Here is a 61,581-nt window from a genome sequence, read left to right as displayed (position 1 = left end):
AGGAAGTTGCCAAATGTTGTGTGAAGCTGTTTTATGAGAAACAAGGGCTGCTGTAAAACACAAAGTTCTAGGAAATGTACATAATTTTTCAAAACAGTGGGATGTTTTATATTTATATAAAATATTTTTTGAATTATTTGTAAAATAATTTAAAAATAATTTTTTTAAAGTTTTTCCTCTTCCAGACAATGTAAATTCAAGTGAGCAAATGTTTTCAAGGTTTCTTTTGACTATTCCTTCAACTTGTCTGTGTCTGTCTGGACTGCAGCCCTCATCCTGAGCAAATCAGCTGGTCACTCCAATTTGGTGTTATGTGCAAACATGATAGCAATCCATCACCTCCTCCAAGTCACTGATAAAGGCATTAAACTGGATAGGCCCCAGGACAGACCCCTGTGGTAACCCACTTTTTACAGGCATTTACCCTTGATGAAATCATACTGACTATTCCCAGAGACCATCTACTTAATGTGACAGAAATGTGCTCCAGGAGGACTCAAGCCATGAGTTTTCCAGGTTTATAGGAGTGCAGTTCTCTGGACTGAACTTTTGGCCTTTTGAACGTGGGTGTAGCACCTTTCCAAAATCATTTAAATATGTTATCCTTCCTAGGAGAAAACAGGAAACAAATGAGGAGTTTGTTTAGGTTCTATTTAAGAAGTTCATAATGCCTGAGTGTCTCGATACTGTCTTTATTGTACTTTACTATTCCCTTCCTTACAGAGAGCCAATGAATGGTCGTTCATAGCTCATGACTAGGTTTTGGTGGACTGGAGTCAAACTATGCCACACTCTGGCAATTTTGCCCATGAGGAAAGACATTGAGAAAGGTTATATAAACTAGTGCAGTCTATTACAAACCCACCACTCTTTTAGCAAGTTATTGTGGGCATTTCAAGTCTGACCGTTGCTTCATACTGAGAAAGACAAAGCTGGTTTACAAGTGTGTCCAGCAGGAATTCAGCCTCTTTAAGGAATTTGCTTTGTTGTTCTGATCTGCTGCAAAAAGCTTCTCAGGCAAGTCTTTGACCAAAAGGTAATCATTAACTGTGTCAAAGGCAGTAGGTGTGCCAAGAGCTGTTTGCCTTCAGCTAGACTATAAGCTGGAGAGAGTGCAGTCCTGGCTGCGCTGGTAACTGGAAGGCTCCCCAGCACTGGAACATGTCCAGAAACAACTGTTCTCAGCATTAGTTTGGCCAGGATTTGCAAGTAATGTCCTGAACAACTCCTGGGTATAGTCCAGAGGTTAGCTCAGGCCAGGGCTAATTTCTAAAGGTAGTTTGTAAGTGTCCACCTTATTTAGAGGTTTAATAAAATGTATCTAGACTCTTACATGGCAATTGGCTTCTGTGCAAGAAAGTATTCCTGGGAGTGTTTAGTCTAATAATCAAATGTCTAGTATCATTATAAAAGCAGTCTAATAATCAAATAGCAAGGTTCAAATGTATAGTATAAAAATATAAGCCTTTGATTCTCAAAGCATTTATATATCAAAGCATAAAAATGATTGTCAGTGATTTCTCACCAATTGCTTTGCATTCACCGATAGCTTTGCAAATAGGACATTTTTTGAGTTGTTTTACCCCATTCCAGGAAGAGCATCCTGGTCCCGACCCTCAAAATCTGAATTTCGGAGAGTAAAAGAAGCACTAAGATATATGTTGTTAAAACTAGTGAGGCTACTCAGAGGATAAAGTTCTTGTGAATGAAAGTGCTCAAAGGTTAATTCATTTAAGGAGGCAAATTGCTGAGCATTTTCTCTTTACACCTTAAGAGATCCTTAGAAGTCATGGTGAGCTTCCATCATTACCTCCTCAGGTAGGAACAAGTAAATAGTTCACTGAGCAACCATCCAAACTGGAGAGTCAGACAATAAAGACTCTTTTGGTATGGCTCCAGATCAAGGCTGAGCCTTGTATGGAATTAGACTTTAACTGAAATTGGAAGTTTTGCCTGTGCTCTACTATTACCTGCTCAGATTCTGAGTTCTTTGCTGGGATATGCTTCTTTCTCCAATAAGAAAACCCAGAAATCAAATATACCTGTAAAATAGAGTTTATTGCTGTGCTTCTGATCTCTCTCAAGGGTATCAGGAGACACCCCAGGAAGTGAAAATATCTACTTCTTGTCTTCCATGCTGACCTTGTGATCTCTATTGACTACTTAGCTCTTACAAGGGCTTATGTTGCCTGCCCATTGCTACTCTTCATAGGGGATGTAGAAATTAGATTTTCAACAGATGCCAATAGTATGTTATTCCAACACAAATGTTACCTATATTCTTTACTTCTACAAAAGCAGTGATATGGACCCAGAGCATCACATGTGAAGGCACTATCATGATAAAGACATGGCTATGCCTTCTCCAGTATCTTCCTGCACAATTAAATCAAATGTTGAATTTTGTGTCCCGTTTGTAATACAAACAGATTAAATACTAGGCAGTTTTACCTCTTTAAAAAGAAAAATCTTGATCCTTAGAAAAGTAACAGTGTGAGGAAGGCTCTGTACAAAATAAGAAGGCATTTCTCTAGAAGTTGAAGCCCTTTCAAAAGAAGGAAAACAGGAAAGCATGTGAATTCTGACAGGATAAATACAAAACCACAGTAAGTAAGGCCAAGAAAGTTTTTTTATGGAACAAAAGGAATAAAAGAAATCTAATAATAAATCATTTCCCCTATAAGGAAGTTTGTCAGAAACTGTCCAGTTGTATTTCAAATATATTGAAGGATGGAGATTTCACAGCCTCTTCAGACACTTGTTCCAGAGACCACCCAACTCTCACCTGTAAATCATTCTTTTTTCTTATATCAAATTCAGCTTTCTCTTGCTGCAACTTTTGACTGTTCCCTCTCATCCTCACACCGTGCAACTCCCAGACAAGCCTGTTATATCTTCTCTACACACAGTGAAAGGCAGTGTTAGACCCCTTAGCTTCTCTTCTCCAGGCTGAAAAATCCCTGTTCCTTCAAACACCCATAATCACCCTGGTGCCCTACTGCTGAACTTACACAGCTTGTCACTGTCATTCATGTTCTAGAGGGGTGAAATCTAGTGCTAAACACTATGCATTCATTGATCCTTGAGAAGCATCACTCATCACCAGTCACTGCATTCAACAACAGCATGGGCTGTTTTCACAACACCTTGTCCTGACCCTGTGTCTCTGAATACCTCATGTTTGGCCCAAAAGTTAAGCTCTCAAATTGAACAAAAGAAAACAGAGATTAACTGAGTCATGCACTCAATATTAAAATAATAAGGTAGTAAAAAGGTGGCTGATCTCTTAATTTGTAACACACTTAAGATCTAGGAATAGTTAGGGTTTTAGACATATTCCTGTTCCTTGAGAATCCCATTGATTGCAGGCCACTGCTCAGTGTCTCAGTTTGTGTTCGCATTTTTCCTGTTGCCCATAATTTAAGAGCTCCCAGGAAACTTCAGGTGTGAATTGGGCTGTTTTTGACAGTAGAACAATGGCATTCAGGCACCAGAATTTTTTTTAAATTTTATTCTTAATGCTTTTAATATGAGATAAATCAATTATTTTTCATATTCACAAAATGGAAGATATCCAATAAGGACAACTTACTCAAACAATTAAAGTTAGCCAAAATTAAAAGCAAATACAATGGCATTTAAAAAGGTTGCATGTGAAGTATCATTCTCTCATGGCTGCATCACTGTTTTCTACAAGAAAAAAAAAGTGAAGAAAGCCTATATATATTATTCCAGACTTTCTATAGGACTATACAGTTGCCTAAGAAATGCAATTTTAGACTCTTCTTTTTCTTGGTTATCTTACTATGTCAGCAACTACTATTATGTCTTCATTTGCAGATGTTGTTGACCGAATTTTGCTCTCCATCAGCTGAAAGGAAAATAAAAACTTCCATCAGTTTTATGAATATGTGTATTTATATATATGATTAAGTTAGCCTATACAATTCTGAGAGTATTTCAACTGTTTTTGCATATTGCTATAAAGTATTTCACATCTTTGTTTCTTAGGTGAAAAGCTCTCCTTAGCTGGTCATAACATTGAAATTTCAGCAACTTTGTAATGCTGACACATGGGTGTTTTGCGGGTCTGGACGTGGGTGGGAGAACACGCTTTTCTATAATGCACCATGTAGATTATCAATCTCAAACAAATTCGCTCTCCTCAACAACCTGAAAGGAGTAGTGGAGTGGTGGCTGATCTTTTCTTCCAAGTAAAAAGTAACAAGAGATACGACAAGAGCAAATGGCCATAAATTCTGGCAGGGCAGGTTTTCACTGGATATTAGGAAAAAATTCTTCACTGAAAAGAGTTGCCAGGCATTGAAACAGGCTGCCCAGAGTATTGGTGGAGTCATCCTCCCTGGAGATATTCAAAAGACATGTAGATAGATTCTGGGGACATGGTTTAGTGGTGGGCTTGGCAACGTTGGGATAACATTGGACTTGATGATCTTAAAGGTCTTTTCCAATCTAAATGATTGTATGAATGTAATCATACAATTAACTAGTTAATTTAGCTAAATTAACTAATTTAAATGGATAAACTTCACTAAGGTGTGAAAGTAGATAGGTACCCATGGCCTGAAGTTTAGCTAATCGAACAGAGCATGAGTAACATGATAAAATAGTGGAAAAAAAAAGGTGCAAATGAACAGTTGGTCAGTGTGCTGGTGTGGTCAAATGCTGTGTATGACCACCACAGTCTACTGTTTCCTTATGAAACCCTATTTTGAACTGTTTTCTTCATTACCTTGCTTTCTATCCTGCATGTGTAACTTGCTAGTGTTAAGTAAGAGAGATTCAAGGTGACGGCTGGTGACCTGGGGGCTGAACACAGGGCTCAGACACAGCCACTGGATGTGAGGAACTTGCAAATGTATGGTGCTTGTAAATGAAGAGAGTGAGAGTGTATGCTCATCTCACTGGCAAACTTCAGCCTTGCTCAGCTGGAGAGTAGCAGGAGGACTGTGACGTCTGGGCCCCTATTTATGAGACTGCCTGTGACGTTGACGTGATGTTGGTAGAGCCACCTGTGCTGGTCTTTGTGGCTGCATCACTCTGCTCTGTCGTGTCTTTGTACATGTTTGTGCCTCGTGTTGGGAAAACACACAGCTCTTCCTGCTACCTGAATCTACCAGTGGAAACGTCAGTCTCTGCACCTGTGAGACTGGAATGGGAGAAACCCCATGGTTCTGGAAGAGCACAACATTTAACTTCCCTTAACAAACTTGTCTGCTGATTTTCTCTTGTACTTCTTCAGAATATGGCAAAAAGAAGAGTTATACTCTGTAATAAGTCCCTTACAATTTAAAAATTCATCCAGTAGAATTTTGAATGTATTTCACACATTAAATATAAAAATAGAAAGAGAGAACATACCTCTGGATTTGTATCAGGCAGTCCAAATAAAGCAGGTTTTGGCCCTGGGATATGTGGAAATGCTGCTTTCCAACAGCCAGTCCTGGAAATCAAAGAGTATTGAATACAAAAGTGAAATAACCGTAATATGACAAAACCATTGAACCTTTTAACTTTAGTGAGTTCTTATCTTCCTCTTCTGTTTTAGAAATGAACTGAAAAATATACATAATCTCAGCAGAGAATGAACACATATCAAGAATACACTAATAATTTGGACAGTAAAAGATTCATTCTTGGTTAAAGATCTGCTAGTAGTTAATTTCTTCTTTGAAAATGAGAAAGAATTTGTCCCACTATTTAAGTCACTACAAACAGCGAAAAGTGGGTGTAAAAATTTTAACAAATTGGGAAAGCAGTATCTTCTCTGAATTACTGTATATTTCTATGCAGAGTCCATCATACCACAGAATATCCTTTTTTCTTCACTTAAGTAGTTTATTTCAAGAGACAGTCTGCTTAGCTTATGTGCTTTCAGACACATTGAGTGTGCTATGACAATTCTAGTAAACAGTGCGAAATCTTTCCTGGTAAGTAAAATCAACCTGTGTTTGCAACAAATTCATTAGTTCAAGAAATCAAAAAACCTATGGTATAGGCAGTCTGCATTGCAAATATTCAGAGCAGATGTAATGTTAATATAAATAATTGCATACAATTGCTCTCCTTGCCACATGGACAAAATATGCCCTGGAAAAAGTTGTGTGGATCAGCTAGGGAGAGACTTTGGGTATTACCATCATAGCACTTGCACTACTATTATTCATTTGAATCAATTTCTATTACAGTGGGAATGAAAACTAGTTTACCTATACTACAGAGACATCTCTACCTCATTTGTTTAAGAACTTCAGATGTTCCACACGCCCACATAAAATAAAATAAACCCATAAATTAAGTTTACCTTTTGAAGAACAAAATTGCAATGATTGCCACTAATGGTGTTACAAATGCTATAACAAGTAAAATCCGCACTGAAGAAGAAATAATTTCCTCATTTCCTGAAGGAGAAACAGTCATAAATTATTATTATTAATAAAGAAGAATAGATCATAGAATCACAGAATAGTTTGGATTGGAAGTGACCTTTAGAGATCATCTAGTTCCAACTTCCCTGCCATGAGCAGGGACACCTTTCACTATAACAAGTTACTTAGAGACCCACCCTGTCCTCGAGCACTTCCACATCTTCTCTGGGCAACCTTCTCCAGTGCCTCATCACCCTCATAGTGAAGAATTTCTTCCTAATATCTAACCTAAATCTACCCTCTTTCAGTTTGAAGCCCCTCCCCCTTGAGCTATTGTTACATGTCCTTGCACAAAGTCCCTCCTCAGCTTTCTTGTAGGCCCTTTAGGTACTGGAAGGCTGCAACGAGGTCTCCCTGGAGCCTTCTGTTTTCCAGGCTCTCTCAAACTGTGAAAGATGCTCCAGCCCTCTGATCCTTCTTGTGACCATCCTCTAGACTCACTTCAACAAGTTCACGTACTTTTTATACTGAGGTCAGATGCATCCAGAGCTGGATGCAGCACTCCAGATGGGGTCTCATGAGAGCAGAGTAGAGGGGCAGAATCCCCTCCCCTGACCACACTGCTGGCCACACTGCTTTTGACGGCCACACTGCTTTTGATGTAGCCCAGGATATGACTGGCTTTTTGGGTTGCAAGTGCACATTGCTGGCTCACATCTGGCTTTTCCCCCACCAGCATCCCAAAGTCCTTCTCAGCAGGGCTGCTGTCAATTCCTCCATCCCCCAGTCTGTATTGATACCAGGGGTTGCCCCAACCCAGGTGCAGTACTTTATACTTGGTCTTGTTGAATTTCTTGTTAAACATGTACTGTGGTGACTTATTGGTGAATATCAGTCTGAAAGGTTTGGCTTGGTATAAAAATGAACTCTGTAATTTAACATATAGCAGAAATGTCTGCTGGGAGGGATTAACATTGAGCCTGTTTGTCCATCCCCTGCAGTAAGCAGGTATGCATTTCAGCTCCCTGTAAATTTTTTATATTATTTCCTATGTTAGAATGTTAAGAGATCTGTTAAGTCTCTTCCTACTCCTCTCTGTAGTGTAGATTGAAGCAAAATTTTAGCCAGTCCTTTCTATATCTATGTGTCTGCAGGTGCACAGCAATGTGTGAGGTAGACAGGATATCACTGGGGGAAGAGTAGCCCAGGACATGGATTTGTTCTTACCAAACTCAAGAGGTGCACTCCATTCCCCCCAGGCTGGGTTCACAAGGCAGGCACTGCCAGCTGTTCTCATTTTCAAGAGATATTTCTTTCTTGTGTTGGATCTTGGAAATGTGTGACTATTTCCCCCTTCCTAAAAACAAAGCAAAACTGAATTGCTTTTCTTTGTTCCATGCCTAGGTATTGAAAATATGCACTTGCCATTTACCAGTGAAACTCTTAAGAGACTATGAAAGCATTGTATGTTAAAGTAGACTGTTGTTCCAGAGCAAAAAATAAATGTATTCATGTTTATTATGTATATATGTATGCAACTATGTATCTCAAAAACAACCTGACACTCACTAAACTTTTTACATTTAGAACCTTTTTATCTTTTACACTGTAAAAGTATATCCTGTGGGTTCTTATGATATAGTTTGATTTATTGATAATTTCCCTGAGCACAAAGACAGAGGCAGAAAAACATCTTGAACTGTGTTCTTTCAATACTACCATTCATGCTACCATTGAGTGATTTGAGGAATAAGCTGCTGCATTGTACCTCAGCTGCCTTGGTCTTTGCATTATGACTTTTCAGGAAAAGCATAACTTTCCTGCCAAACCTGTAAGTAAGAAGAAGACTGCAATACTTAGTGTTACTACAGTTTACTGAAACACTCTTGCTCTTGGAGGCTCTCAGCATAGAGGTGGGATGTTAAAGCTACACTGATTAGCAGGAGGTTCAACATACTTGCAGACACCCTCCACCCAAAGGGCTTTTGTGGTCTATGCTTTTCATAAACAAAATGAAATTCTTAGGAGCTGTTTTCTGTTTTCTCCTCTGTGATGTGTAACTTCAAACTCTGTTCCAAATATTTGAGAGGGAGAGTAGACAAAATAATGTAAAATAGAAATTTTTTAAAAAATACTTACAGAAAAACAATGAAGTTCTGCCCTTGAATGTATAATAAATGATGTACATCATGATGATTTAGCAGTTTGACACATTCACAAAAGCTATAAATAAGGATCCCATAAAGCATAGGGCACTGAACACATACTGATTTAAAAGCGTTTGCATACTATTTACTTTTCACAGATGATGAAACAAATATATATTACCGATTAATAGAACAAGCAGATTCACTTGTTTAAAAGCATATTTGGGCTTTCCTTCAGGATTATCCTGTAAATTTAGAAAAAAAGGAAAAACATTTTCATTGCTTATTGTGTTTTGATAATAAGTAAATTTATCTACTGTCCTGTTTTTCTGCATTCTCTTTCTTGTCTACTTGACAATTTGTTCAGAAGAACTAGTAATTTATCCAACATTTAGAATCTAATATCTAACTAATCTACAATGCCAAGTTTATATAGTAACTAATTCTGCTATGAGAAAAATGTTTGTTTTCCTTGCCATTGCAGTTGAGATACAAATCTTGTTTCAGATTGGTGATTAAACTCCAACACAAGCAAATCAGACCTGAATGAAAACTGTAACCTTATTCTTACACACACCAGGAAAAAAAGAAGATAAAAATCTGTGAAATAAACTTTTAAGTTTGCATCTAATTTTTTAATTATACAATAAATGTTACTATATGGAATTGCAAATACTATGTAAATATTGTTTTCTTTTCTTTTGGATGAAAATATTTGGAAACTGACATGGATTCACAGTTATTTTAGGCTGCCCTCCAACTACATTTTTGACAAGTAGAATAGAATATGCTCATTTTTTCTGAATAGCCATAATAACTAGCATGTAATGTGGTGACCACACATAACAAATGCCTGCAGACTATATAATCTCCATTAGACTACCAGAGTTATGTATTTTTGTAATTATTTTGAAATACTCCATTTTAAAACAAAACTAAATTTATCCAGACTTGTTTTTTGAAATAATTGCATGCATGCTCATGTGGCATCTGAACATGAGGCTGTTCAGCCTGGAGATGAGAAGGCTCCAGGGAGACCTTACAGTGCCTTCCAGTACCTAAAGGGTCCCTCAGGAAGGCTGGAGAAGACTTTTCACAAGGTATGTAGTGATAGCACATGGAGGTTTGGCCTTAAGCTGAAGGACCGTAGGTTTAGATTAGATATTAGGAAGCAAGTATTTACTGTGAGGGTGGTGAGGCACTGGAACATGTTGCCCAAAGAAGTTGTGGATGCCCCATGCCTGGAAGTTTTCAAGGCCAGGCTGCATGGAGCTCTGAGCAACCTGGTCTAGTGGAAGATGCCTCTGCCCATGGCAGGGGTTTGGAATTAGATGATATTTAATGTCCCTTCCAACCTAAACTATTCTAAGATTTTATAAGGCAAGCTGCTGTCCATGGCAGTTTCTAGTACTTGCAAACAAGCTACCTTGTGCACAGGGATCAGTCTAGGCAAAAGTATAACAAAATGCAGTTCCAGAAGGACAATTGGTCTTTTGCAAACTTTAGAAGAGAGGCACCACAATTAAAAAAATAGAGAAAATGTGTATGATAGTTAAAAAGAACTCCTACAGGGAATGATGCCACTGATCAACAGACCTGACCTGATGGAGGTCTATTGCTTACCAGGGGTCAGGATCCAGGATGCTGCACAAGGACAGCCAGACTTGTCTAGCTATTGAACCTCTTGCTGCAGTTCTGTGTGGACACCAATGATAGGCCTAGGGGTAATCTGAAAGTTTTCAAGGGTGACTGTAGATCACTGGGGGGATGGTGAAGAGCAGAAAGTCCAGATGGTGTCTCCTCAGTCCTTCCAGTGAGACGAAAAGGCTTGAGCAGAATTGCAGTTATCCAGCAAGTCAACACCTGGCTGAGTAACTGGTGTTATAGGCAGGGTTTTGTCTTCTACAACCTTGGGACTCTTTTTGAGAAACAGGGGCTACTGAGCAGGCATGGGATACATCTCACCAAGGGGGGTGATAGTGTCCTTGAAAACAGGCTTGGTAACCTGGTCCTTCTGCTGTGTATAAAGGAGTGCCTTGCATGCATAGAGCTCTGTCTTGAATGATGAACCAGTAAGATAACTTGTGAGTAGGCAACAGAGCATGGACCAGCACAGATGTTAATGTAGTAGGTGTTTGTTTCACATCTCCCAATCAAGAAAGGAAGCAGATTGGACCCTCTTCAGGCAGCTTGAGAAAAATACAGCCATAGGCCTTGGTACTCAAGGGAAAGCATTGCAACTGGCAGAGGTCAGTTCTATCCTGCCACCTGGACCACACATACAGCCACATGGTTTTTGAACACTTCCAGGCACGGTGAGTCCATCACTTCCCTGCTCAAATGCCTGACCACCCTTTCAGTGAAGAAATTTTCCTAATATCCAGTCTAAGCCTCCTCTAGTGCAACTTGAGGCCATTTCCTCTTGTCCTATTACTTGTTCCTTGGGAAAAAAGATCAACCCCACTACAACATCTTTACAGGCAGGTGTAGAAGGCATTAAAGTGTTCCTCCTGAGCCTCCTTTTCTCCAGGCTAAACAACCCCAGTTCCCTCAGCTACTCCTCATAAGACCTGTGATTCAGGCTCTTTACCAGCTTCATTGCCCTACTCTGGGCACACTTGAATGGTCCATTTTGGTGTGCAGAAAATCAATCAAGTGTGCCAGGTGAGCATTGCAGGACATGAAGCTTGAGTTTGAGCTCAGAGACAAAAAAAAATTATACAAAAGGTAGAAGAATGGATTTGGGAGGAATACAAAGATATCATCCGCGTATATAGAAATAGAGTCAAGAAAGAAAAAGCTCAACTGGAGTTAAGGGTAGTGAGGAAGGTGAACACAAGAAAGTTTTTTATGAGTTCATTGACAATAAGAAAGGTTAAGAAGAAAGCAGGCCTGTTGCTTACAGAGTTGGAGGAAACTAGTTACAAAGGATGCGGGGGAGGTATTTAGTGCCTTTTTAGTTCAGTTCACTGGTGAGGTTTGCCTTTGGGTTTCCCAGATATCCTGATCTATAAAGACTTTAAAAAACCCCCCATACCTGAAGAAGAAACATTTTTTCAGACATGAAAAAATACGATTGAAATGATATTACTCATGGAGTTATCTTTTTTTTGTGTGCGTTTGCTCCCAATGCAAATAACTTCAATTGTGAAAAGTAAAGTTTAAAGGCCGACTGTAGTACAACATTTATTGGTCATAGTGTATTGGTAAAGAAATACAAGTTTAGACCAGGAAGTGGTAAAGCAATAAATTTTGCAGAAGAATTTTTTATAGATAAATCCTCCAAAGACATGATTATAGCTCCACCTTACAGTCTCAAGGGAGCCTATGCTGCTCAATTGCTGGAGTAATTGTTGGACCTTGACATAATTAATAAAGTGAAAACTGCTACTTATTATTAAAAAAAGCTCGTAAGTTCAGACAAGGTGTGAAATTCAATATTCTTTATAAAATGAATATAAGTCATATTAAAAAGATGTTAAAAAGTGTGTATTGCTTTTTTGCAATTGCCTTTTATTCCAGTGCCACATGGAGTTTTCAATAAGGTTTCTTTGTTGCAATAGCCAAGTAATTCATAGGAATATTGCTGTTTCATAGAAGTTAGTTGGGCTTGCAAGAAAACTCACCATGAAATAGCAAGATCAATCCAGACTAAGAAATTCCAAATTTCAGAAATCTAGGGAAGGCCTTCAATGAGCCACTAAGTGACCAAATCTGGCAGTAGTTCAGGAAGGTTTTTCCTCTGTAGTCACTATCTGCCACCCTGTGGTCTTTTGCCGCAATTATGCCAGTTACAGCTGTTTACATCTACTCTATCAGTGGAACACAGCAAGCTCATTCCTTCCCTATTGTTGCAAAAAGACTTATAAGGTCAAGGTCTTGAATTTCTGTAGCTTATATCATTCCCCCAGTAACCTGTGCTTAATCACACTGCCTTTCTACTTTCTCTCACATTTATTTTCCTTTTATTTAGGATTATGAATCTTCAACAAGTGTGATGCTTGTGTCTGGGTAAGCTATTTGCATTTCATATATAGAGAAATTCACCTCCATCAACTCAAACTTGTTAAGTGAATGTATATTTCTCTTTTCACTATTTAAAGCCCAGCTCTGTCCTTTCACAGCTATGCAGTCATTACTGGAATGACTCCAATCCAGGGCAATTCCAACAGGTTTTACTGAAAGAAGTGCTTTTTCTGTGTTGTCACAGATAAAGCTGTGATATGTTCAAATCTTGATTAACCAGCTTTCTCCTCTGGGACTGTCCCTGTTACCTAGTATATCTCCAGCAATATCTCACTCAAGAGAGCAGGAATAAAAAAAAGAATAAAAAAAAGAATAAAAAGTGGCAGTATCGCATAACAGGATCCCTGAGAGGCACAGCCACCAAGGAATATGGTGCTGCGTGTGAGGAAGACTGCACCATACAAGAGAGACTGATTTTCTTTTCACCCATGTGTGCTGGTAAATGCAAACATATGAATTAACGTTAAACATAGGTGAAGAAATTCCTCTTACCTTATACTTTATGTTGATTTCATATTTAAAACACTTGTCTTTGTTAGAGTGACTTATTTGGGGTCGTTGCCATTGAATTATGCAATCATTTTTATTTTCATCACAGTTGACAGTGATATTTGATGGAGGCATGAGCTTTTCTGAAATGACACAACCAAGAATCCAAATAATTAAAATCGCTTGACCCCTTTTTGCTTTGATGAGAGTAAAATTGCAAGTAACACCTGTATGAAGAAAGATACTCATTTGTATCTATTTTTCTTAGGACTTGTTAGAAATAGTTGGAAGACCAATGTTTTCTAAATCATGCCCACAGGATCAGAAAAAAAAAAAAAGAGATTAAGCCAGGGAAGATGATATAGGAGCATGCAAAGATACAAACCTCTTTCATTTTCTAGATGAATAAAGTAGAGTACTGTCTTTTTTCTAAAAGAATGTTTATAACTGCAGATGAGCTAGCTGCTGCTAACACAGAGTAAGTAAGAAATAAGACATTCAATACACTTTTTTTTCTTTAAGCCTCCTCACAACAATGCTTCTGTCACACGATGGTGTTGATTTCTTGATGTTGTGAACTATACAGTTTACTCCCCCCTTGCAAAAGAAATAGCCATACAAATTTAAGAAAGACACTTCAGTTTTAATAATTTAGGCAACTTTTTCATGTATCTCCTCCAGCTTCATAAGCAAAAATATGAGGATCTTTATATTTTGATCATTGCCAAGGACTTGATTATTGGAACAGCAAAAGACAGTCACTCACAGCAGAAAGGGTGACAAAAGGATGGTGCAGGAAAGCTTAATTTCAGCTAGATTACTACTTCACATCAATCTTTAGGGACAGGCCTGGCCTATTTGTGATGGGCTACTTCGTCAAAGAATAGTCTTGTTTCATCTGCTGTGGGTGACATTACATTTTGAAGACAATACCAAAACCAATGTGACAATGCCGATGAGACTTTACCACAGTAGAAGTAATTGCACAGGATACTTTCAAGTAGAGCACTACATGTGAAAGCTCTGTTGTATGTGTATTAATTAATTTAATCAGGGCTATGTTGCCACTCTATGTCATCCCCACTGGCAATGAAAAGCAGAAATCTGTGCTCAGATAAACTTTCTAAAAAGTCTCCTCTGTTGAAAAGCATTTGGCCATCACTGAAAGGACATCAGGGGAAAGTACAGTTTTTTAAGTCTCATGAACCTTCCTTGAGAAAAACCTAAAACCAATAAGGGTAGATTGCTAAAGAATCTGAGGCAGGTTGCAACTATGGAGTTTTCTTGCTTAATTTCCCTCATTGCTCTTTTGCTTGGGGAACAGCTTTTCCTGAAGATGCCACAGTCTATTACTTTCACCTCTAGGTGAGACAGGGTTCATGGTTCCTTCTCAGGGATAAATACTCTACTCTTCTCATGCAATATTGAAAACAAAGCCAAAATAAATTATTTACTTACCAGTTTTATACAGTTCAATGTACTCATCATAGAACTGGATCAGGGAGTCTTTGCTAGATCCATTAACCAGGAAGTAAGCTTTTTCAATCTCTATCCTCACGTTTTGGAATCTACATCCCATGTTTCTGCCATTTTCGTCTTTAATGTAAAGCTCACATTCCATCTCCCCATCATCTCTGTATAAAGCAAGGTATTTTCATTAAACACGGGTAGTGTGATGTGTTGAATGAGAATTCAGACTTCCCTGACTCAAGCAGACCTACTTACCTTGAGTTCTGCCAGTAGAGAAAATACTGTGTATCTGCTGGAGCACCCCTTCCTGCCTGCCAAGTGCAGTTCATGAGGCAAATGTTATAAATCACACAGGAGAAATTTTCAATGGCTGACCCATTCATGTTTGCAAAAAGAGGAGTATCTGTGATGAAGAAAACTAATGTGATTCTTCCAGTCTGGAGGATCATGGTACATGCTTAGCTGTGTTAGACACCTGCAAGTCCAGTTAGTTATTACTTGGGTTAGGAATGACATATTTCATTCTGGGTACTAACACTGAAGGATATTTTCACTGACAGACTCAATGAAGAATTTATTATGGATAAATCCTCCAAAGATATGATTATAGATGCAACAAAACAAATTGTGTGCTGATTTGTAAAGCTAGTGATCTCAGGAGCACTGCATAAACCTCACAGACGTACATTTGGTGGATACTATACTAAGGTCTAAAGATTGGTTATCTGTCTGCTGTATGCAAAGTTTAGGATTAATAGATGTCAGGCAGGTGGGTAAACAGCTGCAAAAAGAAAACATCAAAATGGGTCACATCAGTGTCATTCAACTCAAGTTACCCAGTGTATAAGTTTGCTGAGGGTATTAGTTCTTTGCTTTCGAGGATGTAGATTAGATACGAGGAAGAAAACCTTCACTGTGAGGGCAGTGAGGCACTGGAACAGGTTGTCCAGAGAACTTGTTGCACCATCCTTGGGAGTGTTCAAGGCCAGGTTGGTTGGGGCATTGAGCAACCTGGTCTAGTGGAAGGTGTCTCTGCCCATGGTGGGATTGGAACTAGATGATCTTCGAGGTCCTATCCAACCCAAAACATTCCATGATCATAATTCTATGATCTAGGAGCACTGTCTAACTTCTACAAATCCAGTATCAAATCCAGTAAAAAAATAAAAATTTTGTCTAGGACCTTTCTTAACAGGTAGCAGGTACTTTATTTGCAAAAAACCCCCCTCCATTCAACTTTGCTCCATATATTCCTCTGACACCTTTTTATATATTTGCCTAGGATATACTCTCCAGTCCCGGACTTCATAAAGTCTCAGTGAATACCTCAGCAAACAGAACAGATGGAAGGAAAAAGGTAGACCTACCTTCTATTTCAAAATGTCTTTATTTCATTTATCTTTCTGTCATAGTCTTCAGGTTCAGAGAAGATGGAAAGACTGTATTTTAAAGGGTTGTATAGCTACAAAAAGGGCTGTCTCCCTCCCTTGTGTTTGGGGAACTGTCTTAGCATCGGAAGTGTTGCAAAATACAATGTTCATCACTTCCCTCCTGATTCATAGCAAATTTATGTAAATGCTTAACTCATGATTGCATATAACACTAACAGGCAGTTAGCTTGTTAAATTTCCCTTTCTGTTTTACAGAGTATGCTGCTGCTTGGGAATCCAGTAAGTGCATAAAAATATTTTCTTTTATGTGTATTTCTCTCTAGCTTTAAGCAATACTGAGAAGTACAAAGCACCTCTCGATATAAGACATCTCTGGGGGATGGGGAGTGGGGGATGGGGGTTCCCCATGGAGGGCACCAGGGGCCCGGCAGCCCCAGCCCATCCCACCCCCAATCCAGATCAAGGGGACCCAGGGCAGCCCCAACCCCTGCAATCAGGCACCTCCTTTGGGACTGGGGTGGGTCATGGGCCTGCAGGTGTGCCTGGCTCGGTGGGGCCCATGGCTGGGTGGGGCAGGGCTGTGAGGAGCTGGAGACTGTCCCTTCTGTGATGTTGCTGATGGACCTGAGGGTCTGAGAGGGCGTCCTGGGCTCTGAGCAGGGAAGCTCCAGAAGACTGAGTGGCAATAGTCAGGTCTCTGTGGGCACTCAGGAAGATGACAATGCAAATTACAAAAGTTCTGTAAGTGGAAAAAGAGGATTTCAAATCTTGGGTATGAATTTGTGCTGGTTAAACCTTGACAGAAATTTTCAAACAATATATATCACTATCAAAAACTGTGATGTGGGTTTGCCCTCAGTCCATTTCTCCCAGTATGAAAAAGCCAAACCACAAACCACTAAAACAGACAGAAATTGCAGGTAGTAAGCATCCAAATGCAAATAGCTACTCAAGGCCCTGATGCTGAGGGTTTGTTACCTTCTCATGTCACAGCTGTGCATCTTCTAAAGAAGAAGGTTATTATAAACAATATAAAATGTCAAAAGTTCCCTTATACCCCAAAAGGCTTTGCTTCACAGAAGGCAATGTAATTTGCTAAATATGGAGATTTATAATCCATGTAAAGTAATTTTATTTCTTCACATGTTGAAATTGAAGCATCACTAGAAAACATGACATTTTCAAACAGCAAGTTATGTCAAGATTTTCCTCTTAAAAACAGGCAGATCCGTTCTGCTTGGAGTTAAAAATATAGGAGAGAGAACAACCCATGTACTTCTCTACCACTCCCATTTCTTGGCTACTATATTTGGAAAAATTCACCTGCTGCCCGGTACCCTTCCAGGATGCTCCAGGAAATGCTTTTTAAAAAATCCCCCCAGTCATTCCTATCCCACTGCTTCTTTATTGACATACGGAATGATATAACCAATTAAATAGTAGTTCATATATGTCAGCTATTCATACCTAACTGAGATAGAGATATTTCCAAGAGAGGAAGCTAAAGATAGTGCAGTGCTGACTTTCCTTGGGTACAAAAAGGCCTACTTTCTAGAGACCCAGAAATGAGTCTGATGAGTATTTCTGCTTCCTTGATTCCAACTAGAGTGTGAGATTGATGACTGAAGAGCTATAAGTGGGCAGTTGTTTTCCAGGTTCATTCTCTTACATTAATTGTGAGTATTAATTATACTGAGTTGTCACTGAGACCGGCCAACACCACATAGTGGATATCTGACCTGCTTTCTTCTCCACAGCTTATATATTATGAAGGGAACAAGTGTAGCAAAGCAAGTTCTGGTGGGTTCCTGGGGCTGGGTTTTGGTAGCGGGGCAGGGGGCTACAGGAGTGGCTTTTGTTAGAAGTTGTTAGAAACTTTCCCTGTCCAGTGGAGCGATTGCCAGCCGTCTCCAGGACGTGCTTCTTGCTGCTGGCCAAGGCCAAGACAATCAAGAGTGATAGTAATGCCTCTGTGATAACATATTTAAGAACAGAAAGTTGTTGCACAGAAAGAATTCCAGCCAGGGAAGAGCAAAGTGAGAACATGGGAATAACAAAATAGACACCAAGGTCAGTGCAGAAGGAGGGGCAGGAGGTGCTCCAGGTGCTGGAGCTGAGGCCCCTGCAGCCCGTGGTGCAGACCATGGTGGAGCAGCTGTGCCCCTGCAGCCCATGGAGGACCATTGGGGTGCAGAGACCCACCTGCAGCCCATGGAGGAGCCCGTGCTGGAGGAGGTGGATGCATGAAGGAGGCTGTGACCCTGTGGGAGGCCCAGGATAGAGCAGGGTCCTGCCAGAGACCTGCAGCCCGTGGAGAAGGAAGCCCATGCTGGAGCAGGTTTTTCTCAGGCAGGACTTGTGGCCCCTGTGAGGGACCCATGCGGGTACAGCTCATTCAAGAAGGACTGCACCCCAGAAACAACAACTGACTGTAACCCCATTCCTTATCCCCCTGCACCGCTGGGGGGGAGGAGGGAAAACATGCAAGGAAGAAGGGGTGGGGGGAAGGTGTTTTTAAGATTATTTCTCACTCTTTGGTTTTTATCCTGTTATTAATAAATTTAGTTAATATCCCCACTTTGATTCTGTTTTGCCCATGTAGGTAATCAATCACTGACCTCTCCCAGCTCTTATCTCAAGTCATGAATCCTTTGCTGTTTTTTTTTTCTCTCCTCTGTCTAGTTGCAGAGGGGAGTGAGAGAGTGGCTTTAGTGGGTACCTGGCATCTGGCCAGATTCAACCCACTGCACAAGTCTACTCATATTAGAAACTTTTTGACTTCAAAACTATTTTCAATCAAAAAAAAAAGGGGGGAAAAAGCACCTCCTCACATGTAGTACTAAAAGAGCAAGGAATGTGCTAATAGAGCCAGGCATGAATAAAAAATCAATCTGTTAAATGACATCGTATGATCGTGTTTGTGCATTTGATCATGTCTGCTAATGACTATTTTGTTGATTGAGGAGATGAACAACTCACTTCGAACATCCAGAACTTAAAAAACCCCCGTCATCCATAGAGATGAGAGAATCATGAGAGAATCAACAGAACCTGACCTGGTCTTTTGTGGTTTCAGAGGTAAAAGTCTAAGGCAATGGTGGCTTTATAAGGACCAATTCATTGACATTCACTCTCTTCGTGTGCTAGTAGAGAATAAAAATATGACAAAGTTTTTCTGAAGCACAGTTATGAAGCTAAGAGTGGGAATTAAGAGCAAATAGATGGATATTCTACCAAAAAGTAGATTTAGTCAAAGAAGCAACTCTTTTTGGTAAGAATCACTATGACTATCCCTATCACATTATAGATGTCAACAGAAAAGGTAATTGAAAGCTAAGACATCAGGTCTGGGCCTATGACAGTAATTCAGAGGAAAAAGCAGTCCATTGTCCAAAGTTTCAATGTACTTGCAGATTAAAGAAATTCCATGCTTATCCATGTGGATATTTTTTGAACACTTACTGTGCTGTAAAGACAGAAGAAAGGACTTCTGATCACAAAGAATGAAAAACCCTACAGTGTGCTGTGTTCTTCTCTTTGGAAGAAAGCACTCAGTTTTGTGTGGTGGTAACATTGCATTTTGTGTGCTCTCTCAGATTTTATATCTCTGCAACAAAATGAAGAAGACTGGGTTTTAAGAATTTGGGTACTTTGTTTTTAAACTGGAATATACTGCAGTAGAACAATCCAAACAGCCCATAAAAAAAGACAGTGGTATTACTGCAGAAAAGGGAACTGTTCTATTTAGGGGATTTCTTTGCTTGTCTATATTTAAGGCAAGTCTTTACCTACAGCTTTCAAAAATGCAAACAAATTAAAAAAAATTAAAAATTCCCAAGCAAAGCTGGTGTTACTGCTGGTGTTACCAAAGTCTGTTATCTTTCAGAGGCCAGAAAACTAGTGTCGAGTGGACTCTCTATGATCCAGGAGCTGGAAATGAAATGAGAAGAGAAAGAAGAAGACAGAGGAGAAACCTAGGTGGAGACACTAGGGCTGTTTACAGACTTTTGGCCCTAATGGGAGTAAAATCGCTGCAGGAGCAGAATTAAACCCAACCTTTCTTAAAAGTCACAAAAGCTTGAAGAATAATTTATTGCTCCAACAGCAGTAGGAGTGTTCAAAAGAACTGCCGGGTACTTTGTTATGCTGGTTACAGCTTTTGTGTGTGTCACAAAAACATGAATGGTAGATGAGCTTCAGTTTAGTCCTTGCAGCAAGAACTTTCTAGTTTTTAGCAAATGTTTTTCTCCACAGAACAGAGGAACCAGATATATAGGAGACCAGAGAAAAAGGACTTCTATCTGGGTGAACATTCAAGCCACTTGATTAAAAGATTGTAAAATCTGACCATCCTTTCCCACAGATTTTTATATTGGGTCTTTGACCAGGGATGAGAAAATGTCACCTTAGTCCCACACCTACTCACACCTGCACTGTTTCATGGATATGATTTATGGTTTTCTCATCAGGGTTCTGGTAGTGAACAAGTTTTCTTAATGGCTTTGAAGTCTCTGCAGCTTTCATAGTGAAAGCAGTGGGGATGTAAGGCGTGCACCAATGGCCATGATCAACACTGAGTGAAGTAGAATGGAGAGGATCCAGTAGACTATATCTGTTTAATTACCCTTAGATTAAAGTAAGCTTTGGCCTTAGTCGTCCACTTCTGATGCAGGTGGTTTTATCTTTTGGCAGTTAGAGCTTAAGTAGAAGGATCCTTCTCTGATTCTTCTTTCAAAGGATATTCAAAAGAAATTTTTATTGGAAACTTATTTAGAAACACAGAACCATAGAAAAATTTAGTTTCAAAGATGATCCCTTGAAGGTAATCTTGTCTAGTGGAATTTTATCACCCTGAGAGGACTTTATTTACCTTGGGAGTATTTCAGCTACTTGAGATGACTTTAACCATCCTGAGACTTCATGGAATTGAGAATCAGAGAATATCCTGTGTTGAAAGGGACCCACAAGGATCATCAAGTCCAGCTCTTGATCCTGAAGAGGACAGCCCCTGGAATCATGCCATGTGCCTGAGGGTATTGTCCAGCTTCTTGATCTCTGGCAGACTTGTTGCTGTGACCACTTCCCTCGGGAGCCTGTTCCAGTGCCCAGCCTCCCTCTGGGTGAAGAACCTTTTCCTAAAATCTAACCTAAACCTCCCCTGACACAACTTCATGCAGTTCCTTGGGTCCTGGTCACCACAAAGCAGAGGTCAGTGCCTGTCTATTTCCCCTCACGAGGAAGTTGTAACTGCAATGAGGTCTCCCCCCCGCTTCTCCAGGCTGAACAGACCAAGTGACCTCAGCTGCTCCCACTATGGCTTCCCCTCTAAGCTCTTGTAAATCTCAATAGACCTCCACTGGGTGCTTTATGTCTTTTTACTATTGTGGTGCCCCAAGCTACACCAAGGTGAGGCCACATCAGTGCAGAGCAGAGCAGGACAATTCCCTCCCTCGACTGGCTGGCGATGCTTTACCTGATGCTCCCCAGGACACAGTTGGCCCTCCTGGCTGCCAGGGCACTGCTGACTCATATTCAACTTTATTCAAATGGAAGGTCAAAATTGATGGGTTTTTCTCACATCTCCTTATTAATTGGAGGATTCAGGATGTGATGCTTCTATTTCATCCAGGTGTTATAAACCCACTCAACTAGCCTGTACCATTTGCAGCTAGCAACTAGCAGGCTTCTGCTGGAGAGTTTGAAAGTTGCATTTCCAACATTTCCCACTCCACACATATACACATAATTATCTGCTACCTGTTAGAAATCACATATTAAGTAATTTTTTCATCTAACACAGATATGAAGGGATTAAGAATGGAAGGAAATTTTTCGTTTTCTAAATGTGAGTGAGCAACACGCTGTACTAAGGGATGTAGTAACACAGATTAAAGGCAACAAGTAGACTTAGAAAACTTTATCATGAGCTCTTTAATAATACACATTTTGTATGAGCAAATGATCTTTCTTAAGAGGCTTAATCTTGGCTAGTTTTCAGTAAGTTTTCATACAGCTGACAAATTTTTATTCCTAATCACAGTATCAATACAGCTGTACCTTTTTCAAGACACTGAACCCCTGGAGACCCTGAATAAACCCCTGAAGTTTTGTTGTTCTTATTCTTTTGAATGGTGTTGGAAAACAGTGTAATAACTTCCAAGGCAGTACTGAAATATTTTTGCTGAAACACTGCAGTATTTATCATAAGAAGAAACAGAAGTAGTCCAAAACCTCGAAATGTTTATGGAAAATGCAATCAAATAGAAAGAGGCTTTTAAAGATAGGTTTTTGGGGAATTGTCTCTACAGGCAATGCTATTCTCATTGCTTGCAAGAGTAAGAGAATATGAAAAGCCTGTTAACTTCTGCCAACAAGATATATGTGCTTGAAAAATACCAAGTTGCTCGTTTCACTTGCATTCCATTACATCACTTCTTCAATCTCTATTATTTCTTCAGTTTCATGGTTTATTAACAGATTCTCATATTCTGTCTATTAAAGGAAGAATAAAACATTTCATTAGTGTTTCAGGCATGAGATTAGCCACAAAGTCATGATTTATGAATCTCCTGTCATTCAAAGAGTTGTTATTAAATAAAAGCTGTAGTAGGACTCTGTCAATGAGAACACCGAAATAGACATATCTAGGTCTTCTCTCCATGTTGAGCTCACCAAAGAGGAACAAAAGACTTTTCAACTCTGCATTGGTTTTGTATTTTTTGTGGCCAGGTTTTGGTAGCAGGGAGTCTACAGGGCTGGTTTCTGTGAGAAGCTGCTAGAAGCTCCCCCATGTCTAGTAGAGCCAATGCCAGCTGGCTCCCGAATGGACCCACTGCTGCCCAAGGCCAAGACAATCTGGAATGACAGTAACACCTCTGTGATAACATTTTTAAGAAGGGAAAAAAGTTATTGCAAAAATGAAATTTCAGCAAAAGAAGGAGAACATGTGAACAACAATGCAGACACCAAGGTCAGTAGAGAAGGAGGGGGAGGAGGTGCTCCAGGCACCAGAGCTGAGGGTCCTCTGCAGCCCATGGTGCAGACCAGGGCTGTCCTCCTGCAGCCCATGGAGGAGACCCACGCCATGGCAGGTGGGTCCATTCGGGAGCCAGCTGCCATTGGCTGTACTAGGTGGATGCCTGAAGGAGGCTGTAACCCCGTGGGAGACCCATGCTGGAGCAGGTTTTCCTGGCAGGACTTGTGGCTCTGTGGGGGACCCACACTGGAGCAGCCTGTGCCTGAAGGACTGTACCCTGTGGAAAAGTGACCCATGTTGCAGCTGTTTGTGAAGAACTGTTGCTCCTGGGATGGACTTTTGTTGGGGAAATTCATGAACTACTGTCTCCTGTGGGAGGGACCCCATGCTGGAGCAGGGGAATGACTCCTCTCCCTGAGCAGCAGCAGGAACAACCTGTGATGAACTGACCATAACCCCCATTACCCATCTCTCTGCACCACTGTGGGAGGAGGAGGTTGAAATTGGGAAGGAGGTAGGGGCAGGGTAAAGGACTTTTTAAGATTTATTTTACTTCTCATTTTCTGGCTCTGATTCTGTTAGTAATAAATTTAATTAATATGCCCTCTTTGAGTCTGTTTTGCCTGTGATGGTAATCAATGAGTGATCTCTCCTGGTCCTTCTCTGAACTCATGAACCCTGTATTACATTTTCTCTCCTCTGTCCAGTTGCAGAGGGCAGTGAGAGAGTGGCTTTGGTAGGTACCTGGTGTCCAGCCAGTGTCAACCCACTACAAACGCAAAAGACAGAAAACTCCTATTTTAAAACATAGAAGAGTTAACATGATGAAGGAAAAGAACTTAAGAGGATTTATAAAGGCTCACCAGTACTTCAGTGTGTCCCTGTGGACAAATTTCAGTTTCCAGACCTGCTTGTAGCCAACTTAAAACAAATTGGAACATGCTGTCTAGATGGGCAGTTCCTGCAATGTTTGTGTATTTGTTCCTTCTCACTAGTCCTTCCAGCTTTCCACCTAAGTAAGCACCTCTGAACTCTCTGTTCTACTTTCTTACTTACCATACCGTAGAAACTTCTCCTCCTTTAGCATCATTACCAAATACTAACATGGGGTTCAACACCTTCTGTGGCAAAATGATTGTAGAATTCTTTGTCCCTTCTTTCCCTGTCTGATTCTGCATTATTATTGCACTGAGAAGCTTAGGGTCAGCACTATTCAAGTGATAGCTTATGGTTTATAGGGAGGGCAGAGTGAAACTCTATTTTCTCCAGTGCTCCATGTAGACGAATGACAAATTTTTCATAATGGAAACGGTAAAACAGAATATTTATTTGCATATGGACCTTCTCTTTCCATACCACAGGAACAAGAAGAAGAAAAAAAATGATTCTTTCTTGTGTGCATCTTTCTGACACTTAGGTCATACCTTCAAGACTGAACTTGACCTCAATTTTTAAGTTTCAGACAAACGGAAAGAAAACGTACCTGGAAATCCACTGGACAGGCCTCATGGAATGGGTCTCTCGGCTGTGGTACTGTAGCAGATGTTTTTTTCAAATAAACCCTTCTACAGTGACATAAAGTGTTGGTGAAGAAAAGACTTAGTGTGCAAACATATGAACACATACTCTATAATAATGCTCCCAAGGTATTATTTTATTCCTCTAAGACAAAAGTAGTATTCCTCTAAGTCAAAAGTAGCTAAACATTATGTAGGCTGAATACAATGTTATAAGTTCATTGTTTGGAATTTGGATGACAATAATTTATTTTATGACTTACTAAAGCCTCATAAGAAGTTGGGTTTTTAAGTATATGGAAGGGTTATATCATCAAAACATGAAAACAATTTCATGGACCACACATCTACATTGCAGGGTCTGATGTCAGGAAAGTGATACCAAGGTAAAACTTTGACCTAGTATTGGAAAGCATTGTCTTATAATAAACAAGTCGATAAGAATGTTGGGAATCAGAAATATAAAACCCACTTGAGGAACATCCAACAGGTCATGATTCCTAGTGTAGTTCAGTGTTGATTTCCCCCCCTCCCTCATTTCCTTTAAAAAGAAGCCAGAAATTTTCCACTGGAGGAAAAGGTGTTATTTTAACTTCAGAATTAAAATTTTGTGCAAGAAATGAGGCTTACACTGTGCAGAGAAAAAGTGCAAGACTTGCTGCCAGCCCCGGTATCAGAAATAAGGTATATGATGAAGTAGATGTAAATTGTTGTTTTCCTGAAAGTCAAACAATCATCAAAGTGTTGGTTAGCATCACAGGACAGGAATGATTGCACAGCTATTTGCAATCTGCTTTGCAGGAGAGTGTCAAGCACTGTATGAAGTGATGACTTTAGCACCTCATTGCTCTGTAGTATGTGAAGGAATAGAATGGTTAACAATACATGGACTATCTGCAGTAGCATGAGACCTGAGGAGCTGAGCCCTACAGAGTATTGAAAAATCCAAGAGATGGAAGAAGAAGAAGTAGTGACAACAGACCTCAAAAAGGTCTGCTTTATTCACGAACCCCTTGCAAGAAGCACCATCACACCAGAATGCTTGGAAAACTCCCTCATATTAAGAGACATGCCAGTTCTCCACCTCTCTTTGTCCTAGCAAATTAATGGGCAATTATCAGTGTGCTTCCATCTGTAAGGATGAAGTAATAAATGAGGCAGACCAGGATTAAATGAACTTGGTCAAGGAAGTGATTTTCATTCTTACCAAACTCCACAGGTGTACTCCACTCTCCCCAACTTGGGCTCACCAAACAAATGCCTGTGTCAGTTGCTCTGATTTTGACGCTGTACCTTTTTTCTGCGCGGAAGTTCTCGTACAGGTAGGAGTGCTACAACGCAAAACAACTAGACTGAGAATTTTTTATTATTTTTATATTATCATGAGAAAATTTCACTTATGTCTCTGTGGACAGACTAGAGTGAAATAACAAATAGAAAAATATCCCTTAATAAGTTAGAGTGTTTCATCCTAATTCCTTTTGTTTAAACATTTTTGTTATTGATAATATGAAGATGAAATTTGCTATGTGCTTCCCTGGCTCCCTAGGCTGTGCTAAACAATAGGACTTTAGGGGAAAAATTTTTTAGAGATCTGACATTCCCTTACTGTGGATGTTTTTGAAACTGAAGTAGAGTTTGACATCCAGATTATACAGATGTGAAAACCTGATTTTTTTTAAGTCCATCTATATACTGGCTTAATCTTTCAGGTGATATTTTTTTGCCTTTTCCATCTCAACCCCTTCCAGATACCATTAATAAAGAAGAAATTCACCATATTTTGTGTATCTGTTACACAGAATCACGATCCATATTTATACATATATATCTAAATATTCTAGGAAGTACAAAAGAATGTAAAATAGAAGATTTTGTGAAGCAATATCAAGTTCCACATTTGCAGGTGTTTTTGTACCATGTTTTATAAACAATAGTTTAAAATTTTGGATTTAGAAGACTTATCAATAAAGAACATATGTAGTACATTGAAACTGATAATGTGAAACCAAACCAATTTTTTTTGAGGATTCTGTAATATAGAAGAAATTTCTATAAAGAATAAATGTTAGAATAATATAGACTTACTGTTTTAGATGTGGTGTTGAAGTTTTTCTCAGGATCAGCCTAGCAACAAGAGAAAAGTTTAATTTTTAAGATTATTTATTTTGCTACCGTATAATAACAAGCCCTCTCTCATGAATGTTTGATTGTCATGAAAAAAACTTGTATCTAATATCTTAAATGCCTTCTTTTAAAGACCGCAAAGTTAAGCTATTCTTCCACTAAATGATTTTTTTTCTCACCACAGTTGCTTTGAAATATTGTACCACTTAAATTTGATTACAGAATTGAGTATCAAAGCGCTAAACAAAACAGGCTCAGGTTTAGAACCAATTAAAATTTTATGTCTTACTTGTACAAAACAAAGTGTCTAAAACTTACTAGTAAACTCAGACAACATTATTACCACTAGGTTTTTTTGCCTGTGTGGCTTTTATAGTCTTAAACAGTTTAGCTATGTTACATCTCCTTTTTTAAAATTTTTTTTTTGATTTTTTTTATTTTTTACTGTTGGAACAACAAACTCACAAATATTTCCACAAATATTTTGAAGTGTTTTTTTTTTTAAGTATGTAATACTTCAAAATACTTGCAGGTACCGAAATTTATAATAACATCTGTATACAGCTGAGACCTGGAAAGCCACTTTAAGTTAAAAATGAAAGAACTCAGAACTTAATAAAACCCCACAGTGAACAGATGCTCTGTGACTGCCCCTTACATCTGATTGTGACAGCTGTGGTGCAACCATCTTGATTGTGTATGCTGCAGGCTTACTCTAGAGAAACATAAACTCCTAAACTCCTTCAGCAACACAGGTTGGTGTCAGTAAATGGAGGCAATAGGAGAAGAAGGCAAGGTTGGATACACAAAAGACAGAATGAAAAGTACAGGCATCCGGGTGGAGATATCTAAGACTCCATTCTCTTATATGTGCTAGAATAGGTATTCTCCCTCAGTATGGGGAATTCCTTGCCCAGTTGCTTTAAGCACCAGCTGTGCAGTGGACTGAAAGTATTCCTTCAGTTTGCTGCCCCTCTTTGTGAGTAATAGCAGTCCTCAGCTCATGTGTAAGAGGGGCACTACACATCAAAAAGGAGAGATTAGTTAAGTAGGCGAAGAGGACACAGTACTGGTTGTATGGTGGTATGTGTGGGAATATAGACATAATAAAATACTATTAAAAGTCATAATTATTCTTACCTTGTTTTCTATGAGAATTTCATATTTGAAACAACTGCTTCTTTTCACATGACTTGTGTGAGGTGGTTGCCACTGAATATTGCAGGTATGAGAAGCTTCTCTACAGTTCACAGTGACATTTAATGGAGGGGTGAGTTTTTCTACAATAATGTAATCAGAAATACTATTGGTTAATAATAGCTCTCTTCACTCTACCTTTTTAAAAATATACATAGATGTTCAAGCAACTGGTCTAAATAGATATAGTGCAGCTTTAGCAGAATTACTATATTCTCCCCATATTTTGAATCATGACTCCCTGGTTTAGCACTCCAGTTGAGGAGACTGGAGCATCAGCAACAACAGTAAGTAAAATTAAAAACCACAAGCCATTTATTAGATTTTACTGAATTCAACATATAATCTGTATGTGTTTGTTTTTCTTAGTCTTTTTTAATACTGTGTTCATATAAAATAGAAATACTATTTTTTTATCAACAACATTCTTCCATTTAAAAAAAATGAAGGCTTTTGCTCACATTATTAAGGTGATTGGTTCTTTTTTATTTGTAGATGCACAGAATTATGAGATAATAAAACCAACATCTAGATAGTCCCACTCAGGCATCCTTAACTAGTTAATACCAAAAGATGATGCCTTTCTTTCACAGAATAAATATTTGACTGAAATGCTCATGATTCTCCAACCCATGATTGTCTCTATACTCCTTAGTTTTTGTTCATTTTTATACTTTAGACTTTTCAGACATCAGGGCTGGAGAAAACGAAAAAAACCACCTGTTATGAGGAGTAGTGTTTTAAAAATATATGCTTTTTCCCAGGCATGAATTCTTCATTCTTTTAGCATAAAACTAGAAATAAAATAATAATAAAAAAAAATCCTTACCAATTTGGTATAGCATAATCTTCTTCTCATATGACTGAATGTTTTGTCCACTTCTAGATCCATTTACCAGGAAATAAGCATACTTATATGCTATTGTCACATTTTGGAATCGACATCCTGTGTTCCTTCCCCAGTTATCTTTGATGTAATCCTGACACCCTGTGACATCTTCTTTCCTTTACATGAAATATTGTATCAGCTAAATATTGACAATGTAACATATCAGACCAGAAATGAAAATTCCCTACATTCAAACAGACCTACTTACTCTGAGAGCCTCCAGTACAGAAAATACTGGGTATCTCTTGTAGCAGTCCTGCCCACATGCCACGTGCAGTTCATGAAGGACACATTAAAAATGACACAGACAAAATTTTCAATGGCTGTCCCATTCATTTCTGCAAACACAGAAAGAATATCCCATGTCCACTCTGCAGAAAGACTGTATAAGTGCTCAAGTAACGCAAATCTCTGCAGGCTCGTTTAACAGTTTTTAGCTACCTGCTTAGTAAATCCAACTGCATATTGTTTGGGTCTTGTAGTTTTGTACTTACTTGAAGATGGCAATGATTTTATTTGTGTTGAGCAATGAGGAGTATCTACCATTGTTCCAGATGTGACTGGGATTTAATCAAGTCTTTAATAAATTCAAGCATTGTGATTTAGTGGAAGCTAATAACAGTCACCATGGTGTCCTTTGTTTAGATCCCCTGTTTAACTAATGCCCAGTCTACAATGGAATATAAGTTCTACAACCGTGAGCAAGGCAAGTTCTCTCTCCTGTGCTTAAGTGCTCCGACTCTTGGTTGACTTAGAAAGCACTACTGATTTAAAAAAAGGTGTCCACTGCTTTCTTCTGTGCGACAGCTGGTTGATTACAACCTAACCCTGAGACTGCTTCCTGAAGCTAGTACCTGCAGAAGTGTTATGATTTCAAAGACAGAATGGCATATTTTTAAATCATGAATTGGAAATGATTGCTAATCTGCTTCAGTAGTTTGGATTCAAGAGTAGGGTGAATTTTGCTTGCATTGAACTTGATAGAAGGAGGCCTGAATATTCATATAACTAGTGTAAAATAAAGACAAAATTGAAGCAGAAGTTGATAGATTGCTTAAGTTAAAAGACTATTCAGGTTATCTACTCACAACCTGAATGAATTTCTTATGTGTTTCTTCCCTACCAAAAGGTGAGATCTCCAGCAGGAAATGATAATCATTTGGTGCTCTTCTTAAGAACTGTTAATGTGAATTGAAGGACTGGATCATAGCTTTCCAAGTCCAATCACTTTTCACTGAGTTTAAGCACCACATGTACCACCTTTACATACACCTTTCCAGTTAGCCCTAGAAATCCATATCCAATTTTTACATCTTTGGAAATAAAGAGGAATTTTTCAAGAGACAAGAAAACTGTCAGAGTATTTCTGGATTTCTGGAAAATTTCCTGCCTTCCAAGAGGAAGGTTGAAACTTGGTTCAGCAGCATTTCTTTCAACAGCATTGTTGGCTTAAGCATTTCCTGTCCTTCCCCATCCTCCATGGCTCTGTCCTGATTCCAACCTGCATCCCTGGCTGTGCTAGTGCCACACCTTGTGGAGCCTTGTAGTGAGTAGTACTGAATAAGTGATCATCATTAAAACTAATGCACTTTTTTTTTAACCTGGCTTAACCTCCTTTACCACAAACAGTGGAGCAAGCTCATCTGAGATGACAGTGTGGGTTAAGCAACAAAGACCCAGAGAAGAGCTATCTAAGCTATTTCTGCTGCTGTAAGAAATATTGACCCTTATCTAATCACTAAATGTATCAAAACTCTCAGCATAGAGTTGTTTATATCTAGTTTATGTATGAGTTCATATACATAACAAACTACTTTTGAGAGTACAGTTATTACAGTACTGTGGTGAGGTGATGGAGAGCTTTGATCAGTTCTCTGGTCTGCCACAGATTCAGTTTATGACCCTAGGTCAATCAAATCTGTGTACTTCACTTCCTCATTTACAAAACAAATAAAGAAATTTCCTTTCTATCAAGAAATTGCCAGGCAAGTGCAGCAGCCTGAAGTATGCTTGCAGGGGCTGTCCAAAGGTCTTAGATGGGCTTCCTTAAGCCTTTACCAGTGCTGCAAATCTAAAGAAAAAAGGCTTATTCTGATTTCAAGTCAGTTCACAACCTGGTTCACCTGTGGCTCAACAAGCAGTTGAATTGACCAGCAACAAAGAAATAGGGTGAAAGGAACTCCTAAAATGGCAGTGTGGTCAAGGAAAAAGCAAATAAAACTACATCCTCGGACTCTTCAGTGATGACCTCAGGTTTTTATATCCAAGAAAAGCATATATAGAGATATTCTCAGAAGTTCTTTAATAAGCCCAAGTTCTACAGCCAGAACATTACTCTGCCTACAAAACAGTCCTGATCATCTGCACAGTGTCATGTTCATACCAATATCGGGCACATGCTGTGAAGATCACTCAGATATGTACGAATCTCTCCACCATTTGTTGACAGGACATTTTTTCCCAAGTTTTGAGGGCATTTATTTTTCATTTTTTTATTTATTCACATATCTGTGGTTATGCCAAAGAAAGTCTAGCAGAATAGGTAAGTATGATTACCCTTCCTGTAATGTTTATTTTTGAGCCTACTGTATTCACTCACAGTGTCAGCATTACAGTTTTATTTTTAGCAACACCTGAAATAGAGCTAAGTCTTCATGACACATTTATCTCACATTATTTCAAAGAGAGACTGACATTTTTCTGTTTCCAGCTTATATCTGAGGACTAGCTAAATTTATTTAGTGTCCTTTTGCTGAACCACTCCTCTTTGACAAAACCCATATTTGTCACTTATTTGGAAGGATTGTACTCTCATTATCCTTCTCTGTGAGCTGCGATGCAAAGAAAGTTCAGTTTCTCTGTACTTTTCTTGCTGAATTGTCTCCTATACTATTTGATGATGACAATAAATGCATATGGAAGTATGCTAATATCCTCAGAAGCATCCTTTGTTTCATACATGAATAACTTATTTTCCCATATTTTACTATCTTTAGCTGTATTTGGAATGTTTCTTGATATTCTTTCCATGAAAGAAGCAAGCTACTCAACTGAGTGAAATGTGATGACTGCACCCAACTGCATAAAACCCCACTGTTTTAAGCACACAGAATGCTTTTATTTATTTACACCTCTTGAGTCAATTTAAATTATCTCCATCACTTGTGCAGACGTTAGAAAAAATGTAGGAGTATTAGCTTCAGAAAAATATCAGAGTAAAGAAAATTTGGCTCTGCAATCCTTTGTGGGAAACAATATTATTAATACGGGAGGACAGGATCACACCTTTGGGTCTTGAGCAAAAGAGAATTTCTACTTTTATTCAGTAATTCTTAAATAAAAAATACATAAACTTCTCTTGACTCTTGGACATAAAGGATCAGATAATTTTTTATGGATTGTAAATAACATGCTTGCTCTTGGAAATGAATTAAAGGAAATTAAAATATTTTAAGCTTTTAACCTAACTCTGAAGATGCTGTCAGGTGGAATGGGGTGGAGTTCATCTTACCTAAACTTACCCAAAAGCTGTATAGATATGCTCACAGGAGAACCAGTAATTCCATATGGCCTTTACATTGTCTGAAAAAAAACAACTACTCAAAACATGGTTTATTCAACCTAGTCTAGGACAGGAGAAATGAAGGTTGCACTATATTTTTTTTCTGCCATTCGCTGAAAAGATAGTCCAGGGCAACCTGCCCAGAGGAATCTCTCTAACTCTGAGCTATCCACTTGGGTCAGGTAAATCCAAGATGATTAATTCCTTTTCTTTTTTACATCATTTGGAATCCATATTTAAATACTAAACAGAAATGCTGCAACTATTATTTCCTCAACTGATAACTGCAAATTTTTTATTGAAAATGCCTTTTCCTTCTCTTTCTTATACCTGTGCAAATATCAAGTGCTTTTTCTCTTTAGAAAAACAGGTGCCATAGAGGAACTGGGAATTGTACTGTTTTCCCCAGGGGTGTTTCAAACTTTCTTTCACATCTCAAATAATTCCTGTGCAGATTATTGATCAAAATCTTAAGGAAACTTAGAGTATTTCTGTGTGAAGTTGTTTCCTTCCTGTACTGTAGCTTATAAAGTTTCTATAGAAATCAGCTACTGCTAGACTCTATGCTACAGCACAAGTCACTCTCAGTTACTTCTCACAGAAGCTTGAATTCTGGCACATGTCCACAGGTCATGTTAGGAATTCAGAAGCTGAAATCCTACTGCAGTGGCTAGGTGATTAAATAAGAACAAAAACTTGTCCAATAACCTTTTGATTATGAGTAATATATAACCATGGATTTCATAATGTTTTGATACTGCTATGATTTTTGCAACTAATGAAAAGGAAGGTTTGTAACTAAAAAAAACCGCAAAACTTACACTTCTTTTTATATGACTAATTTTTTTTTAAGGGAAAATCTGTGTTGGGTATAGTAATTAAGACTAAACCTCTGAGATTTATTTCCCAGCTTTGCCTCTGAAAGACTTCGAAAACTATTTTTGTCAGTGGGAATATATGAAATGGAATTATTACTTACATGTTGGTTGTGCTATGAAGGTAAAATTATGCCTACATACCTGTGACATTTTCAGAGAACTGTGTGTATGTGAAATCTTCTGCTTCAGTATTAAAACTGTAAAGGGGAAAGGACACTACCGTGTTCCCATTCTGCTCTTGCCAAAATACAGTACTCCTAAAAGGGACTCACTCTGCATAGTAATTTTCTCTATGGATGTAAAGTTCTAAAATCCAAACATTTCCAGTTTGACTGTTTTCAAGAAAAAGTGACCTAGGCATTCTTCAACACTGTAATGCAGGTCTTAACATAAGAAAAATGTTTCTATATGGATGAGGCCAGTAACACTGCGAACTGCTAATTTTAAAATATATTTGTACTATTATTTTCAGACTGTAAAAAAAATACACCATCAAAATATTGGCTAAGACATTCATCAGACAAAAGCATGAATTTGCAGGTAGTGTCTGTTCACACCTGACATTTATTTTAACATTAAAACTAGAAGAAATAACAAAGTTAAGTATTTCTTTGCCTAGCTGCTTTGGAGGAAAAGAAAAATAGAAAAGAAAATAGAAAAATGGACAAAGACAAAAGTAAACTTACCTTCTCCTTGAAAACCTCTTTCCCTGTGGCTGTTACAGTAACAGAACACAAAAAAGGCAGAAACTATGAATTTGCCCTAGTGGTATATTTTTGCATGCTTTGAGAGTATGATTTCGTTATTGAATTCTTCTGAACTCATGTTACAGGGTGCAAAAATCCCGCCTACATCTTACTCATTTCCCTTACCATGTAGTGTTACTTCTGTTACACAACGGGGAGACGAGCAGCTACAGGGAGACAAAAAGGTCAGAATAGAAGGACTTTTCATGACTTCATTCACATAATTTTCACTCATTTCTGTCACACATTTTTCATACAGATGTTTGTACAGGGCATCACCTGAAAACTAGATGAATATATGAGTCTTCCTTATGCCTCAACTACAGATCAGGTACCTTTGCTTAAAGCCATGCCACTGTTTTCTGCTAATTGCTTTGGATCACCGCCCTGCACAGGAGTATAAGCCCAGTGTTTTGGCCTTCAAAACAGCTGTTACCAGTTTTGCACTAGCCAGCCTCATTTCCGGTAGATGTGTAACAAACGAATGTCACCAGTTTCAACAACTTTCCTACTTGGCACATATACACATTTTTCTGGGCTGGGTGAATTCAATGCACAGATCAGGAAAAGTCTCTTCACATATGCAAATGCCCTGAATGACCAAACAAACAGTGTCACTTGTCTGTGCTAGTGTCCTGGAACTGAGAAGCATTGCACCTATCTTTTCGTGTACAGTCTGAGTACGGAGTCCTCCGCTTGCCTCACCTTTACATATTTTGAACACAAAAATGAAGTTATTATACTAGAAAACAGCATTTAAATCTGATTACTTATAGTCTTCAGCGAGTGTACTAGTCAGATACTATGTATCTGTTATTTCTCATTGGAGGAGTAGTAAATCAAATTAAATCTGTCCTTCTGTCTGTCTGTATCTTGTACAGCTTCATTCCCTTCAGCCTTTATTCTTGTTGCTCTTTTCGGCAGAGGAGGAATATGTGGGGGATGGTTCTTGAGATGTTTCCTCTTCTTCAGGTCTCAATTCCTCAATTTTATTCACAGAGTAAACAGCAGGACACTACTGTATTCCCTGTTAAGACACTTCATTTCAGGACCTGCAGAAGTAAGGTCTTTTGTTCTCTTTCTCACTTTCTGATGCAGACAACTCTATAACATTAGAGTGAATTATGGTTTTGAGATAGATTTGTTTCAGTGAACATGAAACCTCATTTTCCATAAGGTGTGCACAATGCGCTCAGCTAGTTGACAATAATGCTGTGTAGGTTCAAAGCTAAACAACTGATTCTCATATGCACCTATAAATGTATCAGAATGAAACTGGTCTTCTGTGGAAAGGCCTAAGTATGCAACCACAAAGATTTCCAGTATGTCAAGAAATATTAGGTGTTGTGTAGTGGACACACTTCAATCCTGTGACTCTTATTTTCTAGTTTAATACATGAGAACTTCTCAGAACACCACTGTTAGAGGGATGAATCCAGGAAAACAACTGTATTGGTCCAGTGATTTCTTGGATTTTTTAATTATGTTCTTTAGTCCTCCGGCAGGCTTGCTACTTTACAAAGTGTCAGTTCACTTTACGTTCACTTTCAATGAACTATTGACAAAGCACACTGCCATCATGTCCTCAAACCTGTTAAGGGCAGATTGCCTAGGAAAAAAAAAAAAGAAAAGTAATGGAAGGATTTAGAAAGGCCAGAGCAGAAAAGCGTCCAAATCCCACCAGTGGTACATAAAATCTCCCAGCCAATTGGACACTTGACATGCACTCTCTACATGCCAACCAGGAGGAAAAATATGGAACCTGATTCAGAACTATAAGCATCACTAGGTAATCTAACACGGAACACATGAACCTCCAAGTGACATCACTCATGAAAACAGGATCATGCAGAATAACGCTGCAGATGTTTTCTTTATCAGTAATGATAGAAAAAGGACTTGTCCTGAAGTTTGATTCACACCTTGATATTTAATTTGGTTCCAAGATGTGGTACCTGGTGAACTTTGACATAAGTTGCCCTCACTATATGCCCCCTGAAAAAATCTAGGGATTGTTTGCAACTGAAGCCCAAAAATCACGACTTAACCTCAGGAAATAAGTTAAATTGCAAAAATACAAACTGGCTTTAATGATGGGAATTCTAGATAAGGACCAAACTGGTATGTCTTTCAGACTAACGGGTAGGTCTTGCAGAAACTGAAGTTTTCAGTACTGTTTCTCTTTTACTGTTCTGTAGTATACAGAAAGACAACAGTCAAGTTGTGAAATGTGATTCTGTATCATTATGTTCAGTTGGAACAAAAGCTAATTGGTGATCTTGAGACTAGTGTGCATTTTCCATTTGGGCCCCAAGGAAATATTGCAATGACTAGAGAAAATTCAGTTAAACTTCTCTTCCTCTGTAGCACCTGTGGCAAGATGCCAAGCTGGCTCCAGATCAGCTTTAACACTTCGTAAGACAAGTGCTCTCATGACAATCCAGCATGCAAGTTACTCAAGTTGTATTCGCTGATGAGATAAAGAAAAAAAAACAGCATCAGGTGGTAGTCTAGTGCTGCAAAGGATAGCACCAATTTCATTACCTTTCTCTTTTGTGTCAGTGTTTTTACATCCTGAGCATGTGTGCTGGAAGGGCATGCTTTGGCAAGCAAGTCCCTGGAATGGCTTCCCTCAAAACCTCTTTGAGGGTCCATAGAACAATACTACATCTCAATGGATGCAGCTGCTACAGCTATGTCTCATGTTTCTAGTGTTTCTCCCACAAACTAAGGAAAGGCTTAGGATACACTCACCTGTGATTCCCGGGAGCTCAGCGTGCGGAATTGGTTGTGCCTGTCAGTGTTTCAGAGAACTGCTGCGCTATTTGCCTACTTCAGGGAAGAACAAATTTTCATGCTCTCTCTAGGCTTGCAATTCATTTCCAAGTGAAATGGTTGAAATCTGTCCTCAGTAAGTTTTCAAGGTGATAAAAAGTTTTAAAATGTGCTCCTCCACCACCCAGTGATTGTAAAGCTGCCTTGACTGTGACCCTTTCCCTGCAATAATGAATGGCAAAAGTTCACTGTAAAGGGGAAATTTGGTTGGTGAAACAGATCAAAATGTTTAGAACAGAAAGAAATAAAGGAAACAGAGCAAATTTTTTAATCAGTAGCTACTCTACAGAGGAATTAGGCTTGACTTAAAATTATTTTCCTTCATTTTTCTGATTAGCTTCCTGTACAACAAACAGAAAAGGGAGATGGATGGATGATGTTTGAGCACTTATTGCGGTTAACAACAGCTGACCTAATGCAGTTTGAATATGGACAGTCATTAGTTTCTTCTTAGTTATGACAAAGTGTTGCACCTTATTTATTCCCTTCCTTCTAAAGAGTATCATTTTGCATTAAAGACCCGCAAGGGACTTTTCATTGGAGGCTTATGGGAACAGATGGAAAAATATACACATAATTACTGTGAAAATATTACAGTGGAAAGAAGCCAAAGACAAAATCAAACATATGCTTCATTTTCAGAGGTGTGAAGAACCATTCAGCAAACTGATTTCTGTGAGATTTAATGTGAACTCGCCAGAGAAAACTGGCATTTCAAGTGTATGTTTGTCTTTTGGTAAAAGGTTTCTCCTGAGATGGATATCAGAAGAGTTTTATGGTTTAGGTTTTGTTTCTCCCTCAGTGGTGGCTTCATGTTAGAACTGAATATCACATAAAACATTTCACAAGATGAAAATATGAAGAAAGGTTAATGTAATTTCAAATAGAAAACCAAGAGAGCCTTGTTGAGCCTGATAGAAAACTAATCTGCTAAGAAAACCAAGGGATGTCAGTAAGAGGACGCAGAATTTGCTTAGTCCTTCAAAATTCATGCTTACTTAGTCTTTCAAAAAGTCCCTTCGGCAAGAGAAACATCATCCTGAAGGAAGTGAGGGACTGAAGCACACACTTGTGGAAGAATTGTGGTACTGATCTGAGAACAGCTATGCTAGTTTATAGCTCATGAAAGAATATTTGCATCAAGCATGTCCATAAACAGAAGGTAAGTAACAGAAGTCCACAATTACAACAAAAGTTTATTTTGACAAATTGAGTTATGGTTGGGAGGCTGAAAGACTTTGTGAATTATGGGCCAATGTAGTTCTTCAGTAGAAATATTGTCTTCATGAAACAGGAAATGGGAGAAAAGAAACAATTTTTTTGTTCTGATTGCTGGTCTGCAGAGGAATTGAAAGAACCCTGCTACAGTACTGAGATAGTGCTGAGACTTTTGTGACTACTCAACTTCTCTAATTCTGGAAACTGGACCCTGTTCTGTTCTAAGAACAGAATTATTTTTGGAAGCCTGAGTCCCAACAGTAGTGAAGCTAATAACTGATACAGTGAATTAGGATACAGGAAACTGAGCTGGGATAAAAACCTGAATTTGTTTTTATGTGGTATTCATTAATTATTAAAAAATTTCATATAGATTGCAAAAGTTGAAATCTTCAGTATTTATACAAGGTAAACAATATGTTATTAATTTCAGTGCAGGTAGTTTAACTAACTGTATGGAATTCACAAAAATTGATATGATAATTCACAAAATGCCCAAGATCACCTCAGGAGAGGATCTGGGATACTATATATGCATCTCATCTTGTCAATTAGAGTCTCATAATCAGTGTTTGACCTCGACATGGATGTTTTCACCAAACCAGACAACCTGATGATAAAGTTCTCCTTAGCTGCTGTGCCGTGTGAAGGAGGATTTGGTTTACTTAATGAAAGGGAAGGGAGTTGCATGCCAGTCTAAAGGCATCCAAGACCAGCACATTTTGCCACAGATTTTTGGGTCAGTCTGTACTCTTCTTAAAACCAGAATAATTGTATAACCCTTATATGACTAGTGCATTTAGTCTTCTTCGTAGATAATGATAAGAGTGAACACTGCAATTATAGTAATGAAAAGAATATTAATAAAAAGAGAATCTTTCATTTTTATTTTTTGTTTCTCCAGTTTAATCTACTTTAAATAGTCATCTTTTATGTGAGGTATCAGAAGCAGAAAGCAAGTGATATATAGTTTAGGACTGGTTTTGACTTTTTTTTTTCTTTTTTTCATTTTTTTCCCCCTTTTTTTTCTTTTTTTCCTCCTTTTTTCTTTCTTTTTCTTTAATTCTACCAATAAATACTCAGTTCTGTGTAGTGGAATTATCCAAGCAAGCCCCAAGCTGGCTTCAGGTCAATGATGTTTTCTGTAGAACACAAACACTGTCTTTACCTTTTTACACAACCAAGCTATGCTTCAAATCTTACAAGTAGAGTTTATACCCTGAGAAGGAACAGGGTATTTGCAAATACCACGAGGTTTTCTCAAATTACAGAACCAACTGATTTTGTCGCAAACCCTTCCTTTCCTTTATTTATGGTATACAGTCAAAGCTATTTGTTTTTTCTAATGAATAAGACACTCTGAGACTATAGCAAGGAGATTTATTTAAACCTTCTGTTTTGCACTTTAGAAGAAAAGGGGAACTTGTAGGAGAGTGCAGCTGATGATATGCTGACCTCACATGGAAGGGAAAGTGTGAGTAGAATATTGCTAGATATAAATTTTTCTGAAAGAGTGGAGAGCTTATAACACGTAAGGATATTTCATTATAGGGCTATGCAGTAGGTACACAGGGTAGTCTTGTCCTCAATACTACAATACCTTGAAGCTGAAATATAGCTCAACTCCTCACTATCTGGTGGTGACCCATCCAGACATATATTTTTATTTCAGTTTACAAGAAGCATTTTTTTCGCTTATTTCCTTTACCATCATAATTTAACTTGCTGGTCTCTGATCCTAGGCTACCACCATGTGGCCACTTTGAGAATCTTCCCAAGTAACAGAAGCAAAGGCTGATTACTCAACCTGGAAACAGCAAGGTGCTGCCTGCCTACAAGATGAAGGCTACATGAAGGCTTTACAGGGCTTAATTTTGCTTCTTGATGGCACCCAGTCATTCCTTATTTAGTCACTTTGTTCTTTGGTTTGTGTATGTTTTGTTCTGCTTTAATTCTCTCCCTACCCCCCTCCCCTGCCAAAGACTGACAAAACACACTAATTTCAGAAGGAAAATTTTTCTCTAAGTAGCAGCATTGGGTCACCCCATGCATTAAACTCTAAAGTACAGGTTTCTCTACACTGGGCATTTCTGCCCAGACATTTCAAACTCAGTTTCAAATTCTCTCTATGTAAATCTCTTCTGTAGTACCTTTTTATTTAACCTCTTCAGTAATGTCCTGGACAGTGGGATGCACCCTCAGTGAGTTTGTGGATGATGCCAGTCTGAGCGGTGCAGCTGATGCGCTAGAGGGAAGGGATGCCGTCCAGAGAAAGCTTGAAAGAGTTGAGGAGTGGGCTCATGCAAACTTCATGGAGTTCAAAAAGGCCAAGTGCAAGATCCTGCAGCTGTGTTGAGCAACCCCCAATCTCTGTGAATAGGTTGCCCAGGGAAGCTGTGGATGCTCCTTCATTGGCAGTGTTCAAGCCCAGGTTGGGTGGAACTCTGAGCAAGTTGATGACAGGGATGTTGGACTAGTTGATGTTTAAAGGTCCTTCCAACCCAAACCCTTCTGTGATTTCATGATTCTAGAAAATATGATTGCAGTAAACTCTCTCCAAAGCTCATGCTTCTGAGATATTACTTCAGACTGTGACTCAAATATGGAAACATCTGGTTCTATGTATTTGCAGCTGTCATGATAGGAACAGTCATCTCCAGGTCACACAAGCCTATACTGGGCAGCAAAACTTTGCACCAAGTAAAGGCACTTGTACTGGATTAATTTTTACTCATGCAATGACAGAAATAATATTTTAAAAGAAACTACATGCTTAATAGGTTGACTGCAGAATGGACTTGGATTTTTTGTTAGAGTACTTCGTCAGGAAATAATCTATGTTGGAATTGGAGTCTACTACAATTTGAAACCTAAATCCAGTCTCCAATCAAAAGGGATGTTTATGGTGGTGTAAACATCTCACCTTGGCATTTTTGCTGAGTCAGAATCACAGAATATTCAGAGTTGGAAGGGACCCACAAGGATCATCGAGTCCAACTCTTAAGTGAATTGCCCATATGGGGATCAAACCCATGACCTTGGGGCTGTTAACACTATGCTCTAACCAACTGAGCTAATCTCTCTCAGGATTTACTCTGTGTATAAAAAATTGGTTAAAAACTGGAAAACTAGAAATAGTTTAGATAAATGTTTTTAGCTACAAACATTGTTAGGTCTTAATCCTAGTTTTTATTTTATTAATTTTAAAAAAAATTTAATATTCAATAATTTAATTTTATTTTTTCCTGAATTAAAGATTTTGAACCTTTTTACCAAAACATAAGTTTTGCAAACAGAGTTTCTATACTGACAAGGAGCAGATAAATCCTGAATTTGTAGGCACATTGACCAACCAGACTAAATTATGCTTTTATTTACAGTCATTTTATACATTATAGCTCCATACAGTGAATGTTAAACAAAACCTCAAGGACAGCATTAATTTCTGAAGTGTAGATTAAAACTGTATATTGGAGTCATCTATAATTTAGTTGCATGACTCCGTGCTCATTTCAGACTTTGTGAAGAGAAATGGATACTTTCTGGGTGAAAATGAACAGCATGAGGGAGGAGTTGTTTTGTAGAGTGTATTTCTTTTCATTGAAAATAATGATAGTTAAACATGATTTGTGTAGATAAATATATCTGTACTGAAAAGGCTGAAAATTTTTTATTTCAGAATTCCTTTACCTTTTAAGTTGCAATGACAATTACCTGGTTATTCCTAGAAAGGTGGTATGTATCAGTCTGAAATTGTGGTTATACAGCAGTAACATAAGTACTTTCATTTCTTTCCCATGCACTCACAATTATACTCTCACTCATGGAGAATTGTGCCAAGACAATTCTAGTCTAAGATACTCTGAGTATTGTGTGAGGAAATATTAGGGAAGTAAATTAATGATGTGCTTCCTCTGCCTTTCTGTATTTCTTAGCAAACTTGGGTTTATTGTGTTCTAATAGTGAGGCTTTGCATTCAAGTAATTTTTTTCTTAGATGTACTTCATTCGTTGATCTGTTGTCCAAGTTTGTATCCAAGCAAGTTCTGCTTTTCTTTCTTTTTTTTTTTTCCTTTCAAGCCTTTTTAACAACTGTTTGCCTTGTATTTTTCAAGTCTGTGTAGTTTTTCCTATCAGATATTCAGGAAAGATACAGTAATTTTTAAACCCTAAATATCAAATAGTTGTTAGTACGCTTTCTACCCACATTGAGCATAATCACTCTGTTAAAGCAACTCCAATTTTAGCTGTAAAGAAAGCTGAAAAGACCACACATCTAGCTGCAGTCATCTTCATCATACTGACATATCCTTCTCAGATTTAGCAGCCTTCTCTACTGACCTGTTGATCACAAATTTTCCTGATTTGGCTAATCTTTTTGCTCAAAGGACATGTCTAAAACGCAGCCGTGTTATCAGAGGCCTGATCTAATAGGAGTATTGGTAATTCCAATAGTATATTGGTAAGAGGTGAGATAAGGTATACATGAGGCAAGGTAATGGCTTTAAATTGAAAGACAGTAGATTTAGATTGGATGTATTTGAAGAAATTCTTTACTGTGATGGTGGTTAAGCACTGGAACAGGTTGTCCAGAGGGATTGTGGATTCCCATCACTGAAAGTGTTCAAGGCCATCTCGAATAGGGCCCTCAGCAACCTGATCTAGGTGGGTGGTATCCCTACCCATGGCATGGGGTTGGAACAAGGTGATCTTTGAGATCCCTTCCAACCTTAACAATTTTATGATTCTATGGTTCCATTTAACCTCGGTTAAACTAAGGAACAGCTGCTTAAAAGAAGAAAAACATTTAAACACATACATGTGCCAGATAAATGAAGTGGAAGTGGATAAATTAATGTGACAACCTAAGGCATGGAGCAGTTTAACAGAGCGATGACAACCCTGACTCAGATCAGTAAACGTGTATTTTTGGGTCAAGAGAGCTGGTACTGCTTGCATGATCCAGTGCAATAATAAGGATTAGGAAAAAAGTATCTCCTGTCATTGAACAGGCATCTGACTGATTTTCTGGTCTGATTGCACTCAAGGAGGTGAGTAAGCTGATCTATGGTAAAAGGGAAGTAACACTGGATGGTGTGCGGGAAAGGATTTGAAAATGTTAGGCAAGCTTGATCCATAGTGGAAGCTACAGCTTTGAGAAATCACCTCAGAATGTCTCATTGGGACTTCCCTGCATGCTAAATAGGGAATTATTTAAGCTTTGCAGTTAAAATAACACCATAGAGGGCTGCGTCGTCTCATCTTCTTCATCAGAAAAGCATGCATTCTTATTGTGGGGCTGAGGAGTGAATGGACTGCAACAACTGTGAACCTCTGCCAAAGGTAAATCCTAGCAACATCCCTTTTTAAACTTCTCTCAAATTCTTCCCAGAATCAGGAACCCTCCCTTCCTCTGTCAAGGAGGACAGGACTGTGCTAGAGCAGCCCTCCTTTGACTGACAGATTTAAACCCATCTTCTCCTCCACCTTCATTTTTTTCTATCAATCCTCAAGGAAGAAATTATTTTTTAGTTGGAAAAATCAAATACTCTCCACTGGGAAACTGAAAAAAACTCTCACCCTCAATGCTCAAATTATTTTAGGCAAAGTCAAAGAGTTCAGTAGGATCTTCTTACAAAACTTTCTAAAACTGATAATCAATCAGATTTATTAAATATCTAACATTTTTAGATTTTCTCAAAATATTTCCTGATTTACTTTTTTTACCAGTGACAAATAACAATGCCTGTAATATTTTCTTCATACCAACTGGGAAGGAAAATAAAATGATCCATTCTGAGGGACATTCTTAAATGAATTTTATAGAGGAAGGATGGAGAGAAATTAACAGTACCCCATGAAAAGAATAGAGTGGAAAAGAAGGGTTTTTTTAGCATTCTTTTTTTTCCCAATTTGCTAATTTTCAAAGGTTTCATCCAAACAGAGGGAGCAGATACTGAATTTGTAACAATTTTAGGGGTCTGAAATTAATCAGCAGAGATTTAATCAAAGCAGTGTAGTTTATCAGATTTATTGTATGGGTCTAGCTGAAGGTGAGGTGAGTCTCCTCTCTCCCCTTTCCCCTTCCCTCTCTTTTTAGTTGATTGCTTGCTTTAGCTGGATCTCCATTAGCTGTAATGGAAACCTGGACAAAAAATTCTTTGTATATGTCAGTTTTCAGGTATCTGAATCCTAGTTCTAGACTGCGCAAACACAAACAGGGTTAATCCTGTTCCAAGACTTGTGACTGAGAAAAAACCTGAGCATATATCTTAAGGTTTTTCCCATTTGACTCCTCAGGGTTTGTTTGCTCTTTCTCTGACCATACACTGTGCTCTCCAGGTAGCTAAAGTACTGCGAGTACAGGTCTAGTGAGAAGATGCTCTACAGATCAATGTGGTGCTTTAATAGCTCTGTTTAATTCTGGTAGCTTGGAAAGCTGAGTTATGAGAATAATTACAGATGTGGCATTGAGGTCTCTGCCTCCTTGAGATATACAATGAGATACACACATCTTTTAGTAGTTCCGATACAGAAACAGACACATCACACACCTCTGACCAAACACAGTTGCTGTTTGCAGCACAACAGCCATCGAACTGGCTCTAAGAGCTAAGCATGAATAAAGGTGAAGAGTCTGTTAGACTAACAGTTTGTTAGTCTCCAATTTGATTCCAGGAGTTTTTAGCTGATAAAGTATATATATAAAGTATTCTGTTGTCAGTGCTTGAATATCTGATCAGGAATAGTTGCATAAGTTAACAATTAGATGTTGATATATATGCTCTTAAGTGTCTAGGAATTTTCTCTGTGTTAAGCTATGTTTCACCAGTTACCTTCAAACAAGAGAAGGATCTCTTCCTAGAAATAATTAGGATGCATAAATATTGTTTTCATGCTAAAAGATAAATCATTCTTTCAAGCCTTAGTCTCTTAGGATGTTTGTTGTCACAACTATTGTGATTCATCAGTAACCTCACCATCACCTCAGAGGGAATTTGTGTGCACAATGAGACATCAGCTTCTGACCAGTGCTCTGAGGTTTTCTATGTAGTTTGTTAAGTTTAAAATGAAAATTTCAGAATAGTAGCAATTAGCTATTTCAGATATTTCTGGTGTGATTTGGAAAACTTATATAATCTCTCTGTGCTTCAATTCTTCACTTAGAAAATATTAGGGTTCTGTTTTATTCCATTCACCCCCCCCCCACCCTCCTCCTTCTCTCCCTCATTAAAAGTTGTGCATATCCTAAGGCAGGTGTTAAATGGGTCTGCTTTAGTCTAATGGTTTTGTAATCACAATACTATCAACACTATAATTGAAACCTTTCACTGATTCGTCCCTATTAGGCAAGACCAAGCATACCTACAGAGTATTGCACTCTTTTATAGGGCTCATTCCAGCTCCTGATGCAAGTCAGTACACCCTACAGTGTACCCTAAACCTTCACATTGCTGTCTCATAAATCGCTGCCAGTAGGATTTGACTGTAATTGATATTAATCTTTACAGGTAGAAAAAAATGGAGAAATTAGACCGGAGGCATTGTATCTAAAGTTGACTTTCACTGTCAAGAGATGGCTATTTGCTGTAGCTGAAAAGTTTTGGAAAGCAAAAAACCATCATCTCCAAGAAATTACTTTCTCTGTCAAGTCTTGTATTGATGTATGTACATATCCATCCATCTAGTTTGAAAAGTGTTACAATAGTAATTCACAACAAAAGGAATGTTACATTTTGAGACTGCAGATGCAGAGTAGAAGGTTGCATGGATATCTGCCATGCCTATTATGTGAAGCAGAAATATTATGTGAGATCAATTTTAAAACAGGATTAAAAGCCCCAAATTGTGGTAATTTAGTCATAGCAGTAGAAAACTGTGATGTTAGCTTCTGCTAACAAGCACATATCACTTCCAGAACACTTCCTTTACCTTACTGCTATCCTTCAAGCCTGCCTCACTACCCCTTTGCAGTGAAACATTTCATTAACAGCCCAAATCTCTGAAACTTCATTTTCACATTGGTGCAAAGCAAAACATGAGATTTCCCCCTCTTCCTCTCTTGGTATAAACAGAGCTGAAACTGAAGAGCACCCGAAATTCCCTCAGAACATTATTGCAAACGCTAGCTCTGTTAACACAACAAACTAGACTGCAAGGGGCTGTGGGAAGGGAAAACCCATGTCCTTTATGGGTCATATGCATGGGTCTTTATTGGAACTAGCTCCACACAGGGTTCAAACGACTGCAAAAGAAATGGCTGTCAAGTACTAAGCATTGCTTAGAGCATGGGATTTATGGAGTGTTAGTAGTCATTCCTTTTCACAGGCACTGGGTAGAGTAACTGCAGAGTGCACTGGTTTTATGGATATTTTTAATTATGTCATGCTGTTTCGGTTAGCCCAAATCCACATGTGGTTCAAACGCACCACTTTGATGGACTGGAACCATTACTCAGTTCAGTGTGTGTGTCTATTAAGGATGGAAACAAGTATTGAATTCCTACCATTCTTGCTTTTCTGAATAAATTAACAACGTGGGAAAATTTTAAAAAATCAAATAAAAATCTTTAATTGTTTTACATGATTATAAAACTCCAGAAAATATATAGCCAGGTATAGAATTGCTTTTCTCTGAAGTCAGCAATGGCAGTGTGTTATTGGTGTAAGAAAAGAGGAAGAAACACACTGCAATTGCTAATGTGTTACCATCAATTCCATATACAAACCACACCTTAACCAGACAAAATTTACATGTTTTTCTAATAAGCAGAAGACACAATGGGAAAATACGTATTCTACATTTTAAAAATTAAGTACTGGGCTTGTGGTCAGGTTTGCCACTATTACCATTGGATTTGAGATTCCAAGTCACACTCTTCTCAGTTAAATACAACATACTTCTAAGTATAGTCAAAGTTCTCAAGAAGAATTTACCTTCCTTTATCTAGTTCATTCTTAGAAAAGTGTGGTTTTGTACATCCCCGCCTTAAGATCATCTCTGATAAACACCAGAACAAGGAAGCGATTGGATTCAAGATATTAGAGGTAAAGGTTGCTGGTTTAGCCTTGCCTTGAATAATTGTATTATTTAGTTTTAACAGAACCCCCCCCAAAACCACATGAACCTAAATACATTCTTTTACGATCTAAAGTCAAGATTAGTTTATTTAATCTATGTATAGGAGAAATCACAGCCAAAAATACTTTTTTGAAAGAATGAGACACCCAAAAGACAAAGAAGTAATTTTTAAGGCTTTAATATTAATAAGCTGAAACATTCTATTGAGCTTCTGTATAACATTTCTTTGGTTGGATTTTTTGTTTGTTTGTTTGTTCTTTTGTGCTTTTTAAAACATGAATACTTACTGAAAGAATATTTCCATACATAACTGTGACAACCTCTGCCTGGGATGCGAGTGAAGATCTTTAAGTCTCTACCACTTCACTGAATAAGCCATCAAAGCAAGAGGGGTGCATGGGATCCTTCCTTTGTCAGCATTTCTCTGCTGTGTGCCCAGTATCTAAAAACGGGGAAAAGCAAAGCGGAAGAGCCAGTTTCTGTGCTCTGGAGAGGATCAAACCAGATAGTAAATGATAGAAAATATAATCCTTGATCTCTTCAGCCCTCTATAGCAGTGCTTATGAAATGAGACATGTAAGAGGATTATACTTTGTCCTAATTTGGCAATTTTTGAAAAGACAGTAAATAATCTGTTCTTGACACCTTAGGTTAATTTTTGCACCAAAACCTGGGGTCAGATTCTCAGTGAATAAACTTTTTAATGTGGAAAAAAAAGGTATATCTGTTCCAAACCACATTACCAGAAAAAAAAATGAACAATTTTTATCCATTATTGCCCCTCCAAATCCCACTTAAGGTGGAAAGCTGGAATGCAAAGTATAATTGTGTAAGATTAAAGTGGTAAGTTGATTTCAAACTCACTTATTATCAAGTCAGTCAAATCCCCCCGGAATGACATTCATAACTTGCTGGTATGACTTGCAATTTGACACATTATACCTGCAAACTAACTTCATTTACAAGGCAAACCAGGCAGAAGGACAATTTCAGAGGTTAGGCTGGGCAAAGCTTCAAATATAAAGAGTTAAAGTCACACCTGTTCAAAAAGTGAGATTTATTTATTCTTTTTCTTTATTAATTCTGTGACTTTTGGTTTTCTGTCTAGTTTGTGTTTGTTTGTTTTAATTTAGTGTGCACTGAAAGATGCCTATTAGCCACTGAAAAACCAGGAGAACAATGACAAGTAGGCTAGGATCTTTCTGGGATTTTAACTTCATAACCACATCTGAACTGTGTGATTTTATTTCTTCTGTAATTTGACTTCTTCTTAAAAGATAAAAGCTCATTGTAATAGGTAAAAAGTTTTGAAACGTTTCTCTTCTTTATAGAAAAAGGAAAAAATATGAACAGCTCTGACTTCTGAGTTAGTCAGGCAGAGGTGTGCCTCTTTCAAGGTATTTCAAAGAACTTGGGTAAGGTTCTAGTTAGTGTTTGTGTATTCAGAGGTGTGCTTCAGTCCCTCAGTGGGAAGTGGCCCTGGCAATGGGCTTTTCTGAGGCAGTGTGTTGTGAAAAGGGAAGTCTTTTGAATCAATTTCTCATTATACTCCAAAATCAAGACATTCTCCAGTGCTGATCTGTCCTACTTCTCAGCCCAAATGATGCATAGGTACACAGGATCTAACGAGCATTAAAATTAAGGTAAGTTTTGGAAAAAAAAAAAAAGTAAATGGTACTCCTGTTTTGACTCTTCATCCACCCAGAGATTTAAAATTTATTTGACCTACATTGCTCATTTCATCATTCATTGATCAATTTCTACATTGTCTACTATCAAATATGGGATGGGAGGGGTGGAGAGTGTTGAAAAATATGAACCAACAACCTCAAATGAAGCATAAGTTTTAGGTAGTATTAATCAAACAAACAGTCTGAGTGATTCCCCTTATATCTGAGACTGTGCATTAGAACCATGAATAAAAGATTTCATTGTTTAATGTTTGAACTTAGTCTCCAACTTAGGAACAACATTATTTACAAGAGCATTTGAAATTGTTTTTTGACACTTTTACTGTTTTTTTTCCAAAGAAAATATATGTATGTAAAAGCTTAAATTCTTAAATCATTAACTTTTCTATTTAGGAAGATATAATAATCATCTGTACAAACTTTTCAAAAATAACCTTATTCAGACACATGAACAATGTGGATTTACACTTCAGCAAACTCTCTGGTCTCTTGAGTTTTTAAAATTAAAGAGTTTATTTTTCTTCCACTCCAAGTAACAGCTCTTAAGTTTTGTGAAGCTTGTTTCTGATACTTTCATTTTTCTTGCTCTGACTGTCTACTTCCCAAACTCACCAGGTGGACTTTTCACAAAAAATTATGATCTCTGCAGCTGCAGTGGTGGATGGGCTGGCAACTCCCCTTAATTCTCTTCACTTTCTCTTAATCCAACAATGCACTGCTGTAAACCAGACATTGCTGCTTTACAACAATACCAACAGGTATTGACTGTGGTTGAAGCTCAGAATGAAAGAAGGGGAATAAACAAAAGAAAAAATAAAATATATATAGTACTTTTTTAAATTAAAAAAAAAGTTTAAAAATGCATTTTGGACAGTGCACTGCTTGGAAAGCAAGTTTTTAAATTGGGTTTGTTATTTTTTTAAATTTTTTGCTTTATCATTTTTTTAGATGATTTAGATTGTTAAAATAATTCCTATTCCATTAGATTAATTGGACTGTCTGTAAGTTCATTTGCCTAGTCTGAATTTCTCCAGAGACAAAAGAACCAGAGAATCTTTTTTAAAAAAAATTGTCAGGCAGTGAATTGGACTCATGGACTGAATTTCAGCACCATATACTAAGTCCAAGCTCTTTGTAGCAGAGGATGAGGACTCCAAAGCTCTGTCTGCAATTGTCTGAGAGGAAATGTTCTGTCTTTCAGCTCATCTATGCTGGTATAAATGAAAATATGTATTCTTTGACAAATTGTGAATTAAAATCTTTTTATGTGTGGACAACTTTTTGTTCCCTCATGGCCATCTTGGGTGTTCTTATGTTTCAGTGCTTTCACTTTACCCTTTTCTGTGAAGCAATTCACTTTAAATAACTATAAGAAATACCCTTTGGAGTCAGCCCAGTTGCCCTTTTGCTATTCTACCTACAGCAGTGGCATCGGATGTTACTCAGATATAATCCACAATTCTGGTGGCTCCTGCAGTCCATTCTCCAAGTACTTCCCCATCATCAAGAGCTGTTCAATTAGGGATGTTAGAAGGTACATCTGTCTCTGATATTTTTTAGGAGCTTTTCAGGTACCTATTTGCATGCATTTGCCTGGTCCTATTCATGACCTGCAGACACTGTCCACCATCACAGCGCCTGTGGGAGAAGGTGCAAGAATTCATTGCACACTGAGTGGAGAAGTGCCTCTCAGTCCTGTACACAAGGTACTTCTTGAACCAACTCATGTCTGGGGAACAGCAATGGTCTCACCTGAAATGTCTTTCTCTGACTCTAGTTGGTTGACTTTCTTCTAAGTTTATTCAGAATTACTTTAAAAATCTTTCTTTGTTCCTGTGTGTCCTCTCTCCAAATGAATTAATTTATGTTGCCTCACAGATTATTTCTATTTTTATTTCTAACACCAAAAGTTGTTGCTACTGTAAGATTTATTTTGTTCCTTTTCCTGTTCCACATCCCCTTTTGACTTTTGTTTTCCAAACAAGTAACATTAATATTAGCCACAAATATTTTAACTTGCTTAGTGTTTTCCATCCTTATTTTTCATTTTCTCCTAATTCAAATAATGTACATACATGCTCATAGGACTGTTTTTGATTGCTTCATTTCATGGGAAGGGATGAGCCACTACATGTTGAATAATAAACTCTTGAAAGCTCCTTGTTTTCATTTTATATTTTCTGTAACTTTTTGTCTTGCCACACTCCATGTCATTCAAGGAGCACCATTCATGGCCCAGATCACCCCTTCCCTCACCAGACAATTGAATTGGTTTCTCACCCAGGTACACTAAGCAGGAGAATTTACTCTTTTTTGTTGGCCATGTGCATGCTGTGACATGCATACTATAGTTGCTGGTAGTGCTACAGCTGAGATCGCTCCCAGAATGAACCAGATGGGGAAAACTCTGCCTTAAAACTTTCTGTTATTACTTTTTCCACTGCACTTCATAAACAATGACATCACTCGTTAAGTGATCTCTTTTTCACTGCATTGTGCCAAAATAGCATTATAAATTAATCATTATATATATGCATGTGTATGTGTATTTTTTTTCCTGGAAACCTCATTACAGATTTTTTGAATGTGCTGAACATTCACACATTTTTCTCTACATGACCACTGCCACTTGTTAGTCCTTGGTGAACTTTTTGATATGGCTCCAGGTGCTGATCCCTGGATAGAATGTGTCTGAGGATTTAAAACTGAAAACAATCAGAGCCAAGACAAATCAGTTACTGAGTGAAAGATTCTGAACGCAGAGGCACATGAATTCTGTGGAGAACTCAGAAGGTCTCAGAAGTTGTTTTACATTAAAGCAACCTCATGCATCAGAGAAACAACAATGCTGTCTTTCTGAAACCAACTTTGATCAGTCTGGAACCTACTTGCTCACCACATCCCTAATTTACCAAACACCTGAACTACTCTTGCTTATACTCACTTCTTCAAATGGCAGGATTCATCTCTCCTTATGGTTCGTAACCTCCTGAACCAACTAACAGGAATCACAGTCTTAGAAATGACAGCTGCTCCACAATCCCTAGAGGCTAGATAACTCGTACAAATAGAGCTGCTGGGTTTGTATCTAGTCAAAGTTATGTCAGGTGAGTCCTCCGTAAACTGTCTGCTTTCAGTATCAGTAGTGTCGTATCCGTATCTGTCATATTGCAATCTAAGCAGTACTGTGATTCAAAAACAGTGCAGTATGGCACACATGTCCTCCTTGGCCTTGGCACCCAGTCAAAGAGTGGGCTTGAATACAAACACCCTGGGAACAGAAGGCACCAATCAACAAGACCTCTTAAACATATGTTAAACATCCTCATGGGGGAAAGCTGAGGGGCAAACACTGATCTCTTCACTCTCGTAACCAATGACAGGACTTGAGAAAACATCAAGAAGCTGAGTGAGAGGAGGTTTAGGTTGGATATCAGGAAAAGGTTTTACACCCAAAGGGTAGTTGAGCCCTGGAACAGGCTCCTCAGGGAAGTGGTCATACCACTAAACCTGTCTGATGCAAGAAGTGTTTCAACAATGCTCTCAGGCTCATAGTGTGATTCTTGGGGTGTCCTGTGCAGGTTCAAGAGTTGGACTCGATGATCCTGATGCGTCCCTTCCAACTCAGCATATTTTATGATTCTATGTTTCTATGTCATTTCATATTTACTTTTTATACTTTAGACATCTCTTAAGTGGTTATGTGACACTGTCATATTATTTCACAGATGCAAAATGGAAATGTCATGTTATAACTGCTTTTTCAACCAAACTCAGAACTAAAGAGTCTCAGATTCTTCAGACCTGTGGCCCAAAGCATTAGCTATGGCACGTGTTACAGTTGTTCCTGTCATGCTGATATTAAGCTTTTACCAGTGTAAGACAGAGTTTTCCACTAGTCTGGCAAGTGGACAACGCAAAGTAATGGGTAAGTAAAGTATTAAGTAACAGTTCATCCTACACTAGCCATCCCAGATATCTCATCTGAACTTGTTGTCAAGGCACTCTCTATAGCCCATAGAGAGAAAAGGGGACCTGCGCTAGGAGAGGTGTCCAAGACAGGTAAAACTGAATCAACTAGTTTTGAGAGCTGCAGGTAGGTAAACATGATTCTTACTGCTGAAAGCCATATTCAACAAAGCTCAGAAATCACCTACTCCATGTAAGAGGTCCTGGTAGAGCTACTGGGTGTGCAAGCCTTGCTGAGAGCCAAATCCTTTGTGTACAGAGGGGTGGGCCTCTTTTTCTCTATGTAATACCATTGTAATTGCAGATGCACTTGGGCTACATAATGTTCTGTGGATTACCAAGCATGATTCAAGAGTCATTTTGTCCTGGAACAATAACCTGACAAAAGAAGAAACTGAGAAATACACTGTGAAGTATATTTTGAGTTATAGGTTCTTCAATTCCACTCAGGAAAGGAAAGTAAGTTCTTCAGTGATTACACATAGTTTAAAGTGAAATAATGTATTGCTTCATTCAGTAGATGAATTTGCATAATTTCCCCTTCAAAACTTAGTATCACACTACCTTCATGCAATTTCTTCTTCCTCCTCTTAGGAAAGACTGCAGGAAAAGAAGAAGATAATACGTCTTGAGTTACAGTCTGGCTTTAAGGCTAAAGTTAAGACACAGCTTTTTGCAAAAGAAACAGAAGACATAATTAAGGAGAGTGACTGGTCAGAATTTACTTACGAGGCACCTCCAGGTCAGCTATTTCCTATGTGTTGTTAAGACATCCAAGCATTTTTGATAATGTCCTGTCTTACTTGGAGACATATAATTTCTGAAAGCCCATTATTATCTTCTGCTACTTTTTTTGGTATGGATTTGTTAAGAATATGACCCATAACACCAGCATGCAGAATTATTTCCTTTATTAGACATGTTCAGATTCAGAAAACTCCAGCTTTGCTGAGCAAGGTGGCAGAAAAACCCAACCATTCTCTTCATTTTCTTTATCAACTCATGTCTCATGAAGATTGTCTTCTGTATCACATGGTTTCAGGAAATCTTAAAAGATCAGAGCTTTTCAGCTTCTATTCTGGACATTTTTTTAAAGTGTGTTAGTAAGGCTTTGGTGATAGAAGCAGAAGTGCTTCTTGGTTGTCATTGTCTAAAAAGCCAAAAGATCTATTTGTTCTTACCAATAACTTATTCATGCTTCTAGAAATAAGGCTACATAATGAGTTTGTAAAGGAAACCTTCATATTGTTATTAGAAAGGCAATATAAAATAAAAATAATTCTTTCTTTTTCCCCTTTCTTTGTTGCAGTCTATATTCAGAATCTTTCATGCATCATATACAACATTTCCTTTTTCAATTGCACTTGGAATATCAAAGCAGAAGCTCCTGAAGATATCCAGATCTTTTCTTCATACAGGCAAGTGTCTTGAGCAAAATAAATACGAAGGTATATTTTTGTACCCAAGTGTTTGTTTTACAAAACTCATATTTTCCTACTCACAGGCATGTAGGAAAATTGTTTGAATGCCAGCAATATATTAAAAATGCAAGAAAGAAAAATATTGGATGCCATATGAAGGAAATATATTTTCAACCGTCAAGGAAAATCAATTTAAACATAACAGCAAGAGATTTCAGAAATAATTTGAGAGAACTGTCTTATTACAAAACTTTTACACCTCAGACAATAGGTAAGTATTGTCTATTATCGCTTATGGAAAATTCATTTATTGATTATTTCATGGAAAGCATAAAAAGAAAATAGGGCAGTGTGACAAAGTCAGAGTATTAATTCTAACTATTTAGACATTCCTCTATGTGGGAATTTTACATAAAGATGAAACAAAATGGATTATGGTTCAAAATTTGAGGGTTTTTCTCTGATGTAATAACATCATTTATCTCTAATTGTCATTTAAAAATAAAGATAAGCCAGTATGAGAAAATTATATTTAACAGCATTATGCCCTTCTTTTCACTAATTCTTATCTTTCTTATCCTTTTCCTTATTTTTATAGTGCTGAGGATGCATGATTAAAAAAGAAATAGCATAAGCAGTCTGTCACAAGTCTCATTTATAACCTGAATTTAAGAATATGAATGTTCTCAAACATTAGTAGCACTTTTATTTATTTTTTAAGTTAAAAATATCTTGGCAGTTATTTTTAATTATTGACAGTTTTGAATGATCATATAAAATTATTTTTCCTTACTTCTCTAGGAAGTTTGAATTAATCTCATGGGTAAAAATTCACTTGAATTTTAGCAGAGACTGCAGATTCAAATGACTTTTAAATTATTAACATTCCAGACCTGCAACATGGGAATCCATCATAACTCAAGAGATAGAAAAAATATAATTCAAAACTATCAAAATGTATTCTGAGATAGTTCTTATTTATTCTATTCTAAGACATTAGAATTATTTGCTCTACCTAGAGCTTTACACTGCAATCAGAGCTAGATATAAGCAGCATATTCTGTTTTAGGAAAATAAACCATCTTCAGGAAATTCAAATTTTCCTGAAAAGACAAAAAAAGTGTGTGTGGGGGGGGAAGTGAGAGGGGGAAGTAATCCACAGGAAGGCTGTATTAGGTGTTTTCATAGTAGACTGGGAAGATGCCTATTTCTAGACTGTCTCCCCAGGGACCACAGGGCTAAGGTGGGCAGGAATGAGCAGCAGGATAAATAGGAGAGATCAGGCTATCTGTTCCCTGCTTCTCCCTCCATGCACTCAGTCTCCTTCCCCCTGCTCAGGGCAGCCACCACCTCCTCTTTGAGGAGGCCAGGCTGCCAGTGTTTCCTTCCTACCCTTCTCCCCTTCCCACCTCACCGAACTTTAGCCATCGTGAGGGCTGCACGTCAGTCACAGCTGGTTCAACCAACAGCTTCTGCTCACTTCTCAGCTCCAGGCAGAAGCCCTGTTAGCTCTCCTTGCCTCTGATCCCACCGCCAAGCTTTGGCAGGGCACAGCAAAACCTGAGTGTGCTTGCAGGGGATGTTTTTCACTGTATAAATAGTGGACTTTTGCAAGGCTCCATTGCAAGTCAGGGCTGTCCCTTCCCTTCAGGAAAGAGTGTATCCTTCCGGTCACACACACGAGGAAGCGACATTTGTATCTGGGTTCCCCTTCTTTAGCAGTGCCTGTTACACTGGGACAAGGGGTAATGGTTTTAATCTGAAGGAGGACTGATTTAATGAGATATAAGAAAGATGTTTTTTACATACGGTAAAATACTGGAACAGGTTGCTCAGAGAGGTGATAGATGCCCCATCCCTGGAAAAATTCAACGTTAGGTTGGATGGAGCTCTGAGCAACCTGATGTAGTTGCAGATGTCTTCACTCAGTGCAGGGGATTGGACTAGATGGTCTTTAAAGACCTCTCCCAACCCAAACTCTCCTGGGATTCTTCAACAGGAAAGCCTCCATCTGGCCTTAACCCTAGCCCTTGTACAGTCCTGGAGGCCCACTGTCCTGCTGCTAGTTACCAGCCCCCACAATTCAAGCTTCTTTCCAGTAGTATGATATATAGTCTGACAAAACAGGACCCATGTGTGCCCTGTACTGCAGCTAGCACCAAAATAACTGAGTCCTGTCTGTCGGTGTGTGTGTGGGCTAAAGAAATTTCCAGATAACATCTGATAAAGGATGAAAAAATTTTTTTTCCTACTCTTGGTATTCTCACAGAAGGGGGAGATGGTCTGGGAATAGTACTTCAGAGATGAAAAAACAAACAAACAAAAAAACCTGTTGCTTACTGTCTTCACCTTTCATGGCTCATGATCCCCTGGATGATGCGCTCCTATCCTCAAGGCTGCTAGAGCAAGCACAGCAGCTGCCTGGACCAGTCACGCTGCCACTCACCCTCTCTGCCTCTCTCTGTTTTTTTCTCCATGGCATCACATGGCAGCCATGTCTGCCCCAAACCTCGCTGACTCTGTCTACGGACACCTGCTATGCACTTCTGCCTCTGCTGGGAGGGCTTTTTCAGAAAACTCCAGCTTCAGTTCTTCCCTTCGCAGCAATACAGCAGCAGCTGCGGAGGACTGAGGATGCTTGGGTACTCCAGCACACACTGAGGACCAGTGCCCTAGCACATGCCCTGCTAAAAAAACAACTGCAGACTTGCTTACCTAAATCCAAGGCTAAAATCCTAGGGACCCAAATGTCCCTTGCTTCCAACCCTGTACTTCCTCCATAGCAAGTGCTTGCCTGCTCATTTACAGGAGAGAGAAAGAGAGAGAGATATTTCTTAAGCATCAGTAGAAAACCTCATTTGTTGTTCAGAGAAGTTGTGGATGCCCCATCCTTGGAAGTGTTCAGGGCCAGCGTGGATGGGGCTTTGAGCAATGTGGTCTAGTGGAAGGTGGTGATGCCCATGGCAGAGGGGCTGGAAGCAGATAATCTTTAAGGTCTTTTCCAAGCAAAAACCATTCTATGATTTTATGACACCTGCCAAGTGCTAGTGCCCCTTCAGTAATCTCTCTGTGAGAGATGAAATTCCATTTTTTTCGAAGTAATACTACCAGGCTTGTGGGTACATTTGGGGTATCCCACAAGACACGTATCCTACCTGGTATGGAGCCTGTAGCAGACTGGAGGTCTCTTCAACACCAACACAGACTCTGGAGAGGCCCTGCTCCTCCTGCCCACCCTTGCTACCTTCCCTGAAAAAACCCAGCTCCCTGTGTCACTCACTGAATGTCTCCTCTGGGTGTGGCAAACCCCAAAATACTTAGCTGCGTATTTTACACAGGAGCAACATACTGCATTTGTTTTCCATCAGCATAAATATGTGAAAGAGCATGAGGCACAGAAGGTCTCTTTGTGCTCTATTTTTCAGAGAAGCTGAACCCACCAAACAACGTCTCAGTTTCCCTTGAAAACAGAAGTATTAAAATTCACTGGAAACCGCCACCCACTATTGGTTCTGCAAATAACAAGTGCTTTTTGTATCAAGTGAAAATAACAGATCTTAAGGTAGTAAGTTTTTTGGTAATACACTTAGTATGTATAACATAACTTCCATAAAAATTAGGCATCCCTTGAATTTAACAGGGATTAATGTCAAACAATCTTTAAAGATATCCCAAGGTCTTTAATAATTAATCCAAATTGTCTTTCTGCTAAAAAAAGGAAAACCAGCATATTTTATAAAATCTTTCAGAGCCAAGCTTGCATTGAAGTGGATTGGATGATTTTTTCTTCTCATCTTGAATTTGACTTCCACATTACTATCACATAGATTGTACTGACTTTTTTGTTATAGAAAAAGGAGTATTGATAAAAAGAAAGGTTTAGCAGTTACTTTGGTCATATTTTTAAAGAAAAAAACCCTCACAGGTTATTTTTGTTATTTCTAAATGCATCACGAAAAGGATTAGTCCTCTTTTTGGATACATTGTATCTATTTAAAAATCTTTCATGATATTGTAACAACATCTTTTAATCTAGCAGTAAGAAATAGAGCAGTGTTGTAGTTTAGGTAATGCCATATGGTGACTAAATGACTCAATGGCATTTTGAAATTATCTGGAAATGAAAGTAGAAAAGTTTTCATGCATATTTTTATTTGAACTCCCAAAGATTAGAAAGCAACACACTTAATGCAGAATATCGTTAAGTATGAAATTCAGATATGTGTTGGAATGTGAATTTTCTGAATATTTGATGATTTTATTCAAACTGTCCTTGAAGCTGGTTTTGTTTAAGAACCTAAATTTCATCTAACACACACCTCAGTCAGTGCACAGTACTGTAACAATAAAAGCCTTATCTAAGCTGGTGGTAAACATTTAAAAGACAATTACACCCTGAAAGAATCCATGACTAAATCAACGTGTATCCACTTTTTGTTTGACAAAGTAGAAAGAAGTGCAATGAGTAGACATTAATGATCACATAAAGTTATAGTCATAAATTACAGTAGGGGTTATTAATTCAGATGCAGTGTTGATACTGCTAATCAGCTTCCAGAACAGGGCTGGAAGCATCCAGAAAAAGAGCTTGGGTCTGGCATGGACATGCCATATCTTCCCAGTTCCCTTCAGGGTTTTCCAGCAGACAGATAGGTGTCCACCTCTGCAAATAATCATAATTCCCTAAACCACTCCCAAGCCTAATACTTCAAAACCCCTGGCAGAGACTTCCAGGGGCTTGTCCCTGTCTACTCACAAAGCTCCTAACTGTGAAACGCAAAGAGCAGAGGGAGCGAGGGTGGTTCATGCTAGATCCCTGGTATTCTGTTCAGCAGTATGCTGGAGCTGTTCTGACTCCCTGCCCATGCACACTGATTTACTTTCTGTTTCCAGACTCAGAGCAAGGGAGGTGGAAGCAGAGAGGGGTGGGAGTAAGGGGTCCCCTTCCACTGCAGGGCTGGGATGTGCCCGAGGTGAGCAGGGGGATCCTGCAATCCGCAGTGTTCACATGGCCACCGCAGCCCCTGTTTCCAGTTTCCTAACACCTCCCACTCTCTGGAAGGAAATCTCACATACAAAAAATAGTCCAGTAGCCTTACTTAGATGGAATATACTGCTTTTATTTTCCTTTTCTCTCTCTTGCTCCTCTCCTTTGCACACATCTGCAGGATATAAACATAGGAGAGGAAAGTGAAGAAAAATCATTGAGGCACAGAAGTGAATAATCACCTACAGAAGTGGAAAATCACAGGGGCACATGAGACAGAAGAGAGGTAGCCACAGCAATAACAAAAAAAGACATACAAGGGCACCAACCAAGTGTGAGGGGCTTTAAGGTAGATTTGAGGATAATCAGTTAGTAATGATTAAAATGGTAATTACCTAGCCAAGGAGTACAAAATGCCTGGGGCTGGGGTGACAAAGTTAAAGAAGAAAACTGGTGTAGTGTTACAGGAGACACAGGAGGGAGAAGAATGGAGTAAGCTTTATATTCTGTATCCTGACCAAACCAAGGTCTTAATCACTACCACTTAATGTGTTAATGCCACTTAACCACAGAGACTTAATGTGTTGAGGTATTAGGGAATCTGTAAGCAGGCTTGTAGATATTTGTTGAAGAACACGTAAGAGCATATTGATTAAAATATACAAGTCTATATTTATTTATTCTGAATACCTGAAGACATGACTTACTGAATACTTACAAGCAGAAATAATAATACTGTGATGCAGATTGGAGTTAAGTTTGCAGGTGTCTGGAAACTAGGAAGGCTTGGTAAGTATCATGGGAAACAAGATTAGAATCTACAATGCTGGGTAAGTCTGAAATTAACAAGCCAAAATTCAGTAATAAGGAAAATTCTGTGATTAGGAAGTACAGGTCAAACGTGCCAATACAAAATAAGGAATTAAAATATAGACAGCAATGCAGAAGACAAAATGGTCTGTGGATTGCAGAGAACCACAAACTGAGTCAATCATTCCATGTTCTTAGGCAAAGGTCAAATACTATTCAAGTATATATAACTTGCATGTCACATGTAAGATGTAGGTTGTGACTAATTTGCCCTTCCAGCTACTGAGTTTCACCTTAAGTTTCGTCTTGTGCTTTGGACACCACAAAAAATAAATAAGCAGCAGATCTGGGAAAGTCTTAAAGAGAAGAGAAAGAAGTGGCATGGTACACAGGGTGAAATCCACACCACATCAGTCAGTATGAGGAGAACAGGAGATCATGCTTTCCTAACAACAAAGAAGCAAAGTTTCTGTGCCTCACTGTGTCTGAGACTCATATTTTCTATTTCTTTGCAACTTTCTAACATCACTTTAAATTTTTATAAGCAAAAGTTTCCTCTCCTGCTTTCTTTTTTTTATTCCTTCTTAAATTCTTAGCATTGTTTATTTACAGAAGTTTACTTCAGTTTTCAAAAGTGATTGATAATTTAGAGATCCCTCTGCTTTAAACTCTGCCACTCCATGTTTGGACTTGATCTTTTGAAGTAGTGTTCTTTCTTTTATAGGCACAATTAAGGATGTTTCAGGATAGTTACAAAAATAGTGAGCATCTTTCAGCTGAAAAATGCAAGATTTTATTCTACCAGAGAAGAAAGTATAGCACACTACCTACATCAAAATCGTAAAACTTGCAGTTTCATAGTTATTGTGTTTGTTCTACATGTGATGTCATAAAAATTAAAAGGGAATCAGTGTTTTCAAATTCTTACTGTCCTACTATAAATGATACCTACTTCTATCTTATCAGTTCCAGTTTCTCTTCATTTTCAGCTCTAACACATCAGACAAGAGTCAGATTTGTCTGGACATAAGAACTTGTTTTGAAAATCTCTTCCTTCCGGTTAGAAATGCAAATAATAGTATTTGACATCTCTAGATTTATATCTGTATGAACTGCAATACGAAATCATCCAAAATAACCCCCTAAACCTATCTTGGTAGATTGTAAATGTCACTGAAGAGAACTATAAGTATCCATTTCATAAGCCAGCAAAAAAATGTGCAGCACAAGTGAGGGCAAAGAAAGAGATATGCATAAGAAACAAGATCTGGAGTGAATGGAGTGAACCAGTGGTTATTCATGGTGGTAAGTTACCATGTACTTACTATTCATAACCCTTACTATGAGCTATATTATTACCATTTGACATATTTACCTCATTACTGCCTTTATTCTTCTTCAGGTTGTGTTATTGGGCCTTAACAGTACCTAGGGGTCCATGGCGTGCACCAGGCTCACCCAGCTCTGCCGTAGGGAAGGAGAGTCTTTAGTCTGAGTTCTACTTCCCTGGTCCTGAGGCAGTTTAGCACAGGGCTTTTCTCCTGAGTTAAACTACACCTGACTCTTGACAGCCCATAGAAAAAATTATGGTCAGCAGCTGACAAGGTCCCAGCACCCTCAGGACTGCCCTGCAAAGGACAGCCCAAACATCTCTAAAAATGCTTTCAACTGTTGAAACCAAGAAATCCACGAAAGTCATAACATTCATCAAATCACATAGTCTTTAAGGACTAAGTAAGATTTCTTTTATTACATTGGGGGAATAA

General features: G+C 38.4%; 2 protein-coding genes across 2 annotated transcripts in view; one reads left to right on the top strand and one right to left on the bottom strand.

Moving 5' to 3' along the window:
* Positions 1 to 3,320: 3,320 nt before the first annotated feature.
* Positions 3,321 to 33,891, bottom strand: LOC116783367 (granulocyte-macrophage colony-stimulating factor receptor subunit alpha-like). Its single transcript, XM_032680882.1, has 14 exons — positions 33,745 to 33,891; positions 28,827 to 28,956; positions 28,559 to 28,734; positions 27,673 to 27,812; positions 26,494 to 26,532; positions 25,612 to 25,736; positions 14,777 to 14,905; positions 14,510 to 14,685; positions 13,055 to 13,194; positions 8,743 to 8,781; positions 7,617 to 7,746; positions 6,326 to 6,422; positions 5,383 to 5,464; positions 3,321 to 3,871 (listed from the first exon to the last, which is right to left on the bottom strand). Exons 2-14 carry the CDS (start codon positions 28,952 to 28,954, stop codon positions 3,797 to 3,799), a joined length of 1,476 nt encoding a protein of 491 aa, XP_032536773.1. The 5' UTR covers positions 28,955 to 28,956; positions 33,745 to 33,891; the 3' UTR covers positions 3,321 to 3,796.
* Positions 33,892 to 48,489: 14,598 nt separating this feature from the next.
* The window catches only part of LOC116783047 (interleukin-5 receptor subunit alpha-like), a 20,295-nt gene continuing 7,203 nt past the window's right edge, over positions 48,490 to 61,581 (top strand). The window contains exons 1-8 of the mRNA XM_032680274.1: positions 48,490 to 48,580; positions 52,357 to 52,556; positions 52,902 to 53,056; positions 53,192 to 53,339; positions 53,907 to 54,015; positions 54,102 to 54,289; positions 57,444 to 57,580; positions 60,976 to 61,120. Coding sequence (XP_032536165.1) covers positions 52,454 to 52,556; positions 52,902 to 53,056; positions 53,192 to 53,339; positions 53,907 to 54,015; positions 54,102 to 54,289; positions 57,444 to 57,580; positions 60,976 to 61,120 — 985 coding nt within the window. The 5' untranslated portion in view covers positions 48,490 to 48,580; positions 52,357 to 52,453. The remainder of the gene's footprint in view (positions 48,581 to 52,356; positions 52,557 to 52,901; positions 53,057 to 53,191; positions 53,340 to 53,906; positions 54,016 to 54,101; positions 54,290 to 57,443; positions 57,581 to 60,975; positions 61,121 to 61,581) is intronic.

Source organism: Chiroxiphia lanceolata, chromosome 2, assembly GCF_009829145.1.
Source record: "Chiroxiphia lanceolata isolate bChiLan1 chromosome 2, bChiLan1.pri, whole genome shotgun sequence".
Taxonomy (NCBI): Eukaryota; Metazoa; Chordata; class Aves; order Passeriformes; family Pipridae; genus Chiroxiphia; species Chiroxiphia lanceolata.
Note: the sequence above shows the minus strand (reverse complement) of the source record. Positions and strands in the feature narration are given on the sequence as shown.

Excerpts from the sequence above, each read along its gene's own strand:
- LOC116783367 (XM_032680882.1), bottom strand. The coding sequence starts at position 28,954 with ATGAATGGGACAGCCATTGAAAATTTTGTCTGTGTCATTTTTAATGTG. Across the intron at positions 27,813-28,558 it reads GATTATGCTATACCAAATTG|AAAAACTCACCCCTCCATTA; the intron begins GTAAGGATTTTT and ends ACATTATTGTAG. Across the intron at positions 5,465-6,325 it reads GCAATTTTGTTCTTCAAAAG|GACTGGCTGTTGGAAAGCAG; the intron begins GTAAACTTAATT and ends TTTGATTTCCAG.